This window comes from Girardinichthys multiradiatus, chromosome 5, assembly GCF_021462225.1.
Source record: "Girardinichthys multiradiatus isolate DD_20200921_A chromosome 5, DD_fGirMul_XY1, whole genome shotgun sequence".
Classification (NCBI taxonomy): Eukaryota; Metazoa; Chordata; class Actinopteri; order Cyprinodontiformes; family Goodeidae; genus Girardinichthys; species Girardinichthys multiradiatus.
Genome location: NC_061798.1, coordinates 18,560,824 through 18,622,806, shown reverse-complemented (window position 1 = coordinate 18,622,806; position 61,983 = coordinate 18,560,824). Strand labels below are relative to the sequence as shown.

The window sequence follows — 61,983 nt, the reverse complement described above, 5'->3', positions numbered from 1 at the left end:
ATTGATAATATTTTTGTATATGTATCTTTTTAATAAGGACCCCAGCCTGACTAGCTGGCTGTACAGCTCACCTAATGGGGATCCGAATAATAAATTAACAAATTAACAAATTGACAATTGCATTGTTCACACAAAAACACTAGAAGACCCCAGTTGGATAAAGTGTAAAGCTGAAACATCAGACTAAACCAAAAGTCAAAACTTGAAGACTGAACAGAACTCCTCCTGTTACATTGTAAAGTTGCTCATTGGTTAGACTTTGAAATAGGTAAACAATTTAAAGAATTTTGGTAATATTCTATTTTTTGTACTTTTTATCCATCCATCCATTGTCTTTTTCAAAGGTTGTGCTAGACATTTTTGTTTTCTTTCATTTTGACTGACAGGATCAAAATAATCCTGTCATACTCTATTTTTTTTTTCACAGAAGCCTAAACAACAATGTAAATACTGTGAAAAAAACTGTTAAAAAGTTAGTTCTCATGTTGTATTAATGTATTTTATCAAAGGCAATATCGATCTGTACTGAAAATACCTCTCGTGATTCTTTGTCCCTTATTCTCAGGGTATAACACAAGCATTGGGTTGAATGGGATGAAACAGCTAATTAACTTATGGATTCACCACTAAGTAGTCAGGGATGTGAATTGCAATCTGTTAAAATGACATATGGCTTTCAGAGTTTTCTGTCACATTTAAAAAAACGGTCTAAAACAGATCATATTCAGTTAACACAACCCCTGGTCTATACCTGCTTGTCCTTGTAGGGTTGCAGCGGCTGGGCTGGTGCCAATCTCCAGTAGTAATTGGCTGAGAGGTCAGACACACCTTGGACAGGCCGCCAATCTATGTACACTTTATAAAAAACGTAATTGTTTTAAAAGCTCCAAGGAAGGACCTTTACCACTGAGGTTAATAATAACAGCACCCCTTAGAGCTGCACAGTGGTGTGGCTGGTAGCACTGTTGCCTTGCAGCAAGAAGGTCCTGGGTTCAACTCCTGGCTTGGGGTCTTTCTGCATGGAGTTTGCATGTTCACCATGTGCATGTGTGGGTTCTCTCTGGATACTTTGGCTTCCTCCCACAGTCTGAAAACATGCCTACTTGGGTTAATTGGTCTCTCTAAATTGCACTTAGGTGTGTGAATGAGTGTGTGCATAGTTGTTTGTGCGGTACCCTGTGATGGACTGGCGACCTGTGAGACATAGGTCCTGCGCCTCCTGCCCATAGACTACTGGAGATAAGCACCAGCTTCCCTGTGACCCACTATGGAAAAACATATAAATGACTGATTGAATTCATTTTTCTATTTGGCTAAAATAATGTAAAGCACCGAATATGACTGGTATTTTTTTTTTTACATTTGTCTGAGCTCTTTTAAAATATTGCTTAATGTTTTATTCACTGAACTAGTCACAGATTTATTTCTTTGGTCACCAGTGGCCAAACCTCTGTTAATGTTCTAATGCGTTCATATTTCATTATGGCATTATCTATTTCCTCACATCTCCACCTACATACTTGAAATATTGGGCACACAGTTTCTTAATAATTGCAGTTTCACAACTGTCTAATATGCTTGGGAGCTTAAATCCACCCATATGCCAGTGTATAAAAAGCTGAACTGACAAACACACCATTAAAATCGCCTTGACCTGCTCTGGGACAGATTGTGAAAACAAACCTGTAACGACAACTTTTTTTCCTATTGTTTTCTGCATGATCATGAGTTCAATTTACTCATTGTAATCTTAAAATTTTTGTTTTTTATTTTGGCAGGTGATTGGTGAAATAATGCTGAAGGTAGTATTTGTGCTGGGATGCCTCCTGTGTCTCACTCTGGCTTATTCAGTAAGTGCAATATTTATAAAGACTAAATCAATATTTTTTCAATAAGTCTAACAGCCACATAAGACACTTAAATATTTATTTTTTGTTTTTAACAGGTTGATTCAACATCCAATCGAGTGGAGCGCTCACCTGGGCGCCACCACCCTAATAGGGTAAGTGTCTTGTTTTAGTTTTACTGGAGCAGATCTGTTACAAAATCATTACCTGTTTTCTGAACAGTCTGATTTGTTTTCCAGGGTCACGGTCCTTCAGATGGCAACAATAACCGTCCTTGTATAGACGAAAAGGAACTTCAGAGGATTCTCCAGATTCTGCTTAACACTGCTGCAGCTACTACTACCACAGCTGCCACTACTACTGCAGCTACCACTACCACAGTGGCAGCTACATAGAGGCTGAAATGAAAGATGAAAGCTAGAAGCTGGAGCTTTTATAAGAGGACCATTAATTGTTTAAAAGTATGCTCTATCCCCAGTAAACATGTAAAATGAAATCTATTTGTTCCCTGTACTATTTCCTTAATAAAGAACAAGTGGAAAGCACATGTTCTCCTTGTGTTTGCTAGTCCTGTGAACATAAAGTGAGCAAATTAACATTTTTACTCCCGCTGTGCATATTTTTATAATAACATATATAGAGAAATACCAAAATTATCTCATAAACCTTTTACAACTCTGAGGATTGTATGAGGAATGCTGCACTGGAAACTGTTAAATAAATAAAACCATTTAGAAATAAGTCAGACAATAAATTTAAATGTATGGAATTTGTACATAAACATACAAAAGGCTAAATTACATTTACTTGTGTTGCAAACATTGTTTCACATTGTGTCTTTAATCTCTGTCCTCCTTCATTCTGAATTAACTTTGGGTCTAAACAGCTTCGTCATGAACAAAAATCTAAAACATTTTAAAAAAGATCCTTGTGCATTTTAAACAGTTTTATTTAGGTTTGATGTGCTGTTTATAGGCTGCTAACCTTGCATCAAAAACTGTTGATAAGGTGATTCTACAACCACTTGGAAACAGAGGATGGTGCAATTTTTTTAAATAAAAATTAGTCTGTCTGTAGGTTTATTATTCGTGATATGAATAATGTTGAAATATCAACTCAGTACATGTATACCAAATTTTAAAGATTTACTCGTACTCGTCGTCTTCCGCTTATCCGGGAACGGGTCGCGGGGGCAGCAGACTCAACAGAGACGCCCAGACGTCCCTCTCTCCAGACACCTCCTCCAGTTCCTCCAGGGGGAGCCCAAGGCGTTCCCAGGCCAGCCGAGAGACATAGTCCCTCCAGCGTGTCCTGGGCCGTCCCCTGGGCCTCCTCCCGGTGGGACGTGCCTGGAACACCTCCCGAGGAAGGCGTCCAGGAGGCATCCGGTATAGATGCCCGAGCCACCTCAACTGGCTCCTCTCGATGTGGAGGAGCAGCGGCTCTACTCCGAGCCCCTCCCGGATGGCCGAGCTCCTCACCCGATCTCTAAGGGAGTACCTGGCCACCCTACGGAGGAAGCTCATTTCAGCCGCTTGTATCCGTGATCTCGTTCTTTCGGCCATGACCCAAAGTTCATGGCCATAGGTGAGGGTAGGAACGTAGACCGACCAGTAAATTGAGAGCTTTGCTTTTCGGCTCAGCTCTCTCTTCACCACAACGGACTGGCACAGCGCCCCCATTACTGTGGCAGCCGCACCGATCCGTCTGTCGATCTCCCGCTCCATTCTTCCCTCACTCGTGAACAAGACCCCGAGATACTTAAACTCCTCCACTTGAGGCAGGAACTCCCCTCCAACCTGAAGAGGACAAGCCACCCTTTTCCGGTCGAGTACCATGGCCTCGGACTTGGAGGAGCTGATCCTCATCCCAGCCGCTTCACACTAGGCTGCGAACCGCCACAGCGAATGCTGTAGGTCTTGGCTAGAGGGGGCCAGCAGGACCACGTCATCTGCAAAAAGAAGAGACGAAATCCACTGGTCCCCAAACCCGACCCCCTCCGGCCCTTGGCTGCGTCTAGAAATCCTGTCCATAAAAATTATGAACAGGACCGGTGACAAAGGGCAGTCCTGTCGGAGTCCAACATGCACTGGGAACAGGTCCGACTTAGTGCCGGCAATGCGGACCAAACTCCTGCTCCGCTCGTACAGGGACCGGATGGCCCCTAGTAAAGGGCCCCCGATTCCATACTCCTGGAGCACCCTCCACAGGGCATCACGAGGGACACAGTCGAATGCCTTCTCCAGGTCCACAAAACACATGTGAACCGGTTGGGCAAACTCCCATGAACCCTCGAGCACTCGTTAGAGGGTATAGAGCTGGTCCAGTGTTCCACGGCCGGGACGAAAACCACACTGCTCCTCCTGAAGCCGAGGTTCGACTATCAGTTGGACTCTCCTCTCCAATACCCTGGCGTAGGCCTTACCAGGGAGGCTGAGGAGTGTGATCCCCCTGAAGTTGGAACCCCAGTGACCTTCTTATGAAGGGGGACCACCACCCCAGTCTGCCAGTCCAGAGGCACTGTCCCCGACCGCCACGCAATGTTGAAGAGACGTGTCAACCATGACAGCCCTACAACATCCAGAGACTTGAGGTACTCAGGGCGGATCTCATCCACCCCCGAAGCCTTGCCACCGCTGAGCTATTTAACCACCTCGGTGACTTCAGCCTGGGTGATGAAAGAGTCCAACCCCGGGTCCCCAGCCTCTGTTTCCACCACGGAATGCGTGATGGCAGGATTGAGGAGATCCTCGAAGTACTCCTTCCACCGCCCGATAATGTCCTCAGTCGAGGTCAGCAGTCTCCAGCCCCCACTATAAACAGTGTTGGCGAAGCACTGCTTCCCCCTCCTGAGGCGACGGACGGTTTGCCAGAATCGCTTCGAGGCCAACCGGTAGTCCTTCTCCATGGCCTCACCGAACTCCTCCCAGGCCCGCGTTTTTGCCTCTGCCACAGCCCAGGCCGCAGCACGCTCGGCCTCACGGTACCCGTCAGCCGCCTCAGGAGTCCCACAAGCCAACCACAGCCGATAGGACTCCTTCTTCAGCTTAACAGCATCCCTTACTGCCGGTGTCCACCACCGGGTTCTGGGATTGCCGCCGCGACAGGCACCGCAGACCTTACGGCCACAGCTACGGGCAGCAGCATCGACAATAGATGCGGAGAACATGGTCCACTTGGACTCTATGTCTCCAACATCCCCCGGGATCTGGTCGAAGCTCTCCCGGAGGTGGGAGTTGAATACATCCCTGGCTCTGCCAGGCGTTCCCAGCAGACCCTCACTATGCGCTTGGGCCTGCCAAGTCTGTCCGGCTTTCTCCTCCTCCAGCGGATCCAACTCATCACCAGTTGATGATCAGTGGACAGCTCAGCCCCTCTCTTCACCCGAGTGTCCAAAACATGCGGCCGAAGGTCTGATGATACGACAACAAAGTCGATCATCGACCTCCTGCCTAGGGTGTCCTGGTGCCAAGTCCACTGATGGACACACTTATATTTGAACATGGTGTTCGTTATGGACAATCCGTGACTAGCACAGAAGTCCAATAACAAAACACCACTCGGATTCAGATCGGGGAGGCCATTCCTCCCGATCACGCCTCTCCAGGTGTCACTGTCGTTCCCCACGTAGGCGTTGAAGTCCCCCAGCAGAATAATGGAGTCCCCGGGAGGGGCACTATCCAGCACCCCCGACAGGGACGCCAAGAAGGCCGGGTACTCTGCACTGCCACTCGGCCCGTAGGCTGAAATGATAGTCAGAGACCTCTCCCCAACCCGAAGGCGCAGGGATACGACCCTCTCATCCACTGGGGTAAACCCCAACACGAGACGGCTGAGCTGGGGAGGCAACAAGCAAACCCACACCAGCCCGCCGCCTCTCCCCGTGGGCCACTCCAGAGTAGAAGAGTCCCTCTCAAGGAGATGGGTTCCAGAGCCCATGCTGTGCGTGGAGGCAAGCCCGACTATTTCTAGTCGATATCTCTCGACCTCCTGCACAAGCTCAGGCTCCTTCCCCCCCAGCGAGGTGACATTCCACGTCCCTAGAGCCAGCCTAAGCATCCGGGGATCGGGCCGCTGAGGTCTCCACTTTCGTCCGCCACCCAATCCTCTTTGCACCGGTCCCTCACGGTTCCCCCCGCAGGTGGTGGGCCCACTGGGGGATGGCCTCGCGTCTCTCGTTCGGGCTTGGCCCGGCCGGGTCCCGCGAGGAGCAACCCGGCCACCAGGCGCTCTCCGACGAGTCCCGACAACGGGCCTGGCTCCAGGGTGGGACCCCGGCTCCGCCGTACCGGGCGACGTCACGTGCCTCGATATTTTGTTCTTCAGATTTAAAGATTTAGTGAGAACAAAATATTCAAATTCTCATTTAAAGAACTTATACATTTTGAGACTGGATGAAAATAATAACAAGAAAAAATAAAAATAAAAAAGAACAACAAGAACAAGAATTATTATTTTTATTATTACTATTATTAGGCCAGGGTGGTTTCACAGTTGTTAGCACTGCTGTCTTGAAGCAGAAGGTTCTGGGATCTTCAGGGAATTTACATGTTTCCCACGTGCATGCATGGGTTCTCTCCTGGTTTTCCTACAGTCCAAAAACATGCGTGTTATGTTAATAAGTCTCTCTAATTTGCCCTTAGGCATACATATGTATGCATGATTGTTTGTCCCGTGTACCCCTCCTCTAGTTCAATAATTGTTAGATAAGCACCAGTCCTCACATAAAACTGCAAGTATTAGCAGGGTATAGATGTTGGGTGGATGATAAAGCCATTTTAGTGTGTACTCACACTTTAGAAAGGTATGTAAAATGAGCTGCAATGTGAGTTGCAGAATTCAGACCAAGAGTGGACTTCTTTACTAATTACCAATAAGAAATAACCTCCCAATGTAATCAAATGACTTCACCTGGGCGCCACCACCCTAATAGGGTAAGTATCTTGTTTTAGTTTTATTGGAGCAGATCTGTTACAAAATCATTACCTGTTTTCTGAACAGTCTGATTTGTTTTCCAGGGTCACGGTCCTTCAGATGGCAACAATAACCGTCCTTGTATAGACGAAAAGGAACTTCAGAGGATTTTCCAGATTCTGCTTAACACTGCTGCAGCTACCACTACCAGAGCTGCCACTACTACTGCAGCTACCACTACCACAGTGGCAGCTACATAGAGGCTGAAATGAAAGATGAAAGCTGGAAGCTGGACCTCCTATAAGAGGACCATTAATTGTTTAAAAGTATGCTCTATCCCCAGTAAACATGTAAAATTAAATCTATTTGTTCCCTGTACTATTTCCTTAATAAAGTACAAGTGGAAAGCACATGTTCTCCTTGTGTTTGCTAGTCCTGTGAACGTAAAGTGAATAAATTAACATTTATACTCCCGCTGTGCATATTTTTATATTAACATATATAGACAAATACCAAAATTATCTCATAAACCTTTTACAACTCTGAGGATTGTATGAGGAATGCTGCACTGGAAACTGTTAAGTAAATAAAACCATTTAGAAATAAGTCAGACAATAAATTTAAATGTATGGAATTTGTACATAAACATACAAAAGGCTAAATTACATTTACTTGTGTTGCAAACATTGTTTCACATTGTGTCTTTAATCTCTGTCCTCCTTCATTCTGAATTAACTTTGGGTCTAAACAGCTTCATCATGAACAAAAATCTAAAACATTTAAAAAAAGATCCTTGTGCGTTTCAAACTGTTTTATTTAGGTTTGATGTGCTGTTTATAGGCTGCTAACCTTGCATCAAAAACTGTTGATAAGGTGATTCTACAACCACTTGGAAACAGAGGATGGTGCAATTTTCTTTAATAAAAATTAGTCTGTCTGTAGGTTTATTATTCGTCATATGAATAATGTTGAAATATCAGCTCAGTACATGTATACCAAATTTTAAAGATTTAGTGAGAACAAAATATTCAAATTCTCATTTAAAGAACTTATATATTTTGAGACTGGATGAAAATAATAACAAGAAAAAAAGAAAATAAAAAAGAACAACAAGAACAAGAATTATTATTTTTATTATTACTATTATTAGGCCAGGGTGGTTTCACAGTTGTTAGCACTGTTGCCTTGCAGGAGAAGGTTCTGGGATCTTCAGGGAATTTACATGTTTCCCACGTGCATGCATGGGTTCTCTCCTGGTTTTCCTACAGTCCAAAAACATGCGTGTTATGTTAATAAGTCTCTCTAATTTGCCCTTAGGCATGCATATGTATGCATGATTGTTTGTCCCGTGTACCCCTCCTCTAGTTCAATAATTGTTAGATAAGCACCAGTCCTCACATAAAACTGCAAGTATTAGCAGGGTATAGATGTTGGGTGGATGATAAAGCCATTTTAGTGTGTACTCACACTTTAGAAAAGTATGTAAAATGAGCTGCAACGTGAGTTGCAGAATTCAGACCAAGAGTGGACTTCTTTACTAATTACCAATAAGAAATAACCTCCCAATGTAATCAAATGACTTTCAGCTAAGTCTGACAAATAAAAGATTTCAAAGCTTTACCTGACTTTGAGGTGTGGCAGGGAACCGAGAACATCTCAGAAATATTAGGAGAGCATGGGGCAACTTCTAAATCAATCTTAACTGTAACAAACACCTTTCAAGTACTTGTTCAAAGTGGAGTGTTGTGTACTTTGGCATAATTTCAAAGGAAAACCTCCTGCAAATGTCCAGACAGCTTCCACTGAAATTCATGAAGAAAAGAGTAATAATAGTATTTATAAAGTAAAAATGAGCTCTATGTTTTATTCACATGATATCAACATATCTATGTTATATTAATTATGGCTTATTGTCTATTGACAATAATTGTGCATAATACCCCATTTGTGAAAACTGTTTTTTTGTGAATGAAATTTCCAGCAGCAAAAAAACAATGTAGTAGGAAATAAAATAGTAAATAAAGCAATAATTAAAATAAAGATGAAAAACTAAATATTCAATAACAAGGAAAAGATTGTTAAATCCCAAATATAAATATAATTTCCTGAAAACTGAACACGTATGGATGGGTGGTTTAATATAGTGTGTTTATCTGTTGTTTTCACATACATTACTTTAGTAAGGTACAACTAACCTCTCAGTCTGTTAAAACCCTGCCTACAGGGTAGCTTGCAACGTTTCACTGCCACCACTTTCAGCGATGCTATAAAGGAACACCAGATTACTGTGTTGCTGAATTATGATCTTAGCAGAAAATACACAAAATAAATACTCTCTTCACAGGGAGCCCACTATTTAATAACAAAACTTCGAAAGGTCTAAATTGAGCTACTGTCTCACTTTTGATCCGCCAACCATAAACTATCTCGTAATGAAATGGTCTTTCGACAGGGAAAATGAAAGAAAATGCTGATATGTATACTTCATGCATTATCTAAAATTTGCCCCCAAAAACACATTGCAAATATTTCAACACCCCTGAAGAGAGCAAAAATGCTATAAAAAAAAAAAAAGTTGGTGAAATGAGCTGTTGTCTTACTTGTGGTCCACCAAAGAAAAACTGCAATGTGATGTAATGAGGTGATCTGGCAGCATGTTTGCACAATGGAGTTTAGAAATTTACTGTGGATAGTTTGGGAGGTATTAAGGGTATTTCACATCTTATCTATGTAATATCATAAAGTCTGTCTTTAATTATGCGCCACACCGTGAAACATGAAAATGTTTCTCAACAGCTTCCCAACATTTCTGCATCTACAAGTGTATAAAAGAGAACTTCAACAACCAAAGTGCAACACAGCCTCTTCACTTGTCTCTGAGAAAGCCTCCTGAAGGTCTGAGGACTTGAATAATTTATTTAAGCTTTTAGTTTTAGTATTTTCTCCACTGAAAAGCTTTGATCACTTAGGTTAATGTGTTGTTTAGAAAGTAATTTGTAATATTCTGCTCCAACAGGTGAGATCACTGTAACCATGCTGAAGGTAGCACTTGTTCTTGGATGCCTCCTGAGCCTTATCATGGCTAAACCTGTAAGTAAAATATTATCACTGTTAACACTATAAGAAAGAGAATATAGAAAGGTACTATTGCTATTTACTGTGATAAGATCTTATGCAAGTAACGTCAAACCTTGTACAGATGGAGCACCAGCGTTTTGCCCGCTCTAGTTCTGGTTCTGGTTCTAACTCTGACGAGGTGAGTGTCCTCTATGCCTAACCTTTAAACCTTATCTGAGCATCAGTTACTGTATCGGTAGCGGGAAAATCCTCTGCTGTGTGTGATGATAAAATTCCTGGTTTTTCTTGAAGACAACCACCAGGACTACGACCACAGTAGCAGGTGCAACAACTGCACCAGCACTGACCCAACTTATTGCCCTTCTTCTACAACTACTAAGGCAGCAATGATCAAGTGAGTGACAAGTTTGTGAGATTTGTATCATTACTACTGTATTCGATCTTTTTGGTGTCAAAATGTATTGAGTCATACTGTTTTCTGTAATTTCAGACTGAAATCATGTCCATTTAACAAGAAGACTGAAACAAGACTGCTTCCACATTCACCATTTGATTTAGATCAGTTCTCACTAATATCTGTAGAGACCTCTAAATAAAGCTCATAATTAAAATGAACTTATTTCTTATTGTTTTATTTTAAATTTGAACTTTTAAACATGCAATAAAAAGCTTTCTCTTTATCTTCTATATTTAATTCTGTATGGTTTTAAAGAGCATTATGGTGTTTTTAACCGCTACTGTTCAGTAGACATTTTAAAAGTTCATATTTATCTACCATTAAAGTTAAGGCCATCCATAGGTTGGTAGCATAAAAAGATCATGCAAGCTTACAAATACATACTAAATGTACTTACTCTATGTCCTTAAAACTCATTTGACCATAACAGCAATGATTACATGTCTATATGAGCATAAGGGTGAAAGGGTCATGTAGTATTTTATTTCCTTTCATGAGACGACAGGATTTTGAGGAAAACATGTGAGAGCTGTTCTTTAGTTAAATTCAGCTCCAGAACACTTTTATCTGCTCTGACTTTAGAAAGCTTTACTTCAGAGTCAGTTTTAGGGGATATTGTTTAAAATGGAGCCCACTCATTGTATTCATGTCTAAAGGCACAAATTAAAAATAATAACCTATTTAGTGATAAAGAACCCATCCGTATATTTTGCAGTACCAGAAATTGCAAAACAAGCTCAGACTATCACATGACAAAATGTGTTTCTTCAAATTTCTTTGTTGGCAACATCAACATACATTTACTGCCAGCTGTTCGGTCACTTGTTAACAAAAGTCACAAATTAGCCACACAACAGAAACTCAATGAATTCAGGCATCCTGACAGAGTAAAGACAATCTGCTAAATAAATACAACAGTAGCTGAAATGACTACTGTTGGGCTCCTTACAACTAATGGAACATAACAAATTAGATTTTTTTAAAAATAATCTCAACTAAGAAATGTATTAGTTGCAGCACCAGACATAAAAATACACCTACTGTAAAAAAAAAAAACTATATTGACTTTACATGAAAATCTAAAATGTAAATTATACCAAATCAGAGTACAGGAGTGTTGCAGTATAGATGTTATTAGTCTTTGATGCAGCCGTCTAGACTTGATTCCAGACCTTCAATCCTGTGCTGCATGTGTATTCTTTACAATAAAGGCCAGTAGAGCTACAAAAAACTATAACAAAGTACAATGTATATAAATAAAAGTTATTTAGTTCTAATAGACCGGACAAAAGAAAAGAACAAACGTGAAAGAGGCAGCCATTTTGCAGTCTGATATAACTGTTGAATAGTGTACCTCCCTGAGCATAGAAACATTTCCTGTACCAGTTGCTACGGTAGTAGTGTTGTAGTAGTTGGTCTGACAAGTTGCTCCGATGTTTGCCCAGCATGTGTTAAAGAGTGTAGTCAATGTTATTCATGGTCGAAAACTGTTTCCTCAGTATCTTTTCTTTTTAAGGTTTCTATTTGCAGCACTAGTGGCCTTGATTTTTGTAAGTAGGCAGACAGGAAATAGGGTAAAGAGAGGGGGAAGATAGGCATAAAAGGTTACCGGGTGTGGGAATCCAACCCAGCACAGCTACGTCAAGGACTGAAGCCTCCAGGTATGGGTAATATTCTCTATCTTTACGCAACGTGCAGCGTTTCAGTTTGTGTAGTATCTTGCTGTTTACCACCTCCTCCAAAGAGTCCAGCCTTGAGCCAGTATGTAGCCAGCTTACTGTCGATAACCCAGCAAACCACAACAAAGCACTGTCCACAACAGACTAATAAAAAAGCATTGGATCAAAAGCCTCCTCCATGTAGTTCGCAAAACACAGCCCAATCACTTGTCTTAAAGGAGTCTGACAATGCTTTAGTAGACTCATGATTACACATTCTATAAGTACTCATGTGGACAGGCTGGCATTAAACAAGTGGGATCTAACTGGGCATCAACATATTTAGGTTTAAAATCATCTTTTAAAATTTTCAACGTTTTTTTTCTGCCTGGGAGTAATACTAACATTTTGGAGTAAACCAGTCAGATACCCAACTTTAATCTTATAGAGAATCTGTGGAGGGTGCGGGAGATTATGGTAATAGCAAGGAACCCTTCCAACCTCAAACGCTTGGAGCTCATCATCAAAGATAACAGTGGTGATTGCTCTAAAACTGCAAGGGAAGCTCAGCTTCCCATAAATATCAAAAAATAAGTGATCAAATATATACTGTTGTGTGTACATGTCATTGACTAAATATGCGCTACAACGCACTCAACCTTTGTTCAGAATCAGCTTCTTATCACTGGTAACGACGTGGCTTTCCTCTCCCTCATTCCCGCAGCTTCAGAGTGCTTTAAACAGTGAGTTCAATAGCGAAGCAAAAATGCTGGGCTTTGTCCCGCCCATCGGACGCTCAGCGTCTCTGGGGGTCTATGGGGCAGTGGGCTGGCCTCGGCTGGCCTGGACCCTCAGCCATGATGATTGGATGATGTGTCTGAGGCTGAATCCCTTTTTGATTGACAGCGAAATGAGCAAATCAGCGATCTTGAAATTGAGCTTCCCCTCCCTGAAAGACCAGCATCCGCCACTGAAAGATAAATAATCAAAAAATCAGTGGAACACCTAAAAAAAGCTGGTTAGCAATTATACAAAGAGTGCCGAATGCCTAATGGCAGTAGGAATTAATATGTAAATGGTAAATGTTGTTACTAATACAAAATGTCAGAATCAGAAGCAGCTTAATGGCCAAGTCTGTACAGACAAACAAGGAATTTCACTCCGATACACTTTGCTCTCAATAATACAATGTACATAAATACACAATTGACTTTACAATGGAATATAACGTGAGATCAGTCGAAGTATGCTTGTGCTGTTCTGGAACTCTTACTGACTGACTCTTACTAAGTCTTCACCATAGAAACTTCCTGGGGTCTCTGTGGTCGCTGGTTTTAGCAGACAGCGCGTTGTAGTGCCAACCGGAAGGTAAAAGTCTAAACAGTTTGTGTGCAGGGTGTGTGGGGTGTGCAGAGATGTTAGCTGCCCTTTTCCTGACCCTAGACCTGTATAAGTCCTGGATAGAGGTAAGGTCAGCCCTGATGATTCTCTCTGCAGACCTGATTGTTAGTTGCAGTCTGGACCTGTCCTGTTTTGTGGATGAGCCAAACCACACTAAGATGGACGAAGACAGGACAGACTGAACTATGGCAGTGTAGAAGATGACCAGCAGGTCCAGTGGATAGTTGTACTTCTTGAGTTGCCTCAGGAAGTACAGTATCTGCTGGGGCTTCTTCCGAACATTGTCTATGTATGAGGACCATCTTAGGTTTTGAGAAATTGTGGTTCCTAGGAACCAGAAGTTGTTCACAGCAGACACATTGTTGTTGAGGATGGTGAGGATGGTATGTGGGGGTGGTGTTCTCCACAAGTCCACCATCATCTCCACAGTCTTGAGTAGGTCAAGTTCCAGGTGGTTCTGACCACAATAGTGTACCAGGCGATCCACCTCCTGTCTTTATGCCGACTCATCACTGTCCTGGATCAGTCCAATAACAGTGGTGTCATCTGCAAACTTTAGGAGTTTTACAAACGGGTCCGCTGAGGTGCAACCATTTGTGTAAAGGGAGAAGAGGAGTGGGGAGAGAACACACCCCTGGGGGGCAGCGTGCTGATGGTTCTTGTGCAGGATAAGATGCTTCCCAGCCTAACCTGCTGCTGCTGCCAGGACTTTGAGCTGGATGAGCTTCTGGTGGAGGATGTCTCGGATGATAGCGTTGAAGGCCAAGCGGAAGTCCCGGGGTACATCCCTGGGTGGTCGAGGTGAAGCAAGATAAAGTATAGTCTCAAGTTGACTGCATTGTTTGCTGACCTGTTTGCATAGGCAAACTGCAGGGGGTCCAGCAGGGGGCCTGTGATGTCCCTGAGGTGCTTCAACGCCAGTCGATCAAAGGATTTCATGACCACAGATGTCAGGGTGACAGGCTTGTAGTCATTTAAATTCAAGAATTTGTGTCGGAATGGGATGTGGAGGAGTTGGGTTGAGGTGTGAACAGCTGGTTTTCATACATGCAGTATAAGCCATTCAACTGGTTTTCCAGGTGATGATTCTGCTCAGGGTTGGAGGAGTAGGTCCTGTGGGCAGTCAGGTTTTTCAAACCATTCCAAACAGCAGAAGCATCTCCATGTGAAAAACTTTTCTTTAGCTTCTCAGTGTAGCTTCTCTTCGCTGCTTTGATCTCCTCGGTCAGTTTGTTCCTGGCCTGTTATCCAGGTACCAGTCCCCACTGCTGTGAGACTCTTCCTTATCCCTGTTCAGCTGCCTCAGATCAGAAGTGAACTAGGGTTTATTGTTGTTGTATGTGCAGAAGGTTTTGGTCGGTACACACATGTCCTCGCAGAAACCGATGTAAGATGTCACTACCTCAGTAAGTTGGTTTAAATAAACTGTCAGGTACAACCAGACACAGACACAGGGTTAATATCAGCAACTAAGTCATATAAACTGGCTTTATTGAACATTAGATCTCTGTCAGGAAAATCATTTTTAATCAGTGACTTCATTATTGACCACGATCTTGATGTTATGTTTTTAACAGAAACATGGTTACATGAATTTAATGAAGCTCCCATTCTGATAGAGTCGATGCCTCCGAACAACAATTTTCTTTGGGTTGAGGGGTGGCCACTTTGTTTAAAGATTTATTAGTGTAAAAAACTTATTTCTGGGCAAATTTGACTCTTTTGAATATTTGGCTCTCCAGGTAAAGAGCCCGGTACAAACCATGTTCTTGAATATTTACAAGCCTCCAAAGTCCAAAACAAACTTTTTCAGTGATTTTGATGACCTTTTATCTGTGATATGTGTTGATTATGGAGTTTAACGAAAATTCCGAATGAAAGACTCACCCTCGCCGTCTCACCATCCAATGACTTCCCTGTGGGTCTCCCGGCCTTCCAATCAGCATCCTGTCCGCCTGATTCTTCATCCAATCGCCTTCCGACACCTTGTTTTTAAAGGACTTCTGTTGTGTTCCTCCTCGCTTGTCAGCTGAGCTCATCCCTCCTCCACCCCACCTCCACCATCTTCCTTCCCATTTACTCCTGGCTTCCTCGCTCCCTGGCCACCAATCCACCACCAGTGTCGGATCAGGCGGAAGACATCTCTAAATATAAGCTTTACAATGTTCATCCTAGCTCATATCATTCTCAACATTCATGTCTTCATCCCAGGTCCGAGCGCCAAAGATATAATTATGTAATTTCCCATCATTAAAACGTTTCTAATTGCCAACACTCTCTTTCTGAGTCTTTTCAGATTGAAATGACTGTTTAATTATTGTGGGAGACTTCAACATTCACATGGACAATCCTGAAGACAGAAGTGCAATAGATCTATGTGACACTCTTAGAAAGTTTGGTTTGACTCAACATGTTAAACAGCAAACGCACAAACAGGGACATATTTTGGACTTGATCATCACTAAGGGTCTAAACATTTTCAAGGTGTCTGTAACTGATGTTGCTCTATCAGACCACTTTTCTGTTATTTTTGAAAGCATCATCTCCAATGGCTCAGTTTGCCAAAGAAACATTATAGGAAAACGCATCTTTAAGGACGGTGCTGCTGAAACCTTTAACCAGATTTACTCTTCTACCTCCACCTTGCCCTTTAACACTGTAGATGAGCTGGTAGAAAACGTTCATTCTAAAATCTCGGACATCATGGATTCAATTGCTCCAGTTAAAGTGAAAGTCGTTTCTGGGAAGAAAATATCTCCGTGGAGAAGTGCTCCACCAGTCAGAAGTGAAAAACAGGAGTGTCTAAAAGCTGAACGCAGGTGGCGAAAGACTGAACTCCAGGTTCCCTATATTATCTATAAAGAGAGACTATACAGATATAACCTACAACTGGAAAATGCAATTGAATCTTTCTTTTCTGAGATCATCAGCAAAAACATAAACAATGCTTGTGCTTTATTTGCCACGGTCGAAAGGTTAACAAACCCTCCTGTAACTGTAGCATCTGAACTCCACTCTACCAGGGCCTGCAATGAATTTGCTATCTTCTTCACTGAAAAAACCCAAAAGATCAGAGGGGCAGTCAGCACATCCACATCAGCTCCAGTACCAAAGTTGTCTCAAACTAGAACTTATTTTGACAAAATTCCCAATTTCACCAAATAAACGACAAAAACTTCGAAGAAATCGTGCACCAACTAAGATCTTCTTCCTGCTGTCTCGATGTTTTACCTACAGCTTTTCTTAAGAAAGCTTCGCCCATAATAACATCTGATTTAACACAAATAATAAACACGTCCCTTTTGTCAGGTGTTTTACCCCAGGCCCTGAAAACAGCAATTATCAAACCTCTATTGAAAAAGAGCAACTTGGACAAGCTGCTACTACAGAACTACCGGCCTATATCAAACCTCCCCTTCATCAGCAAGATTAATGAAAAAGCTGTGTTGCAGGACCTTGAAAAACAAATTCATGCGTTCATCTTTAGTAGAATTGATTACTGCAATGGTGTCTTCACAGGTCTGCCTAAAAAGTCAATCAGACAGCTGCAGTTGATCCAGAATGCTGCTGCCCGCGCCTTCTCTAGAACTAAGAAAGTGGAGCACATCACCCTGGTTCTAAAGTCCCTTCACTGGCTCCCTGTAGCTCAGAGAATAGACTTTAAAACACTTCTGTTAGTCTATAAGTCACTGAATGGCTTAGCACCAAAATACATTACAGACTTGTTGTCAGTGTATCAACCACCCAGACCTCTCAGGTCTTCTGACTCAAATCTACTCTGCATACCCAGAACCAGCACCAAATATGGAGAAGCAGCTTTTAGTTCTTATGCTCCACTAATCTGGAATAAACTCCCAGAAAACTGTAAAAGCGCCGAAACCCTAAATTGCTTTAAATCAAGATTAAAAACATATTTGTTTAGAGTGGCCTTGGAATGTGTTATCTAGACATTATTAGTTAAGTTTTCAGTCCAATTTTCCTTTCATTTTCTTATCTATCATTCTATTCTCTCTCTCTTTTATTTAATTACCTCTATTGTTTGACTTTCTGTATCATTGTAATGTTTTTTCTTATGTACAGGACCTTGAGTGCCTTGTTGCTGAAAAGCGCTATATAAATAAACTTGACTTGACTTGACTTAAATCAGTGGCTGAAGTTTGAAAAGCAGTCAAATCTGTGCAGTCAAAGCAGGCCTGTAACATCTGCTTTGACTTATAAGTCCTCTTTTTAACAGTCCAATCCACAAGTTTGGAAGCTTTTAATTTCTGCTTGTAGGTTGGGATGAGATGGACCAGAGAGTGGTCAGAAAGTCTGGAATCAGCCCTGGTGACAGCATGATTTGCACCCTTGAAAGTTGTGTAGCAGTGGTCCAGAGTGGGACACTGAATGTGCTGTCTGTTTTTGGGAAGTTCATTGGAAAGGCTGGCACTGTTAAAATCCCCAAGAACAATTATGAGAGCGTCTGGGTGTTTTTTTCCCCACGTCTGTTATCAGCTCAGCCAGTTGTTTTTCAGCATCTGAAGTAGAGCCTTGAGGTGGTTTGTAAGTGCCAACCAGTACATACGAGGAGAACTCCCTCAGTAAAAATGTTTGGCACTGTGTGTGTGGGGATGGCCTGGGGGTCTCCGACAGTGCCGTTGGGGGTGGGCTTGTAAAGCAGGGGGCTGCCCGCCTTGATGAGGTGTTGTCTCTGTGGGTGCTTCGGCCATGTCCCAGACTGGTGGTCCCCTGTATGGTGGCCTATGGGGGTTCTTGGTGCCCTGCGTCTCGCTCTGTGTCTCTTTGATCTGTGGGCTGTTTCTGTGCCTTGCTTGTATACTTCTGTGCTGGGCATAACATCAGACTAAACCAACAATGAATACTTCAAGAACTGTACAGTCCTCCTACTGTTACATTGTTTAGCTGCTCATTGGCTTGACTTTGAAATGGGCAAAATGTTAGAGCAGTTCCTTGGAAATATTCCAATTTCTACCTTTGTACTTTTTTATCCATTCATCCACTGTCTATACACGCTTCTCCCTGTAGGGTCGCATGGGGCGTGCTGGTGCCTATCTTCAGTAGTCAATGGGCGAGAGGCGGGGCACACCTTGGCCAGGTCACCAGTCCAGGTACTTGTTTGGAAAAACTTAAATGTTTTAAATGCTCCAAAGAAAAATCTTTACCACTGAGGTTAATAATAACACCACCTCTTTAGAGTCTAGGGCTTTATCTCAGCAAAACATATTTAAGATACTGTATTCATTTTTCTAAACAAAAAATCACTGGTAATGTTTTACATTTATTTTAGCTCTTTTAAAATATTACTTAAGGTTTTACTCACTAAACTAGTCACAGATTTATTTATTTGGTCAGCAGTGGCCAAACCTCTGTTGATGTTTCAATGCGTTCCTGTTTCATTATTGCTTTTATTGCATCTATTTCCTCACCTTTCCACCTACATACTTGGACTAATGCTGGGCAGACAGTTTCTTAATAATTGCAGTTTCACAACTGTCTCATATGGTTAGGAGCATAAATCCACCCATCTGCCAGTGTATAAAAAGCTGAACAGACCAACACACCTTAAGAATCGCTTTGACCTGCTCTTGGACAAATTGTTAAAAAAAGCCTGTAATTGCAACCTTTCTTTCTCTTTTCTTATTCTGTTTTCTGCATTATATTAAGTTAATTTTACTCATAATAAAATTGGGTAAAATTAAAATGTTTTTATTTTGGCAGGTGATCTGTGAAACAATGCTGAAGATAGTATTTGTGCTGGGATGCCTCCTGTGTCTCACTCTAGCTTATTCAGTAAGTGTAATATTTAAAAATCTGAATCAATATTCTTTCAATCAATCTAACAGCCACATAGTAGACTTAAATATGTATTTATTTATTTTTAACAGGATGACTTGGTATCCAACCGAGTGGAGCGCTCACCTGGGGGCCACCACCCTAAAAGGGTAAGTATCTTGTTTTAGTTTTGGTGGAATGGATAAAAACTGTTATAAAATCTTAACTACCTGTTTTCTGAATCTGAAAAAAACAGACTTTAATTTGTTTTCCAGGGTCATGGTCCTTCACATGATAACCGTCCTTGTATAAATAAAAAGGAACTTGAGAGGCTTCTCCAGATTCTGCTTAACACTGCTGCAGCTACCACTACCAGAGCTGCCACTACTACTGCAGCTACCACTGCCACAGCGGCTACTGCAACCACAGCGGCAGCTGGAACTACATAGAGGCTGAAATGACTGGAAGGTGTAAAGAGCTTTTAAAAGAGGACCAACAACATGTTTGAAAGTATGCTCTATCCCCAGTAAACATGTAAAATTAAATCTATTTTCTCAATAAAGTACAAGCCGAAAGCACGTGGTCTCATTGTATTTGTTAGTTCTGTGAATGTAAAATGAGTAAATTGACTTTTTCACTCCTGTTGTGCATATTTTTATTATAACACTTAAGGACAAATACCAAAACATGGTGATAAAACCTTTGCAACACCATGGAGTATAGGAAGAATGCTGCATAGGACACTGTTAAATAAACAAAACCATTTAGAAATAGCTCTGAGTCTTAATTATCACACGATAAACTTAAATGCATAGAATTTGAAAAACAAAAACATACAAATCCTAAATTGAATTTGTTTGTATTGCAAACATTATTTCTCTCTGTCTGTTTAATCTCTCTGTCCTCTCTCATACTTAACTAACTGTGGGTATAGGCAGCTCTCTCACAGACAAAAAATGGAAAACAGTTTAATGCAAATGTAGATTTTGAACATGTCCTGTATCAGTTCATTCTAAATAAGATTATGCATTACCAATCATTTGTTTTCATTGACACTTCCTAAATGCCAGAAAATGCTTTGTTTACTGCATGGACGATAATGTTTCAGCTGGCAACAAGTTATTTAACCCCAACTGGTACAATGAGTTGCTTCTCATTTTTTAAACAACCATGTCATTAGACACATCCTGTGATCGTGGAAAAGTTGTCAGTCTGTTTCAGAAGGGTCAAATCATTGGCAAGCATCAAGCGGAGAAAACATCTAAGGAGATTGCAGAAACTACCAAAATTGTGTTAAGAACTGTCCAACGCATTATTAAAAACTAGGATAGTGGGGACCCATCGTGTTCGAAGAAGAAATGTGGCTGGAAAAAAATCCTGAATGATCGTGATCGGCGTTTGGTGCAATCAAATCGAAGAAAAACAACAGTAGAACTCCGAGATATGTTTAATAGTGAAAGTAAGAGCATTTCCACACGCACAACGCAAAGGGAACTCAAGGGATTGGGACTAAACAGCTGTGTAGCCTTACGAAAACCACAAATCAGTGAGGCTAACCAGAAAAAAGGCTTCAATTTGCTAGGGAGCATAAAGATTGGACTCTGGAGCAATGGAAGAAGGTCATATGGTCTGAGTTTACCCTGTCCAGAGTGATGGGAACATCACTCTGGAACAGGGTAAATCTGGACTCAGACCATATGACCCATCATGCCTAGTGCCTAGTGTACAAGCCTGTGGGAGCAGTGCTATGATCTGGGGTTGCTGCAGTTGGTCAAGTCAGGGTTCAGCAACAGTATGTGTTTGAAGAATGAGGTCAGCTGACTACCTGAATATACTGAATGACCAGATTATTCCATCAATTGATTTTTTCTCTCCTGATGGCAGGGGAATATTCCAAGATAACAATGCCAGGATTCATCGGGCACAAATTGTGAAAGAGTGGTTCAGGGAGCATGAGACATCATTGTCACACATGGATTGGCCACCACAGAGTCCAGACCTTAACACCATTGAGAATATTTAGGATGTGCTGGAGAAGGCGTTGCGCAGTGGTCAGACTCTACCATCATTAATGCAAGATCTTGGTGAAAAATTAATGCAACACTGGGTGGAAATAAATCTTGTGACATTGCAGAAGCTTACCGAAACAATACCACAGCAAATGCGTGCTGTAATCAAAGCTAAAGCTGGAATTCTGAGTTCTAATACCTAATTGTTAATTTGAGGGAAAAACTTTTGGGAGAAGAAAACAAAGACAAGCAAATTAACGTGTCACCTTGACAAGTCAGTTTCTTATACAGGAAGAGCACACTGGAACAAGAAAATGGAGTGCCCACTACGTGGTTCAGAAAGTTATTTATTTTCAATTCAGTTTTATTTATATAGCGCCAATTCACAACACATGTTGTCTCAAGGCACTTCACAACAGTCAGGTACATACATTCCAATTAATCCTAATCGTTGAACAGTGCAGTCAGAGTTAGTTATTTATTCAAATTGGATCAAAAGTTTTTCTATCTAAGGAAGCCCAGCAGATTGCATCCAGTCAGTGACTTGCAGCATTCCCTCCTCCCTGATGAGCATGTAGAGACAGTAGACAGTCACTGGTGTTGACATTGCAGCAATCCCTCATACTGAGCATGCATGTAGCGACAGCGGAGAGGAAAAACTCCCTTTTAACAGGAAGAAACCTCCAGCAGAACCAGGCTCAGTGTGAGCGGCCATCTGCCAAGACCGACTGGGGGTTTGAGAGAACAGAGCAGAGACACAAAAAGAACACAGCAGCACTGATCCAGGAGTACTTTCTATGGGAAGGAAAAGTAAATGTTAGTGGATGTAGCTCATTTAGTCATTTCACCTAGAAAGAAAGAACAGATAAACTCTGAGCCAGTTTTCAATGTTAGAGTCTGAAAGAGAGCACATATAATTAGTTACAGTAAAAGCTCAGTCAATTTCCATGTTTAAGAGAGAGAAAGGGTTAAACACTAAAAGACAGGGCCATGTGGATCATCGGTAGAGGGTGAGCATTAAGTTGTTGCCTGCAGAAGCTCGGACAATTCCCCTGTCCAGAAAGGTGTCACAGGTAGACACAGAGCAAGGCCAGGTGTAGCTTCTAGGAAGAGAAAAGAGAGAACAAAGTTAAAAACTGAAATAACAGCAAATACTGCAAAATTGGAGAGTAGTGTGAGAATGTAGCAAAGAGGGTGAAAGCGGTCATTATGTCCTCCAGCAGCCTAAGCCTATAGCAGCATAACTACACAGATAGTTTCAGTTCAGATTATTTAGTTAAACGGCACTTATTTACAACAATGTCGTCTCAAGGCACCTCACAAAGGGTCCCACTGATGGTCATTGTTATACTAAAAACCACAATGATTGAGATACCTCTCTCTGTCAGACTAATTATAACCATTGGAAAAGAGAAGGGGTCATACAGGTAGCAGAAATGGAGGGTGTGTTTGCACCTCAACCATAACTGAGCTGGTTTAGGCTAAACCTGACTCCCCATTACTCCGTCCAACAGGGAGGGAGGAAGGCTCCCTCCTTGATAACCTAAGCCACTCTAACTGCAAGCTTTATCAAAAAGGAACGTTTTAAGCCTAGCCTTAAAAGTAGACAGGGTGTCTGCCTCATGGACCAAAACCGGGAGCTGGTTCCACAGGAGAGGAGCCTGATAACTAAAGGATCTGCCACCCATTCTACTTCTAGAGACTCTAGGAACCACCAGTAAACCTGCAGTCTGAGAACGAAGTGCCCTGTTAGGAACATATGGAACAATCAGATCTCTGATGTATGATGGAGCGAAATCATTAAGGGCTTTATATGTGAGGAGGAGAATTTTAAATTATATTCTGGATTTAACAGGGAGCCAATGAAGGGAAGCTAAAATAGGGGAAATATGATCTCTCTTTTTAATTTTCATCAGAACTCTTGCTGCAGCATTTTGAATCAGCTGAAGGCTTTTAACTGCATTTTGTGGACATCCTGATAGTAAAGAATTACAATAGTCCAGCCTTGAAGTAACAGATGCATGGACAGGTTTTTCAGCGTCACTCCTGGATAGGATATTTCTAATTTTGGCAATGTTCCGGAGGTGAAAGAAGGAAACCCTAGAAACCTGTTTAATATAGGATTTAAATGACATGTCCTGATCAAAAATAACACCAAGGTTTTTTACTTTATTACTGGAGGTCAATTTAATGCCATCCAGGTTAAGTGATTGACTAAGCAGTTTCTTTTTTAAAGACTCCGGTCCAAAGACGACAACTTCTGTCTTGTCTGACTTTAGAAGCAAAAAATTTAAAGTCATCCAAGTTTTTATGTCTTCAAGACATGCTTGTAGTCTATCTAACTGGTTGGGCTCATCAGGATTCATGGATAAGTAAAGCTGAGTATCATCAGCGTAACAGTGAAAATGTATCCCATGCTGCCTAATAATTTGACCTATTGGAAGCATATATATAGTAAAGAGAATTGGCCAAGTACTGAACCCTGTGGTACTCCACAATTAACCCTGGAGTTTAAAGATGATTTATCATTTACATGAACAAACTGGAATCTGTCAGACAGATAAAATTTAAACCAGCCTAGCGCTGTTCCCCTGATACCTACAGCATATTCCAGCCTTTTAAAGAGAATATTATGGTCGACTGTATCAAATGCAGCACTGAGATCTAACAGAACCAGTACAGACACAAGTCCATTATCTGAGGCCATAAGAATATCATTAGTGACTTTCAGCAGAGCTGTTTCAGTGCTATGATGAGCTCTGAAGCCTGACTGAAACTCTTCAAACAGGTCAATGCTGTGTAAATGCTCACATATTTGATTAGCAACTATTTTCTCAAGAATTTTAAATAAGAATGGAAGATTGGATATAGGTCTGTAATTTTTCAAGTCATCTCGATCAAGTGAAGGTTTCTTAAGTAAAGGTTTAATTACAGCTAACTTAAAAGCTTGTAGTACATATCCATTTACTAAAGATAGATTAATCATATCTAAAATGGGGCTGGTAATCAGAGGGAACACTTCCTTAAATAATTTGGTTGGGATTGGGTCTAAACATACAAGTTGAAGGTTTAGATGAAGCTAATATTTCTAATAACTCAGGAAGCTCCACAGGATCAAAGCAGTCCAAACACAGATCAGGTTCTACAGTTACTTCCAATGTTGTCTCACTTGCTGAGGATGAAGTAATCATCTTCAGGAGTATGTCAAAGATTTTCTTTTTAATAGAATCAATTTTATTTAAGAAGAATCCCATAAAATCATGACTGCTGAGAGCTAAGGGAATGGATGGCTCAACAGAGCTATGACTCTGTGTAAGTTTAGCAACTGTTCTAAAGAGAAACGTAGGATTATTCTTCTTCTCTTCTATTAATGATGAGAAATAAGCTGTTCTGGCTTGGCGAAGTGTCTTTTTATACAACAGTAGGCTATTTTTCCAGATTAAGTAGGAATCCTCTAGGTGTGTAGAGCGTCACTTTCTCTCCAATTTTCTAACATTGTGCTTTAAAGTATGCAGCTCTGAATTAAACCAAGGAGCTAGCCTCCTATGAACGATTACCTTATTTTTCAAGGGGGCTGCATTGTCTAATGCACCACGCAATGATGAAGAAACACTATGAACAAAATAGTCAATTTGTGAAGGGGCAGAAACAGAATTATTGCCCTCCATTGTGCTTTTCAGTGATAATGAGGAGATTAAAAGTGGAACAGATTCTTTAAAGGTTGTTACAGCATCGTCTGATAATGATCTACTATAATGAAATTTTCTTTCAGGTATGAACCAAGTTGTGTTTCTGCTCCTTGTGTTCTTCCTAAATTCCTCTCTCTGCTAGAAGGATAGCCAGCTTCTAGCTCTAAAAGAGTTTTTGTCTGCCAGTATATGGCACTTAATGTGGGATGCTCTTAGTTTGGCTTGAGCTTATTGCATATCTTGGAGGTTTTTCACTTTGGATAAGTCCGGAACCAAATTGGATGCAAAGAGAAAAAAAAAAAAAAAGAAAAAAAGCTAATTTTGTTTTTAAAAATAGAATAAAGATTATTTAGTAGCCATGCATTATCTTACTTCAAATTATAAAGCTGTACAGGTCATTTGAAAACTCTGACTTTATTGTGGGGGATAAAGCCATGATAGATCATTATTACATCAGAGTAATGAGAGCCTGTCAGAGTAAAAAAATTCCAAAGGACATTTGCAACAAGGTGTCTTATTTATAACCTGCAAGTGAAGAAATACACTAGGTCCACCATGTTTAAACAAGATAATTATAATGTTTTGAAAGGATGGAGCAGGTATTGTTTTCAGGGAACTCTAGGTAACAAATCCAGCCCTTTCACAAGTGTTGCGTCTATAATAAAAAAATTTGTGGTTTTCTGACTTCAAGAGAACTATAAATTCTTCTCTAAGAATTAAATTCATGTTATATGAACAGTACATTTTCTGAACTGAACCTGGGTTACTTTAGAAATGCATATTTGGCTACTTATGTACTTGTGTCCTGTGCAAATGTTCAGACATCACATAAATAACAGGATGTGAACATTTAATCTTATAAAAGCTCAATCTAATCCTAATGCCGAAACAGTGTTCACGCCTTTGTTGGTTTTGTCTAAGGCTGACTGCACCACTTCGGAGATGAAGTAACACCTGTGAAGTGGGCGAATAATGTGGACACCCCAGAGCTGTTTAAAAGCTAATTGAGCTTCTTAAGGCAACCATCAGCAGACTGAGTAGATGACATTGATCTTTTATTCATTATTTTCTTGCTTACAAGCGTTCTCGTGCCCAGCTGTGATACAGAGGCAAGGACAACATGAAGTCCAATATGGTCTGTTTGCTGATGATTCTTTTTGCCATTAGTGCCCATACAACTGTAAGTATAAAACTGTTGAACATTGCTTTGTTTACTTAAAATTGAGCAGGTTATTGAACATTTTTTTACTGGTCTCTTATGGATTTTGCAGAGGTGCCATGGCAGGCACAGTTCTAGCAGTGAGTCGGGCAGTGATGAGGTAACTAACAATAATGCAAAAAAATATATATTTAATCCTTTTTTTGCATGTCTCTATATTTTCTGAGTTTCTGTTTTCTTCCTTCAGAATAACAGGAAAGACTTGCATATACTTATCTGCACTCTGTTTCCGGCTTTATGCTCAAAAACAACTGCCACAACTGCCACAACTACAACTGCAACGACTACAACTGCTAGAACAACAGCAACCACAACCGGCCGAGGAGACATTTAAACTACAGGCGCTTAAATGAATCCAACATGAAGAACATTTAGTAAGGGACACTGTAAAATTGTTTTCCAGTATGACGATAGTATTTTATTTTGGTGAGGCCAATGGCAAAATCAAATTTGAATGGCTTATATAAAAAATTTGAATGTATTAGTTTGAAATAGTCCACCTTATGTTGTTTGCTGTGCATCCATTCTAACTGCCAAAACCTGTAAAGCTGAGACTGGAGCTAAGTCATGCAAAGCATAATAGATTACTTATGTTGAAGACTGCTTCCACCAATGAGAAGACTCTGACAACACACTCAGTGCTCTCACACATAAACAACCCCTGGATGATGACAGCTTAAGAAAAGGGAGGAGTGTAAGCTGCTAAATACCAGTTTCTGCCCAGTCTGTCGTACTGCACTCCTGAATCACCCTCTTGACCAATACTTTGACCGTTCTGCTCTGCTGATTCTTATGTCTTTGACTGAAATGTTATGTTTTTCCCTAATCAGTTTTGCTTTCAATTTAATTTGATGTCTAAACATCACATTATCAAACATCCTTATTTTGAATGTATCTTTTTTTCTAAACTCATATTTTTAAATATGACTGTGCACTGGCTGCTCTTTTCTGTGCTGTAAGTGAAGTTTGATGGTTTAATCACATATAGTTAAATAAAAATGTTTTCAATGATACAGGTTTTGTGCTATGATTTAGTTGTAATTTTTATTATATAATTTTTTACTGGGAACATTTAAAAATAAATCATATCAGGATGTCATACCCTGTAAAGTTTGCTTAGATTTCTTTATAACCCCACTAAAGACAGTAAATTCGAGAAGCTCTACTACTTTTGATATTATCACTAAATGCGAAATTATTTGTGATCATACATTTGACACTACGCATTAAATTTTTGGTCCCGTTACTTAGCACATTCCACAGAGGTCTAGCGTCTGTGGGAGTTGCAACAATAGCAAGTGCTTTCCAGAAACACAAGCAGTTCCTGATCATACTATCACACTCAACTAATCGCAGGGTCACCCCTTTCTAATCTTAGTAGAGACGCTAAAACAAAGCTACACTAGAAGGTCAACAGAAGTGTCCGACAAAAGTCATCCTGTATATTATGCTCATAAATTGTTAGCTATGAAAACACAAATCACCAAATAAATTTAGACTTTGCAGTACATCAGAGATGTTAGGTAGGAGTGAAATGAGATTTTAACTATGCCAGTCAGTCAGTTATTTTCGACCGCTTCTTTTGTAGTGGGTCACGGGGAAGCTGGTGCCTATCTCCAGCAGTCTATTGTTGGGACCCACAGCCATGGATTTCAACATTAAACTCCGGTACGAACTCTTCTGGAACTTTTCAAAATAAAGTGCATTAACCTTCTTCCGGCACAGCCAAGAAACGGGATAACTGCGGACTTCTTGTGACGCCACTACCCAAATAAAAGCACAGCTGTTGCTACATCCGCCCTCTTCCATACGGCCTTCGAAACAGACCGGACAGGGGAGACAAGCGCGCTGATGTCTCTTTGCTGGCAAACAGACATAAACTCTTCAAACTGGATCCAAGAGTGCCATACGATCATCGATCATCAATCATATCCAAAGATAAGTACGAATGAAATACTGTCTGTGTACCTGGTATTTTCATTCATGAACGGGGGTAATTAAGGTACAAGCATTGCTTGACTGTCTCTCCAAGCCCTGTAGGAGCGGACAGGACGGGCCGCCCAGCTACAGCTCTGGAGCTAACCCTTTTGTTCAGAACGAACGCACCTTCAACCCCCCGCGAAGCTACCTAGCTAACCGCTTGTTGACTGTGGATACTTTCTTCAAACTTCGCCCTTGGACAACGTTTCTTCGCCACGCTTCATGAGGTTAAGTGTTTTGGGCAGAGACAGATTTAGGATGAAATGATCTGAACTTTTGTCATTTTATGAAGTTTGGTTTGTTTGTGTGAAACTCTGCTATTTTAGTGCTAGCAGGCTATCTGCAGCACACGTGCCCTGTTTGTGTTCTTTGTATGTTTTTAAAGTTAAGACAAACTTTATTAAAGGGTGATTTTAAACACAGAAGATTGATCATAACGCGCCGTCCGCGTTTATGCATTTTAACCCTTTTATTAACCCTGGTATTTTAACGGTATTTGTTGATTCTGGTGCTAAGCTATTAGCTTCTTTTGTTAGCTCAATGCTAACCGGTAAGAACACGTACTTGCTACTAAAGAGTATTTAACAGAAAGGTTGTTAGTTTTCAAGCTAGTGAATAATAGTCCCTGAACATCATTTACTAGATTTGATAACTAAGTAAATACCATTAAGCCCCATTTCTCCAGAAAGATTTGGCTCTTTTCCAAAATACTCTCTTAATAATATTTCTTCAAATATTATGTCAATAAATAAAGGCAGCTAATTAGACACTGCTGAGGAATGGTCATCCAGAAGGTTGGTTTTATTCAGCAGATCATTATTTAAAACATTATTTTATTAAAATAATATTTTACCTGATCTTGCATTGTGAATGGTTGTCTAAACGTTTGCTAATTATTGTCTAAGTTGCTTCCAAGACTAACTTAACCTCATTTCCAGATTCTTCAAGATAATCCTTGGTTCTCAAACATAAACATTGCATGGTAATGCTGCATCACTCTTTTGGTCATAGTTTTCAATCATCTTTAATCAACTTGTTTATATTGTACATAGTCCATTAGTCTTCATTATTCTTTAATTCTGCTTGGTAGTTTAGTTGGATTGTTTTAGCAGAGTAAAGAGTTTGTTGATTGAAATATGTTTGACTTTGAGTTGACTTATTTTTGTTAATAAATTCTTGTATTTTAAGAAATTGTGTGAATTCATTCCATGTGTGTGCAGAGTTTATGCTGTTCAATAATGTCAGAGCTCGTCTCACACCTTTCTATTTTGTCCTAATACCATCGCTTTACTGGGCCGGTATTCACAGGACAACCCTTAATAGACCGTAATATTATTTGATAAAATATAAAAATATTAATATTAAATAATCTCAGATTCATAATTCCAACACTATGGGCAGGAGGCGGGGTACACCCTGGACAGGTCACCAGTCCATCGCAGAGCAAGATTTTAACAATGTTTTAGGGGGAATTAAAAAACCCTTTTTTTTTTTTTTCATAAACGTTTCTTAAATTACACATTATTTTTTGTAGAACCTGCAAATAGTATAGGACTTTCGGTTCAACTTTGTCTAGACCCTTTAGACATATAGATGTATAGAGGTTTTTCTGCTGGTCAAATTCTAAAACCGCTTTCACCACATATGTTGCCATATAAAAACTGCATCATCTAGGTTTTGGATTGATCCAAACTTAAATGTTTTATAAGTTACATGAAGTTATATCTAAGTTTTACTTATTGTGTCTGTGCTGGTTTTGTGGATGCGATGGTTTTGTTTTAGAACTTATAGAATGTTCTTAACCTCGCTAACCTGTTTTCATATTAACTAACCTTGTAATTATTTTTGATTAATGTTGTTAATGTCTTTCCATGTGCTTGTCATTTGTGTTTTTTACCATCAACCTGTCATGGGACAAGTGAAAAGTAGCACTTGTGGCTGAATCTGGCATATATTCATGACAGTCAAATGTACTTATATTAAATGTTATTTAATTTATGCTATTAAATAAACAAAACAGAAACGTTGAGGAAAATAAGCATCTCACATGTTTTAAGAAAATCTGCTGCTTCTAATAAACCCTCCACATTAGTGTTTTTATCTATGGGCGACATGGCTCTTTGCCCAGGGTGCCACCTTTTGAGAGGGCAGCACAAGTGCTCAAACAAAAAAGAAAGTTACCTGTTATTTGCACCCTGAGCAGTTCTTTATGTCTCATAGACTTATAGTCACAATAAAGTGAGAACCTGATTCGGGATTCTGAATTGATGCTAAACTAAAACGCTATTTCACGTTTGTTTTAAGGAATTTTGTGAATTATGTGATCAGAATTTTGACTACTTCTGATCACATACAATTCCTATGGATTATGTTTTTTTTTTTGCATTAGGACAACTTGCATCCTGTTTTGTATAATGCATGTGTATTGTAATGAAGGTGTATAGTTCAGTGTTGTACTTGATCAAGACAGGGTATGTTACTTTTCCACAGCATAACTGTCCTTGTTTATTTACTTTTTCCTTATCTAAGGATCAGCTTAAGTGCTCAAATAATTATGAGCTGAATAAACGAGAAAGTAGTTCAAGCTACCTTTAGGGCAGACAAAGTTTCTGCATGATATAACATGATATTAGGTAATGTTAATAAGTCATTGCGCTGATATATGCGTAGCAGTTAAATACATTTCGTAGCAGTGGAACATATTTGCAGCATATACAGTTATTTCAAAAATGATCCATGTGCACCAGATATTTAAGTTTAAAGTTGTCTTTTAATTTTATCAAGTTTCTTCTGATTAGAAGTAATGTTTTTTGGTTGAGCAGCCAGAGTTCTGACCTTTATTAGATAGAACATCTGTAGAGGAAGCTAAAGATTAGGCTGATGGCAAGGAGACCTTTCAACCTCAAAAACTTGGAACTTATCACAAAAGATACATAACAAATAGAGCTGCAATTATAAGAAGTGTGTGAAATTTAAACAAACGTGTGGCACCCTGACTTAGGCATCAAACTGTGTATGTTTGTGTGGAAGGGGTAGCAGTAATACTAAAGTTTTATTTAGTTAACGCTGCATATCTTCCTACACCATTAAAATGCAAGGCAAATAGGTAATAGTGTGATGGTGTGTACGGTGGTTCTAATGGCAATGAGGCACAACATTTTCTCCCTTTTGGTGTTTTCACAAATAAAAATTGTTTGATAAATCTCAAAATGTACTTTACAAAATCTCTATTTGTAACTTTATTGCGCCTTAGTCTTCTAATTAATTATCTCCACTGAGAAAGAAATGTATACTTTGCTTTCCACAATAAATTTGATCCACTTTTAATTAAATAATGTACAATAATAACTGCATTTCTTTCAGTATACCTAAAGGACATGAATTCAAAACTACGCAGTTGGATGTTTACCTTCAATTGCTTTTGTAGGTACATGCAATCTCTGACTTTTTTCATTCCAGTGCTCTTTACAGGCACAGGCCATACACTTTACATTCAATTTCTAATTAGATTTGGATGAAGTAACTTTAAAAATGTTTGCTTTTCTCATTCTTTTTTGCACATGCCACACATATGAGTTAAGGATAATAACAGCAGTCAAACGGTGACATCAGCCACACCCACAGGTGTCCCGAGTAACAGGAAGTGACACTGTCTGAACTCTTCAGTGGTTGTTTATTCATTTCTATAGACGTTACACCATCATAATTGAAGGAAAACTTGCAATTTAGTTCATTCAGGAGAATTTGTGTGGTTTTAGCTCACTGCTTCATTCACAGGAGATAATTAGGATGATTTGGTGCTTTTCTTTCTGTTTTGTGATTGGTTGTTTCACCTTGCGACCGATGCATAAGTCCCCTCTCCTGTCCTCTTACTTTCAGTCAATTTATGCGGCTCCACGGTGACATTACTCGGTTTCATTGACTGACTGGGAAGAGTTTAAAGCAATAGAGATTTCCCTTTGTTCTTAAAAATGATCATCATATTTCTGCTTTCATGTGTCACTATAATTGTAACTGCAGTGCCGGTAAGTGGATTCATGTTATTTTCACATTTGGAATTTTTAAAAAATGTTTCAAAAGATTTTTATGAAAATCTTAGTTTACAATTCTACATCTAATTATCTTTTTTTAATAGGTTAGTCCAAATGTACATCCCCTGCATCAGCCACAAAAAGGAGTCAGTCACAGAGGTCAGCCTGTCGAGGCCACAATCAAATCTGAGGCTCAGACGGCCCCTCTTCCCCTCAGTTTGGAGCAACCGCAGCCTGGAAATCCCCTGCAACCAGATCAACAGACCAACCCCCAGCAGTCGTTACAGCAGCACGCGTTGGTTCCACAAGGGGGCAGTACAATGATGTTCCCCATTCCACAGGGTGTCGGTGGATTTCTTCCCCCTAACCAGCTGACCCTTGCACAGCAGCCTCTGGTAGGAAATAAGAATGTGATGAAGTTAGGTTAAAGACGATTTTTACATTTCTGCCTTGTAATCTTGAAACGGTACCCATTTGGTGTTCTTTTTGTTCATCTGAATAGATTTTTCCATCTTATGGATTCTTGCCTGTATTCCCCTCACCCTATAGCAATCAGCTGGTAAGATATTATTAGCAAACACACATGTTGTGCCTTCAGCAAGATCACACACATACTATAAAGCATTGTGTGTGCTTACTATAGAGCACAGTCTGGAAAAAATTCCAGACACAACTCACTGTAACTCAAAAGATTTCCCCTGGGGGGTCTTGAACAATTTTCAATAGTATAATGAAAGTTTTTTCCTCTTTCATGTGCTCTTAAAGAAACCCAAAGACAACTTCAAACTCTTTCACTGGAGACAGTGTTGTGCAAATAGAGACATCTGTCTTTACACATAACTTTTGGTTGATTTATGATGGCAACTCACACTTTAATTCCTCAAGTGTTTGCTATTTAACCTCTTAATCGGAGTAATGTAGCGCAATAGGCTTTTTGTTTTGTTTGTGTGTGTCTTGAGTTAACACAATGTTATGAACATAAATTAAATATTGCATGCGCTTTCTCTCCCTCAAAGTTCTCCCCTTATGGATTCCCAAAGGTTTCTGAGTCTCCCATCCCTCAAACTCCAACAAATCAGTTAACCAACAGTCCTGTGCCACCAGTAGAAAATGCTGCTGGGGCAGCTGCACCTTCAGGAGCAGGAGCTCGGCAAATACAGCAGCAGGTTCCTATATTTCACATGCTCAGTAACAAACAGTATCAACCTTAAATTTATTGGAAGTTAAAAGTTGCATTATCTGATCAGACTGCCAAACTCTTTTTCACAGAATCCCCCGATCGTATACATGCTCCAGCAACCCATGGTAGATATGAAATAGTATTTTTATGCTTGGATAATGACACAGCCTTTATGATTTCACAATTTTTGCCAGATATTTCTTCATTTGACAAGAGCTGTCATTACTTTCTAGAATCCCTCACTTGGAGGTCTTAGCTCAGAGGAACTTGAGGTAAACTAGCCAAGATTTTTTATCTTACTCTCTGGGAACTCAGTGATCTCAGTCCTAATGGTGGCAAAACAGTTTCTTCTTCCACATGTCTTATATTATCTTAACATTCTTCTCTGTTTCAGACAGCAGCAAAAATGAGTCAGCTGGGTATGTATATGCCCACCATGCTTGCTAACCTTCCTGCAGGTGCAGGAGCTGTTCAGGCGCAGAGCCAGGCTGCTGGACTCACAAACCCAGACCAGTGGGCTGCTAGGCAAACTGCGGGAACCTCGGCGACTGGAGTCCAACCATCACAGGGCCTGCCATGCGCTGGATCACAGCTGAATGCTGACAGCTTGCCCGCAGGTCTGAAGAGAGCAGTGCCAGAAGCTCCTACAGTCCAAACACCGGCTCAACCCAAACTCCTGCCCAGACAGAGAAACCTTGCTTAAAACTGCAGTATATTCTAAATCTTACTTACAATAAATTACAATATTAACCTAATGTTGCTGCAGAATTATAGGCTAGCAATGTGTCAGTAGGGTGTCTTTAGAATATTACTAACCATCATTGTTTTCTTCATGCTTTCAGTATAGTTTTTGATATACAATGTCAAATAACGAAAATAATCGAAGACATGGACTCTTTTTTTCAGTACTATGTGTCATTATTTTATTAATCTGGTTTCATTTAGTATTACCTTACCATACATCTTCACTTGGGTGCACACCAATAATGCATCCACACTTTGTAAAAATCACAAATCAAATAAAACAAATAAATAAAAAACATCTGCTTTTATGTGAAGTCTTTTATTTGCTCTTGTAGCTCCAAATTTCAATCTCCAGTGGCTTTTTGGAAAGAAAGAAGGACCTCTTTACACCTCCTTCCCTCAGTTAGTAGCAAGGCAGAAGGCTGATAGGTGGGTTTTAGAGCTGTTCCTGTAGAAATCTGTTCCTGTCTTTTGCTGGTGGAAGTAAAGCCCTTGGAGCTTCACTGGATAGCTAGTTTAGAAAACAGCCTTTTTACAACCACAAACTTCTGTCAAAGTGGTGGCTTTCATAATATGACCCAAATGCAGACAGAGGCAGTGTGGTAGTTGCAAAAATGTTTACTATATAACAAAAAAGGAAAACTAACAGCAGGCAGGGGGTAGCAGAAGCAGACACGAACATGGGCAGGCTCGGCATCAGGTCATGGGTGGACTTTGGCATGGCAGACAGACTTGGCATGAAAACAGTATAAACCAGCAGGAGAAAACAGAACAGAAGAGTATAAATAGAGGTACGGGTGAAACAGGGAGACTGATCGGCATTGTGCAGGTGGACTGAAGGAAACTGATTAAAGCTGATTGTGGGAGGGAGTGGTAACACAAGCATAGAACATGAACAGAGATACAAGAGTACAATCTAACCAAAGGAGGCTCTTAGAGAACAAAAAATAAAATAAAATGCACCATGAACAAATACAAGAATTATTAAGGAACTAAACTTGAGGAATGACTTGGAGCACCACCTGGAAAACAATCACGATGAGAGGAAAAACCCAGAACAAAACTCAAACATTGAAGGTTTATGATATAGACCAGCACATAGTGGCACATGTTTGTGAAGAAGAAAAAAGATACATAGATTTACCATTTTTGTTTTAAATACAAATCTACAAAGTGTAATATGCTTTGGTATGCAGTCACCTTGTGTCAATACTTTGTAGAAAAGTCAGTTTACGTGGATGGCCATCTTTTGGTAAGTTTTCTGTTAATGATTAAAAAGTGCTCTGTGAGATGTCTGAAAGTTTGTTTATTGTTTTATAACATAACCCTGCTTTAAACTTCTCAGCGGCTTTATCCCTGAGTGTCTGGTGTATTTGTTATTCTTCATGATGCTGTTTGTTCACTAATGTTCTCTGACAAACCTCTAAGCCTTCATGCAACACCTGAATTTAAACTAAGATGGTGACTTCTGAAGACAGTTGGTTCCATTTCCATTTATTTTATTTTTATCAAAGAAGATGGAGGTATATACAAATGTGTGTCAAACATTTTAACACTTGTATTGTAATAGTGTGAAAACCATGAAACATTTTCCTTTTACTTCACAATTTGTGTCGGTGGATCACATAACTATATGTAAACAAATATGTAAAAAAACACAATGACACATTTGCAAGGCAGTTTATGTTATTAAACATGATGCCATTCCAAATGTGGTGTTTCATCCCCTACGCCGAGAAATAATCCCAAGAACATTTCCAAAGTTACCAGTCCCCAGTATTATGTAGGCATTATTTTATGCTTACTAAACTGAAAGCGTGAAACACTTGAAAGAAGGCATAATGGGCTTGAGCCCGTTACAGTGTGGCTTGATGTAAGCAGAGGAAGGTACATCTTGGCTAATTGGAAATGTTGTCTCATTCTCCTGAGGCCAGTATCATCATCTCATCTTGTGAGCTGAATGTATCTTTACACTCCTAGTGGCTAATGCATAATAGGTTTGTCACTGTCAGTATACATTAAACACAAGACTTCCTTTAGTTCCAGTCTTGGTTAGGGCCTATCTGTGTGAAATTAGATGTTCTTCCTACAAGTCTATTAGTTTTTCCCAGATGCCGAAGTTTCCCCCCACAGTTTGAAACCATACACATGAGGTTAATTTAAAACTTTAAACTCGTGAGCGAGTTTTAATGTGCATGGTTGTTTGTTTTGGAAATCTCTATGGTGACCTGGCAATGTACTGGTAGCCTGTCTGAAATGTCCCTTACCTGTTGCCCACTTACTGAGGATATAGTCCTCAGCTTTGAATAATGCAAAGCACATACAGTGGATGGATCGATGGGACATCCTTGCATAGATAGACACATGTCAATAAGAGTTGACATGTGCATCCTGTACAGGCTTTTTCTAATGGTATGGATTGTAGTGGATGTTTAGACTTGAGAACCTGTGAATGAAGCAGTCTGATGGAAACCGACTGCAGCAAGAAGGTAACAGGTTAAAAAAAATACACAAAACACAGTTTTAAACAGTTAAAATCTTTCTATATTAGAATCATGTTCTCATACAAGCCCTGGGTTTATTGGGTTCCTGCACCTCTGCACATCATAAATTACTCTGCTGAAGGATTATATGTCATAAAAGTGTATTTAAAGCCAAAGTCGTGTTATGGGGGTTTCTCCCAAAGACAGAGCTTCCAGTGATGTGATCATAAAACTAAATATCTTTGGCTTATCACCAATATCTGTCAAAAGTTTGCAAGGTCTTTGTTTTTTCAGCAAATAAATAGGAGCAGCTCTCCCTCTGCTCATCACAGCTTTCTTCAAGAATACCTCTGTACTCACGAGTGGACGAACAGGAAAGTTAAAATTCTAGTTTTTAAAAAATATTTTTTAGATACTAATTATTTTAGATGCACTGCATTGAATACTCTAGCATAGAATAACTGAGAAATAATTGTTTTCACAGCTTAATTGAAAATGAAGCTCCTTCTGCTTATAGCCTACATCATTGGGATGGCTTTCAGTGCTCCTGTAAGAAAAACCCAATTCTTCTCCCCAAATTTGTATTGTATTTGTATTCTGACACAGACCTTTTGCACGCCATGAAAAGTCCAAGAAGAGTGATATCTTGTCAAGTGGTGATTTAGACTATTCTTATGGTCTTGCTGATGTTGAAATAACGTTTTCAGCATTTTAGCTAAATAATTTTGACAAAATAATTTTGGTAGCAGAATTATACAGTTTAGTTTTACACTGCATTGTAATAAACCCGTGTGTTTGAATTTACTCATGAAACAGTCACATATGTACATGGGGTTTGACATCCACCATGCTCCTCCTCAGGTAATGTAAAAATAAACAAAAACAGTTTTTTCAGCAATTGTAAAATGTGTTTTTCCTTTCCTTCCAACTGTTCCAATAGCGTAAAGGTTAATACTATGGACCTATTCTTCACAGGCAGCCCAAGCCATTCCTGCTGCAGTCCCAGTGGGATCCCTGGAAGTTGTAAAATCAACCTATTATTTTCATCCTTTCAACACACATTTCTATCCAACTTTTTGTGTTTTATGTGATAATTGTGCCTGTTTTCAATTTCAGCTGCTCCCAGTTGACGGCCAGAGGCAGTTTTTTTGGACGACCTGTGAGTGACATTTTAAAGCTGGATATTTACAAAACCAGACAGCCTGACATGTAGTTTGTAGTAAGAATTGTGGAGGAAAATGAATCTTGAACTACAATCTAAATAATAAAAGTGTGGTAATTTTTGTATTACTGTGGTTTAACTGCGCATATTAATCTCAAAATTAATTTTCACTGGAAGGTCCATGGTTTCATCAAGCAGGAAATGCCCTGGGCAAATGGCTAAGATGAAGAGATCGTAAGAGGATTTAACAACTTTCGACTGAACACTGTTTTTGAACCTTTATTGTCATAACCATCTAATTTTCTTCCTAATCTCTTTCAGTACTACCCCTTTGGGTTCAACCTGCCAGATCCAGTTGTAGCTGCACCTATTGCCCCAGCTGCTCCTGTTGCCCCTGCAGCTCCAGCTGTACCTGTTGACTCTGTTGTTATCTCCACTGCACTTGTTAGAACTATTGAAGTATTCTATATGGACAAAGATATTGACAATACTTAGGAACTGTTTTTATAAATTTAGATAACAGCTGCAGGCGGCATATTTAATTTAAAGAGTTGAAGAGGGGAGTAGGTTCGTTCAAAAAAATTATTCTTGCTTGAAAAAAGAGCTCATCTGTTTCTGCTTAGCTATTTAGAAACATTGGCTCATCAGGGAATGGTCCTCACTCCTGATTGGCTTACAACAAGCCTCTGTAATTTCAGTTTGCCAAACCCAGTGACGATGACGAGGACGACGACTGAAAAGGTCTGAGTCAGCAGCAGTTGTGCTCATATGTGCAAGAAAATGTGCTGTACAGTCCAGACAGGCACACAAACTTCACTTTAAAAAAAAGTAAAGACAGTTTATACAATGAACGGTTAATAAAAGATCTGTGGTTTGTTTTCATTTAAGGTGAAGAGACCAGCAACCAGCCAACAATGCTGCTTTTTAAAGCTGTTAACAAATTTGTTCCGTCCAGTCCTGATGGTGCTACATTTTTTCCACAACAAAAATGTAAAATGTGATGCAAAATGTGTAATGAAATTAGTGGCATGCTGTGAGATATGATTCTTTTTTAATATCCCTGCATGTGATTTTGTCATGAGTGAGCTCAGGTAATAAATGAAATGAATGCATTATTCAATTGTGTTGTTTTTTTCTAGCATAAATAACTATAATGACTACAGGGAAAGTAAGGCTATTAAAAAAACTCAGAATGTTTGTTTCCATAATTCAGAGTTTTTCATTTTGTCTCAGTCCAGCATAAATTTACATATCTTATACAGTGAAAATATTATTAAAGGATTATTAAATCTTTCACGTAAAAATATTTTTTGCATTTAACAACCTTGATATTTCTTTAAAAAGGGAACCTACATATTGTTTTATACAGTCTGAATCTTACTGAACTTTTTGTTTAAATAGGAGAACTTGTCAGCAAGTCTTTGTGTTCAGATTTAATTAATCAAGACTACATTCTTGTTGTCATAAAATCGTATGTGACCAATATTTACTATATGATAGGGTTTTTTCTATTAGGAATTTAGAAAACAGTGACAGAAATCTATTTACATTTCCTCACTAATCACAATTTCTTTTTCCACAGATTCATTTTATGAATGGCACTACTGATTGACAAATGTCATAAAAGTGTGTTTTAGGCCAATGAGATGAGGGGATATCTTCAGTGTTATCATCAGTGTTATAGACATAAAATTACAACTCTTTGATTTACCTCCAAACAACTGTGAAAAGTTAGCACATCTGTGGTTTTGTCACTAAATAGATCGAAGCAGCTCTCCAGCTGCCAACCAAACCCCAGTTCCTGAATCAATCAGTAGACATGTGTGGCCCTAATGTGTAAAAACCACATGCTCCATATGGTTACCATTTGAAGCACATGCAAAAGCCTGCTGTCTCTGTAAGGGTAACACCTAATATCTTAGAAATAAATTGTGACATTCTGATGTCAAAGTAATGCATTTCATAATTTTCTGGCCATCTGGAAACTGAGGGTAAAGGTGCTGGACTGGCCAAGTATGTTTCCAGGCCTAAACCCCATTAGGTATCTGTGGGGCAAGTCTTTAAAAGGAGCAAAATATAATGAATTACATTTTTCTAAAACAAAATTCTCATTCTGGTGAACCAGATACACAGTACAATAAAAATAATACACAGATATAATATTTACCCATGCAGCACTTTGCAAAGTTTTGTGTACATACTGCATTTCAGCTGCAGCTGAACAATTTAATATCAATAAAACTTTGACATGTAAACTGTAGAAGCTTTATGCTGATTAGTATGTCCATCACCTGAGCAACATCTTTGCAACATGTTACTTGAAGTGATTTAGAAGCACATTAAATACACTGATGTCTATAAAACTATCAAATCAAACAACCCCCAGGCCTGTGATGATGGCTGAATGCATGCTGAGGTGAGCGAAGGTGTTCAGCCCCAGACTGTGTAATCAAACTGACTCTACTATTACTCAGATAGTGGATTTGGCCACTGGTCATTTAGCTAAGCTGTGGACCAGACACCTGCACTGCACTCCCTCATTGGGTGACTTCACTCCCTTCGACTGTAATTAGTAGTTTGGTGAGGGGGCACCCTATAAAAGTCAAAGCAGCTCTGTCTGAGCTATGATACAATCAGTTGGCATCACCTCATCCTCATTTCATCTTCTCTCTCTGGTGTTTGTTTTTATTGCAGCGGGTGAGTACATGCATACCTGGTTAACAGTAACCATCCAGTTTCTTTTACAGATTTTATAACAGCGGATGCTTTGTTCTCAGGGTGAAAATGAAAGCGGCCATCCTATGCTTGTGTTTGGCTGGCACTGCTTGTGCTCTGCCCGTAAGTCTTAGATTTTACTTCAACCAGCAAAAACTTTAAACTTCACACACAATGTTCTGCTTTCATTTCTCGAACTATTTCTGTTTCTGCCTTTAGTTTCAGTACTTGCCGCATTTCACAGGGTCTAGACCCCGGGCACCACCAACACAGGTAATCATGCATACTATGTACTGTTTTTAATCTCTTCCTCTATTGTTTTTTCTTACCTGCTAGAAGAAACCTTAATGAAAATTGCTGAACCTTTACTGATAATATGTTTTTTGTTTTTACATCCATGCAGATAAAAGCACCTTTGACAGGTGGTTTTCCACAACCTGGAGTCCCAGGAGCTTATAGTTTGGAATTTGTATGTTCCAATTTCTTTAACATTATGTTTCCATTTAACTGTGATTCACATTAATGCATTTTTACTTACAGTATGCATGTACACTTTGTGTGTTTTGCTAAGGTTCCTCTATACGGACTTGGTGCTGGTGCAGCTGGAACAAACCAGGGACAGGTAAGAGTTTTTGCACATGTATGTACATGTGATATTCCATTAGAACTGTTTTTACCTTTCTCTGATGTTTGTTTCAACAGACTTTCCCTCAGTATGGTTTCATCAAGTACTCCATTCCTCAGCCCCCTGGCAGACAGAGTGTTGAAGTTGTATGTGTTGATTTGTTGCTTCCCATAATATGTTTGCCATACAATTCAACAACTGGAACTAGACTTCCTAACATTTTTGTGGTTGTGTGGTTTTATGTTTGCAGTTCTATCCTTATGACCTCTCTCAGAACAAGGTATATATTTTGGACAATTTAATGCATTCTTGCAAACCTAACAGTGTGTATAGTACAGGCCTCTAAAAGCAAGTTTACTTTTGTTTCATAATGCAGAACCTGGTTTCAAATGGTTTCAATGGGAAAGATGCGGGCCATTTTTTAGCATGATTTTCCATATTACTCTCGAAACACATTCTAAACATTTTTTTTTTTTACTGTCCTATTTTTTTCCCAGTTTACCACATTTGGATTTCCTCCTCAAACCCTTCCCCAGCAACCTTTAAATGTGAGAACAGACGATCAAAAATATAAATTCTATAAAGTCTCTCTGCATATTCCTTTACTTGTATCTATTTTGTTCTCTTAGATGCCAACCTTTGATGTCAATGCGCATCCCTCCCAAGATCCCCAGCAGCCACTGCCGCAGGACAAACCTGTGCAAACGAGTCAGGTAACCAAGTTCAGAATAATTTTAATAATTAAAATTGCTCCACTGATAGATGTTCACAAAAAATATTTGCACATACACGCATATAAAAAAGTATGTTGTTTTTCTGTGTTTGCAGGCACCTGCTAAAGTGTGAATGAGAGAAACAATTGCATCCTCCTCAACATTAAACACTCTTCGGTTATAAAATTGAAAACTCATCGTAAAGTAACATTTTAGAACATTAACAAACTACATTATGACAGGATAACATGTATAGATACCTAAAAATCTTTTTCATTCCTTTAAAATGTCGTATAACAATAGCTGTCTTAGAATTATTGACTGCCATATGATCTCACATTCAGCATGGTGCATTTTCAGAGTAACTACATTATTTCCTTTTCTTTTCCCATTGTTGTTTTCTTTTTGAAAATAAAGAAAATTTAAGCAAATCCCTGCAATTACTTCTCTTTATTTGTAGAGTTTTTCTATTTACATCTGTGTTTTGATCATCATAAATAAAGTGGTGCTTTAATATTGTACTGTGTTGAATACAGTGTTTTGAAAGATTCAGCACACCCCATGCAGTTTTCCACATTTTGTCACATTACAGCCAAAATGTATGGGCATTATATTGGGATTTCTTAAAACGTAACAATTTACAAAGTGTATGCATCTGTATTAAGCAACTAGAGAGACAACTACAGCTGCAGTTCTTTTGGTGTATGTGTCTACAAGGTTTTTTGCAGCTTTTGCACCCTGACAGTTTTTTACATGCCTTGCCTTGTATTATGCTCCTTCCCATCTCCTTCCCCTTCTGAAGAAAACATCTCCACAGGTGTGTTCAGTGTGATGTGCAGCCTTGCATAGGTTCAATTTGTTCAAAGCTTGGGATACTGTTTAATAACCTAACCTTACTCCACAATTCTATCCATAAACTGTCTGGGGTGATCCCTTTCCAGCTGTTCCCTGATGTCCTCTGATGTTCTCTAACAAAACTTCGACGCCATCAGATAACAGCTGTGTTTACACGGAGATTAAATCGCACACAGGTGGACAGGTTTGGACATGAATACAAATATATGCCACAATTTACAGATTAATATTTGTAAATAAATATGTAAAATCATGTATCACTTTCCTTTTCCTTTACATTTATCTGATACCATGTTGGTCTATCGCATAAAATCCCAAAAAAAGTTTGCTGCTGTGACAAAACAACATTTGGAAAACTTCAAGAGGTCTGAATACTTTTGCATAATATCCACTGAAGAATGACACATTTTCAACTTTAACAAGGTAAAAACACCAGTTTCATTTTCTTTCTATTTATAGATTTAACTAAAAGATCTGTAGCTGAAACACATAATGATCCTTTTCTAGTGAGAAGCTATTTAGATGAAAAAACAAAAAACTATTCAACATATGATTTATGTGAGACAGATGGCGTGGAACAAGAGAGATTTATCAAGTCTAAATATCAACTTGCTCTAATAAACCTCAAACTTTTCTAAACACTTTATCCACTATACAGGAAAAGCATGTCTGACATCTTGTCTGCTGCAAGATATCAAACTGAATATAAACTGCTTCAGTTGTTTGGCAAATTTCCCCACAGTGAAATTTTACTGTTGTGAAAAACTACACACCACTAAGGGAAAAATCCATCAGACAACTGCTCCCCTGGGGACGAAAGCCTGTTGCAACATGGTTTTAAAGCTTACCTCTTCAAAGACACCAACAAAAGAGACAGGCGCCATCCACTCATGCTATTCTGTCTCTTCTTTACATGTTTTCTTTCCTGGAACACCATAAACGTCTGTCCGCAGTGTGGGAAGAGATGTTAAAAGCTGATTTGAAACACTTTACTCTCCCTGACTAGCTCCTCTTCCTTAATAGGGCTTTGTTTTTAAAACATTGGATTCTTTGAATATTTTTAAATCAAGCAATAAAAATGAAGACTCCACAAAATGGAAAATTTACGCCCCACTCCTCCGCCCACAAAAAACCATGGTACTAAGAAATATTGTTCAAACATTATACCGGTATATCAAACAAAAAATAAAAATAATCATAATAATGAAAATAAGACATGATTTTAAAAGCCTCTGCCCTATTTGTTTTCTCTTCAGTGCTTCTAAGGATGTACAATTAAATATTATTCTGACAATTTGATGTCCCACCTCTAGGGACACACATCCTACAAAAGGGAGGAGAAAAAGGCATTTCCATTCTCGTGCTCGCTTGTCCGAAGACGCAGCAGCCCATTTTATTGTGATTTCAATTTAAATAGTGACCTGTGGTTGTTTAAAGACAGTTTTAAAATGTCACAAGATTCAGCTACAGCATGGAATTTATAAAAAAAAATAAACATTTGTGAGGATCGGTTTTTTACGTCTTGAGATCAGGCCTCCAGACCATTGTGCCAAATTCCACAACTTTTAACATATTTAATGTCATTCTGAAAGCATGTATGAAAAAACACACATAATAATAATTTTATACTATTGCCCCTCTGCTGAGCAAAGTACAGTTTATTTAGGATGGTAATAAACAAGAATTCCTGTTGGTACAGACAATAACAAGTTGTTCACCTCATTATCCTCACAAAACTAATCTCAGTCTGGCTTCACAGGAACAGTAGGGCTTTGAAGAACTAACGCAGTGATTATTATCTATAAGAGGAACTCATTCTCTCAGCGGATATTAGTCAAGAATTTCTTGACTGACGTTTGACAGATTGCACAGTAAATCTTACAGTACCTAAACTGAAATAAAAAAAAAAGTGATGGAGGAGACCTGCAATGCTGAAATTTTGTTCACAGCTTTTTAAACATACAGGGGAAAAACAAACTTCCTAATGGCAGTCTCTTTCTGCCACATACACATCACACACGTGTTTAAAAACATGGAAATACACATAAATGATCATTGAATGTTACATCAAAGAAGCAGACTATGGAACAAATTAAACAACAAATAGGTTTGTTTTCCTTTTTTTGCATTTTGCCAACTTTTTTGAAATTTTCAGAGTATTTTCTTGCTTTCACTAAAGAGGGCGAGACTGGTTTTAATTAAAACGTGGGTGTAGGCTCAAGAGTTTTGAGGACTTGTAAACAGTTTGATGATTTGGCTTGCTTCCAGTTAACCTGATGGCACACCAGTTTCCACAGCCCAACCACATTTTATTATATTATTCATGTGCAACTATTTGTGTCATAAATTTAGCTAAACTTTATTGTAACCTCACTGCTAACTCTCACATCTAGGCTATACTATTGCATTGCCATTTTGAACTGGTGTCCTAATAAATCCCCTAAAACCTCCAAAATACTGGAGACAGTATTAACAAAGAAACTATTACAAAATTCTTCTTATCGTCTAAATAAAACCTATTATACAGCACTACTTTATTTTTTGTTAACTATCTTATTGTCCCCCACACTTGTATAACAAGTCTTACTAAGAAGACATTATGGCTGCATAAAAGCTCAAAGAGGAGTCTCTTGCTAAAGGAAAAGTAAGGTGAATTATAATGCTGTTTTTCCCAGCTTTTGATTACAGAAAAAGATTACTTTGATGATGTACGTAAGATAAAAGACTTAGCTTGTTACAGAGAAGAAGCTTTATGACCAACTGCTTAGGAAAGACTCCACTGACAGACTAAGCAAGAATACATGGAATGCAGATGGCGATGCCATGCCGTACCAAAATTAGAAATAGAACGTTGCGAAACCTGTGTTGGGCTGCTCCTGACACTCACAATGAATTCCGGGTCTGTGTTGTCCCACCCTAGTCATGTCTGTCCAATGGGAGCAATGATTGTCACGTGCATGGCTTTCTTTAAAAGTTATAGTTCACTTGTAAATAGTACAATGAGAAAGCTAACCACACCAAATAACAAAAATGAAGTCCACATTTGGTCCGGAATAAACAAGTGGACCCAAGGACTCTCTTGGTGTGGCTTTTTCTTTGGTCCAAGGATCAAAGGAGCAGCCATGTTTGGTTTGCTTTAATAAGAACCAGTTTCCCCCGCTGGTCCGGACCAAATAACCAGACAAAGACCCACTTTTTGTGGTGGTCTTGGAATGCAAACCAGCCTCTGTCCGACCCAACTACAGGAAATATACACATTTTTGAACTTAACAAGCAGGGCATCATGGGATAAATTAGCCCTTAAGGGTCACTAAAGCTATTACTGCATGGGTGCTACTAACAATGAGCCATGGACAGATGTGGAGCAACGAGGAGACATTGCGCCTCATTGATGTTTGGGCAGATACACAAATAACCCAACTGCTAGAAAAGACACACAAGAATGTGGTAGTATTCAGCATGTTTAGCACGAAAATGAAGGAGGTGGAGTTTGAGTAGTCTCGAAAACTTTTGGCCATGAATTCCAGTAGGCTCAGGAATGGCAAGAACTGAATAAGAATAAAATATAAATTCCTAAACTTATTATAATTCAACTAAGAATCTAAAATTTTGCAATTCTTGCCGATTCTATTTGTGGTCTGTGTGGAATAGTGGTATAAAATACTTGTACAGTGCTTGAAATGTACATTATAAGTAAAGTTGAGCTCAGTTATGTCACGGCTTGTGTAGCGGAGGACCCCGGAATGCATGGACAGGCAGCATGACGGTAAGTAGAAGATTTTAATCTTTAGAAAAACAAAAACTCACTCATAAGAGGAGGCAGGAACAAAACAATGAACAGGCAGGCAAGACAGGCATGGCATGATCCTTAACCACCGTCTGAAAACAGGGTGGCATGATCCGAAATGTTTCCACGAGGAATGAACAGAACAGATGTGTATATATGAAGCAAGAACAAGGCGAAACGAGGAGACTGAATGCTTAGTGCAGGTGAACCGAATGAAGCTGATTGAAAACAGACAGGAGAGAACAGAACGTGGGTGGAGCAAATCAGAGATTCTCGGATACAAACTAATAGAAACACAACTAGTAAACTGTGAAATGAAAGCATCACCAGCAACATGATCCAAAAACCTCTCTTTACAAAACATGAACTAGAAGACAAAAACTAAAGCATGACCAGGAAAATAATAAATAGAAACATGATTCAAAACCTATCAAGAATAATAAGAACCCAAAAACACCCACAAATCATGACAGGTTAATATTTTTAAGTCACTCTATAGGCCCTGTTGTCTAAATGGCATTCCTCTCTTCTTTTTCCATAGGTGGTTTAAAAGAAGAGTATGTTTGCTAAGCAGGCCTGCACAGCGTGTAATTAACCATAACAAGGGCCTCAGCCCCACATACCATTTTTTTTTTGTTTTGACATGTAAGAAACAGTCTTCAAACACATAGCTGTGCATTTTTTAGTGGATGTGATTGGCTATTAGATGGTATAAAGGCATCCATGGGAGGCATGAAGTAGACTTATTTCCATCACTGAGGAGGCATGTGTTAAGGTTTTGGCCGTTCCAGGGAAAAAAGGTGAGATTGATTATTTATTTATTATTAGGGAACCCACTGTTGCAGGAGTAGTTGTACAGCTATAAATTATACTGAGAATAATCTTCTATCAAGTGGTATTTCTTTAAAAAAAATCATGATTTTTGTTATCTTCATTTAAAGTAATTAAAAGGAGAGGATGGTTATATTTCTTTGTCCTACGATTTTCTTTAGAAGACATCATGATGAAGCAGATTTTAATCTCGATGTGCCTTCTGGTCTCCACCTTTGCTGCCCCTGTGAGTCTTGTCTAATGTTGTTTTTCTCACGCTGTGTTACAGATGCTTATTTAAACTCTTAAAGACTGCAGTTCTTCCAGACTAATTAATGTTTGTTCACTTCCCTGCCTTAAACTGTAGGCACCAGGCAGTGAGAGTAGTGAGGTAAGAGGAAATTTCCTTTTTGGTCCAGTTTCAGATCCGGCTGCCATGACTTGTCATTTCCCGTTTATTTTATGTCATCAGCTGAACAGCATAATGGGTGTCTGAGAGAGAGGAATAATTGGCTTTGTTCTAGCTCATGTCTGAGGTGGTGTGGTATTTTGCGTTTTTAGCAGGTTGCAGCACACGCTAATGAGGCCCTCAGGTTGATGGAGATGTACAGGCTGTACCAGCAGCAGGTAGGGGTTGTGGGGGTTCATTGACATTCCATGCGAATGAATACCAGTGGTCAGCTCATTTGTCTAAATAATGTGGCATGAAACATCAGTCTCATGTATGGATCTTGTAATTCTTTTAGGGATTTGGAAACCCTTTACTTCCAGCTGCTGATCCTCCTGTAAGTTTAGTCATATTGAAACTTGGTACAAATTTTCAGATTTGTATGACAATCAATAAATACTAAACTGAAAGTAAATAAATTTGTTACTGAAGTATATATATATATATATATATTTGAAAAGGCTAATTCCGCTGGTGCACCTGCAGTAAGTATGAGGCAGCATTGCTCTGTTAATTTGTCATGACTTTCAGTGCCATTTGAGGAGGGAAAAAAACAAACCAATCTTTTTTAGGTGGTTGCTTTGCAAGCCCAGCTGACTCCCGTCCCTGCAGAAGATGTCTCGGATGAGGAGACAGAGGTGAGTTTCATACTAAAATATTTTCTGTTGATAAGCAAGCTTCAACAATCAACATTTAACACTTTGCTGAATTTATTTTGATATGTTTTAATATGTTTTTCAGTTGACAGTTTCTTTCATTAGAAACGAATAAGTGTGTCTTGAAATCCAAAAACTGTCTTTCTTCCAATTAGCTACAACGTGGGACAGTGAGACAATATGAACAATATAAACACCCTAAAACTTAAATAGCTAAAGAAAGGAATGACTTCATGTTCAATCAAGTCTAATGACCATAATCTGTGAGAAGACACTTTACTGGATGACTTTCTGACTTAATTAAAATAATAAATGGCTACTGAATGGCTATTATCTTAATTTAGATTAATTTCAGCATTCATGCTTGCCTTAACATTTTTGTGGATTCCAGCTAGTACCAGAATTAGCTTTTTTTCCCTGTTAAATATGCCCCATTTTTAGAAGCTATGGTGTGGCCTTCACACATTTATTTTTCCCACTTATGTTAGGATGGGAATCCCGCTGCTAGAGTTGCAGTCCCTGGTGCTCCTGCTGCTCCTTTAAACTCTGATGAAGAGGAGGAGGATGAAGAGGCAGAGGCAGCTGAGGTTGAACCGACTGTGGTGGATGTAGCACCTCCAGACCCCACAGCAGCCCCAGCAGCAGCTGTTGAGCCTGAAGTGGTTGTTATTCCTCCAGATGTTGCACCAGTTGATGATGTTGTGGTTGCCGTGCCCCCTGTTGATGTTGTTCCTGTGGACACCGCCTCTGAGGTGGCTGTTGATGTGGCTGGCCCTGCTGCTACTGATATTCCTGCAGTTGATGTTGCTACAGCCACAGCGGCTGCTGAGGTTTTTGGCATTCTGTAATTATCCACCTCTCCATTTCTGTGATGGTGTCTTCTGTATTTACAGAAAATTAGAGTTTGAACACCCATAGCTTACTTTGTTGTGGCCTTCTTGGATAAACAGGAATAACCCATAACAAAAGAAATAAGCAAAGATAAGTAATACATAATAAGTTAAAACTGCATTTTGTTTGTCCAGAGTTAAACTAACAATGCTGAGATAGATTTTATTTTTGTTTTTTTCCCTTTTTGCATTCTTTACTCAAAAGTTTAATTGGCTAGCATTGGCTAGCATTTGCTAGCATTTTCTACGCTGTTTCTACTGTGTGAGCACCTCTGACAAAAGGTCAAATAATATGTTATGTTTTTGTTTCTGACATCCACGTTTTACTGTTTTAATGATATACTTTGACTGTGCAAAATTAAAACAACCAATCATTCTGAACGTAAACTGCTCTGTCACTTCTTTGTTTGAGACATAATATCATGTTATCTGGGCAGACCGAGTACATTTTGTGTCTGGCAATAATAAATCTGAGTGAACAAAGATCCCATGTGGGGTTCCTCAAGGCTTCGTTCTCAGGTCACTTTTATTTAGTATCTGTATGCTCCCCTATCCCTTACAATATAATGCTTATAAAACACAAATCAATGTTTTCTGTGTGACCATGGTTCTGAACAGGTCCGTCTCAATAAATTAGAATACCATTGAAATGTATATTGATTGCATTAATTCCATTTCAAAGGAGAAACTCATATTGCACATTCAGATCTTTCAGGCATTTATTTCTGTTAATTTTGATAATTTAATAAAATATTTCCTGTCAAAGCAGCAGATAAAAACATTCTATACAGCCACATTCAATAAATTAGAATATTTTTAAAAAGTCAATTTATTTCATTATCTCAATTTACTAAGTGAAACACATTACATAGGTTAAATAAACATCGACAAGCATTTACTTCTGTTAATTATGATGGTTTTTTGCTTACAGCAAAAGAAAACATTACATTTTCTTAGAAGATTACAAAACTATATCTGTCATGATTTGTGCTGCTCTCTCATCTGCATTCCGGGGTCCTCGGCTACACAAACCCTGAAAATATCAGACCAAAGAAAAACATTTTTAATACAGAAATGTGAGTTTAATGAAAAGTATGTTCATACCTGCTTAAAAGTTATTTAAATGTCCTTTAAATCTGACAAACAAGCGTAATCAGATGCATATTCTAATTTATTTAATATGACTGTATATATATTTTATGGAGGTCTGAGATTTGCTTTTCTGTTCTTTACAACAGATCATAGAGGCAGCTGCAGCTTATACAAAATTTTGCTGCCAGAGTCATAAACAAGACTCAAAATGTATCTTATTACAACCATAATTACATTGCTGCACTGGCTCACTGTTTCTAAAATGACATTGAATAGTCTTGGTTGTAAATCAATTTCTGAATAATTTGTCGGGTAAGTACCATGTAGACCTAACAAGTCACCAGTGACCCTGATAACTATGTATTCCTGCCTTTCAGCTCTTGAACAAACTGCCTTAAAATCTGAGATGTATAGAAACTGTTTGATGACAATTTGGAAGACTAAAATATCTTACTGTGCATAATGGTCAAGCCTGTAATAAAGTACAAAAACCACCTCAGATATGATCTGATTTTAATACAATATTTGCTGTGAAGAAGATGCAAAATTCAGACCTGCCAACAGGGAGAGCCACCATACCACAGGTTTCCCAGTGCATGCTCCAAGCCTTCAGCACTGACAAAGGTTCACATTAAGTTTCACTCTCATGAATATTACACATTTAAAGGGGGCAGATCTATCTGATCTGAAATCTCTCCCACTGGTGCTGATCTAATAGGATTGGATATGGCTGAAAATGCTGACCAAGCAGGAGAGGTGTATGTGTGTCTGTAAGCTCACTAGAAGACCAAATCCTATGCTGTTCCGCAAATGGTCAGGGAAAATATGGATATTTGTAGATTATAAAAATGAAAACTTAATTGACACAGACATGTGGTGTTGCCAATCATTAATATGCAATATATATTTGCTATAAACATGACTGACAAGTGGACAAAGTAAGACGGTGTCTTAGCCTTGCCTTTTCTCATCTAACTCTAATCCTAAAATCCTTGTGAGGGTCACACAGATTCAATGTCATTTAGACTCATTGCTCAGAGGTGTCAGTTTTTTAGTTATGTTTTGATACTGATAATAGTATCGTTTACATGATTTATCATTTTTATTTAATTGGCTAGCTTCAGAGTTAAAAGGAAGCTAAAACAGGATTAAGAGAAATGGACTTAATAAATTAAGGACTGGAAAAGGTAAGATTTGTTACACTAGATCCTATATTTACTACATGCAAAATGATTATGAATTATATGAAAATGCTATGTTTTAGTACCAGTTGTGAATCTATACTGCAGCGATACAATTATAATCATTTGCCTTTTCTGCTTCTTTATGATGCTTTTTTTTTGTAGCAAAATGCAAAACTATGAGAGTCAGACATTTTCCTGAATCACTGAAGATGACCATACACAGTTAGAATCACAATATATATCCATAAACCTTGTTAAACAGTAAAAAAATACAGACAAAGTCATAAACATGCAAAGGCCCTTTTCTGTTTTTGGTATTATTAATGAGAATAGATCTAATCTTGTCATTTGAAGTGCTGTGCTGCATACATTTGTGAAGGGAACCCATTTTGCTGTTTTGCAATGTTTAATAATTTTGCCTTTAAAACTGCAACAGAGAAGCCAGATATGGACAGGCATCTAATCAATCTTTGTCTGTTGTTTATTTAAAAATAATAGAAAAAACTGCCACTTGATGCTTGTAGGAAAACACAATGTTTCTTTTGGTAACATGTTTTTCAAAACATAAATGATGATGAAAGAGTTATGTGAAAAATTATGAAGGTGGGACAATCCTATACCTACATGTTACCTACAAACCTTAATGTATTTTATTTGTATTTTACAAGTACAGCTCAAAAAACATTCTAAAAGCTTTTGACTACTTTCAAAAAGTGTATCATTTTTTGTTACTCATTTCATAAAGTAAAAATCATTCATGTTATATAAAATCATTACAAATAGTGTAAAATATTTCATGCCTTTGATTCTTGTAATTTTGATGATTTTGGCTTATTGATAAAGCTATTCAGTGTCTAAGAAAATGTGAATATTACATAAGATCAAAATATATATATATATTTTAAACAGAAATGATTGTAATGTGAAATAAAACTTTTTCTGCAAGCCAAAGTATTTTTTACAAATTTGAAATGGTGTTAAGTGGCATAAGGCAATAATAAGACTAGTGCATTGTTTCTTCAAATTGATATAGGGATTGTGATCCATCTACAGAGACCAGCCTTTCTTCACCCTTATTTTTTTTTTTTTAAGAAGCTTACAGTCCTGGGTTTTAAAATAGGAGCTGGGCCAAAATGCAGACAGGACCATGGAAACAGCATGGTGAAAACAGAAGTTGATAAGAAAAAGACAAAAACGTATCTTACTGCACGAGGGGAACAGGATGTGAATCACAGGCAAAAAAACTGGCATGAAATACAGGGAGAGTAAAGGAAGGATCCAATGGAGAACAATGTGTATCATAGGAGAGGGACTTGAATAGAATAGAATAGAATAGAATAGAATAGAATAGATATATCCTTTACTGTTTCACAGTGGAGACATTCAGATAGAGCTGAACAGAGATACAAGCCCCAAAGACATGAGGATCATGACACTTACCCTAAGAATTTGCTGGTAATAAATATAATCCAAACTTTCCTCTGCTACTGGCTTCAAAGTAAGGCATTGAGTATAATCAATACATGTGATAATACATCATTTTGGACCCCTCTATCCTGATTACATATTCTCAGATCCTACATTTTCTGGATAATGTAACATTTGCACACTGCTTCAGCTTAATGCCATGGAGGATAGCTATCCACCTTTTAGGGACTTTTTCAAGCTTTTATTACTAAAACCTTTAAAAGCCCATTAGTCAGTCTCGTAATAAGACGATTGGATTGAGTCATAATTAATTAAGCTCTTTTTTTTGTTTGGACTTTGAAGGAGAGATCAAACCTTTGCCAGGATGTTCACCATTCCTCCACTTAATACAATGCCAGGTCACACAGCGCACAAACTTACCACAGACAATGAAGAGCACAGTGAGGATGACCTGTAAGTCAAACTTCAAATACTTTATTATACCACAGTTCAAATTAATGCCTGTGCATAGCTCATAATACCAAAATTAAACAAAAGAAAATTTATGTTTCAAGCTAATATGTTAATTAATGTGCACTGTCCTAATTTAAATACAATTAAATATATATATATATATATATATATATATATATATATATATATATATATATATATATATATATTTGCCCATTAATTAACTTTATGTGTAACATGCTGTGCTTGTTTCAGAAGTGCACCTCAGCCAAATCGTTTGGCCAATATTAATAACAGCAACAACAATGAAGAGTAGGTACAGTTTGAAGTTCTGAAAAGATATGCGAATCCCTCACTTCCCTTTGATTAGCTGTGTGGACTCAGTCTGCCTGTTAAATGTCTTTTTTCCAGAGAAAAAAAGAAAAAAAAGAAAAAGGAGAAGAAAGACAAGAAGGAGAAAAAAGAGTGATTATTTTTGTATTAAACCTTCTTGATAAATGTTACAAATGTTTAAGAATACCTCATGCAAAATATTAATTGTTGTAATAATGAATCTTACAGAAAAATGAAAAAGAAGAACGAAGAAAAAGAAGCAAAAGAAAAGGAACCACCAAAAGAGAAAGAAAAGGAAAAGGAGAAAGATAAGGAAAAGGACAAAGAAAAGGAAAAAGACAAGTATGTTCATATTCTAGAAAATCTCCTACATTAATTGCTATGTCCATTCAGATATATTATCTCTTCTTTTTGTCTGTCTGATTACAGGCCCATGGAAATATTCGTCATTAATCCTGCAGGAAATTTGTATTACAACTGGCTTTTCATCATCACAGTACCAGTCATGTATAATTGGACCATGATTATAGCCAGGTAAATTTGCTAATTAGCAGTTCCTCGTTGCATTTTCCTTGCTTGTCAAATGTCTATACAACAGCAACCAAACTGCTGCAGAGAATGAGGCCTAGTCATTATAAACCTGTGTCTCAGGTCTGCAGATTCAACTACAATTCAGAGAATTGATGAATGTCATAACTTGTGTTCTGTTACAAATTAAGGTGATAAACAATTTAAGTAAAAAAAAACATTGTTATTTGCCTACAGGGCGTGCTTTGAGGAGCTGCAGCATGACTACATACTCTATTGGGTTATCTTGGACTACAGTTCTGATCTAATTTACTTGGCCGATATGTTCTTCAGAACCAGAACAGGTAAAAATGAACTCCGGGTTTCTCATCCACAAAACACTTTTGAAATAGGACAAAAGTCTGTTAAAAAGTCTGTTAAAAAGATTTAAAAATTACATTGCCACATTTAAAGTGACCCCTTTTTCAGAGACAAGGGCCTAACAAGGTAATTCTCAAGCCCAATGTTGGCAAAAGGTACCAAGGTGGTGAGTTGTCCTCAACCCACATACCAGGGACAACAACAGGAATCTGAAATAAGTTGACCACATTGCACCTTCTCATCAGAGAATGCAACAGAAACTTAAGGAGGTGGATGCTATTCAGCTCCCTCGTCAGTAACAGTAATAGAGACGAGCCATCTTTGATCCCCTAATTCCTCATGGCAGGCATGGGAAGGTATGGTGGGACCAGGACTGCCTTGATGCCAGAAACTGAATCTTGACAAGTAAAAGAATGTGATAGAGGCTGTTGAGGTTTGAGACAAGGCTGGGGCTTTAAAGCAGACTGAGGGCACTATGGTAAACCAATGGGTTTCCTCTGGGTGCTTCAGCCTCTTCCCACAGCTCAAGAATTTGCATGTTAGGCCAACTGGAAACTCTGAATTGTCCTTAGATGTGAATGTGCAGTACTTGCTTTTTTCTAGCCTCTTTCACAAAATAGTTGTCAAAACATTTCAAAGACAAGCGGCTGTCTAGACTGCCTTGTGTGAATCATAAATCATCAATCAAGCTGAACGTGTCCTGTATCCATGTTAGTTTACAAAAGTGAATCTGTCTTCAGAGAATCAAAGTAGGGGTGGACTGGCGCTCAGGAGAATCAGTGTAGAGCTTTATGTAAGTTTGTATTTGAAAGCTCCCATTCTAAAGGGTAAAAAACGTAAGTGTCTCATCAGTTTTGCTCTATTTTCAACATCAATACTACTGAAGGAACTACCCTTGAAGTTGAGTGACTTGTTTTGCTTTGGAACATTTCACTGTGACCCATCCGATGTGTGTTAATGGCTAATGGGTATGACACAGTGTGTTTTAGCCTAAAATCGATTTGCCTTCAACAATTCACACCCTCAAGAAGTGAAGCGGCTGATCCCTACTTAAGACAACCATTACAGGGCTTTGAGTACCTTGCTTGGTAGCTCAAAGATACAGCAGCTGTAGGTTATCTTCAACTCCCTTGCTACCTTGGTCCTTTCAGAACACACACATACACAAATGTGGAGAATGCGCCCAAGTCCTGACTTGAAGTCTGTTAGACACTTGTTTTTGCCCCGTCATTAACATTCAGTCTGTCGAGAGTGTATCCTGAGTCTTACCTGTTGTCTAGTAAAATAAGCTTATGCCTCTGGTGAAGCTGAACAGAATTAAGCTAGTATAGACATCACATGGGTACTTATTGTGTTTATGTATTGCATTTTCGTCCTTGCAGGGTACCTTGAACAAGGCCTTATGGTGAAAGATGAGAAGTTGCTTCGAGATAACTACATTCAAAGCTTCCAGTTTCGTCTTGATGTTCTCTCCATGATGCCAACAGATGTCTTCTATTTTGTCCTTGGCATCGACTACCCAGAGATTCGCATTAACAAACTGCTGAGAATTGGCCGAATGATGGAGTTCTTCACAAGGACGGAGACAAAAACCAACTATCCAAACATCTTCCGCATTGGGAACCTAATCATGTACATCCTCATTATCATCCACTGGAATGCCTGCCTCTACTTTTCATTCTCCAAGTTGATTGGTTTTGGTGCTGATGACTGGGTCTACCCAGCTCTTGATGATCCAGAGGAGCCTGCGTTTGGGGAGCCTATGAGAAAGTATGCTTTTAGCCTCTATTGGTCCACACTGACTCTGACCACCATTGGTGAAACCCCACCACCAGCTCTTGACTCAGAGTTTCTCTTCCATGTGGTTGACTTCTTAGTTGGAGTCTTGATATTTGCTACCATTGTGGGAAACATTGCCACCATGATTTCCAATATGAATGCTGCCCAAGCCCAGTTTCAGGCCCGCATCGACAACATCAAGCAGTACATGCAGGTGAATGTCATCTTAAAGCCTGGATAAAAAGCTACAATTACAGCATAATCTGACGGTGGATTATTAATGTGCTTGCTTTTTTTCACTCATAGGTTCGAAAAGTCAGCAAAGAACTTGAACTACGGGTTATCAAGTGGTTTGACTACCTGTGGAATAATGGCAAAGCTCAGGATGAGAGGGAGGTGCTAAGGTATCTTCCAGACAAGCTAAGAGCAGAAATAGCCATTCAAGTACACATGGACACCTTAAAGAAAGTTCAGATTTTTGCAGACTGCGAGGCAGGCCTGCTGATCCAGCTTGTGCTCAACCTTCGTCCACAGGTTTTCAGCCCCGGAGACTACATTTGCAAAAAGGGTGACATTGGGCGTGAGATGTACATTATAAAAGACGGAAAACTAGCAGTTGTAGCTGATGATGGTGTCACACAGTTTGTAGTGTTGGGAAGTGGTAGCTATTTTGGTGAAATTAGTATCCTTAATATTAAAGGCAGTAAAGCGGGCAATAGGCGGACTGCTAACATTAGAAGCATTGGCTACTCTGACCTCTTCTGCCTTTCCAAAGATGACCTGATGGAGTCACTGACCGAGTATCCAGATGCCAAAGCCATGCTAGAGGAAAAGGGTCGGCAGATTCTGATGAAAGATGGTCTCATAGACTTGGACCCTGCCAACATTAAGCCTGAGGTTAAGGAGCTAGAGGAGAAGGTCAACAAACTTTACAGCACAATGGAGCTGATGAATGTGAAGCTTAAGAAAATTCTGGGAAATTACAAGAATGCTGGCAAAGCCTTGAGACAGCGTATTGCAGATCTGGAGCGACTGAGTGGAGAGGAGGTAGAAGAGGAGGAAGAGAAAAAAGAGGCTAAAGAGGATGAAGCAGAGAAAAAAGCAGGTGCAAAGGTTGAAGGAGATTCAGAAAAAATGGAAGAAGAGAAGGGTGAGGAGACAAAGATATATGAGGAGAAAGGTGGAGTGGGTGAAGAAGAAACAAAAACCGATGAAGTGAAACATGAAGCAAAAGAGGAAACAAAGACAGAAGAGGAAAAGACAAAATAAACCTTTGGTGTCTGTAAAACTAGTTTTGAACGGATCTATGTTTCAAAGAAATCTTTCATCCTGGGCTGGCCTCCTAACCGTCTCAGTGGGGATGATCAGGAAAGATGAATGCTAAAATATTAACTCCAGCATGCCCCCTAAAACTACTGTTATTGTACTTCATCATATTTTGTTCAACTCTTCAGTTTGTTGTTATTTATTGTTTTATCCTTAAGATTCTATGTACACAGAGTCTGGAACAACCTCCTGCAATTTGAAACACAGCAGTATTAACTGCTGTCCTTGTAAGTGCTGTAAATTGTAAGGCCAGTAGAATATGAATCATGCATCAAACGCTTACGGTAAGAAACACCTACCTGTAGTTGATGGGAGAGAAACAGATTTTACAGAAGGTCGGCATTTGCATTTAGTAATTTGACAGGTTCTTTTATCCAAACCACTTAAGTTCAGAACTGAGAGACCCATTTACATCAGAAAGAAGTGTTGAAGAATTGAGTCAGAAAAACCACAGAAATCTTAATAAACTGAAGTTTAGGTATTTTGTGTCTGTAAAAAACATATTTTGATGGCAATTGGTAGCTTTACCCACCATTATGAAACCACAAATGAGAGCAATCTATGTTAAAATGTGTTGTGTGGGGGTATATAGCAGGAGCTGACACTGTTAAGAGGAACACAGATATTTGGTAGCTGTGATGTTCCATCACTGCCATGATTTCCCTGAAACTATGAAAACGGAGGCATGAGGTAACCAATGGCTGGAGCTTAAATCCGCTGGCATATGCAGCCCACAGGTACACACAGGGCACCTTCAGAAACCAGGAGCTTCTACATCCACTCAGACCATCTTGGAAAAAATAGAAGGTTAGAAAATTAAGACAGAAAAAAATTAATAAAATTACATATTAACTGAAGGAAAATTGATATTGAATGATAATTCAAATTTACCTTTATCGATTACTTCAACTAGTTACAGCAGTGTTGGATGGGTGCAAAAACTTGTTATCACTCATGTAAAAACCTTGTGTTGCAAGGCACCTGCACTATGCCTTCCTCCCTGTGTGTGTGAGATCATTGTTATCTCTGTGTGAACCAGCCTCCTTTCCGTCTCACACACACACACCCTGTCTGAACTGTCTGTTGAACTGTGCATATAAATAAAGAGATAGGGTGTCAAAAACTTTGTAGTTTCACTGCAAAGTGGGCTACCCTTGCTGCAAGTAACTATGACTGTATCGTTCTTACCTCTGAGTTAACTAAATAATACCTAACAAGCAGCCTCACAGCCCGGCTTCAAAGCTTGATTAAAGGAGGCTTACTGCAGACGTGAAGACATGTTATACTATATGTAGAACAGGGTAATCAAATTAAAAGGATTTAAGATAATAAAGATTTATGAACAGAAAAGCACAAAGCTACAATGGTGCACATTTTTTCCTTCGCTTTAAAGATATTGCTCTTTAATGTCAACATTATATTTTATGTGCCGAAAATTTTAATGAGAAAAAATGAGAAGCGATGTATAAAACAAAAACGTTAACTTTAGGATCACTTCAGTTTTGTAAAATCATGTGTTCTCTCTGAACATCCTTTTTTAAACCCAAATGAAAAATGCCAGCTTACATTTTGTACATGTTGTGTAGATGAGGCCTTACTTTTTGCTTTTTGGTCAGTGAATTGTTATTTTACAGTTAAGCCCAAAATGTCATGCTGAAGTTTGTAAAAAGCTCAAATCCAGAAGCTGACTGTGTAGGAAATAAGCAGTTTTAATAGTTAAATAACAAAGAGATCTCTTGACAAGAGAACAAAGAGATCAGAGGTATGGGGCATAGGCAGCATAACAGAAGGAACCAGTAATTAACAAATAAAACCTAAAATGCTTGTTTACTATGGCAAGGGTGAAGAATGGCACTGGATTTAGGTGAGCTTGAATCGGAGAATGAGAACAGCTGTGGAAGACGGCAAAACCAGGAAGACTGAGTGAAGGTAAATAATAAACAGATAATATGCAGGGAGCTGATCTAGACATAAAAAGATCTCTAGATCAAGGGAAAAAGACTAACATTAATCTAAGAGAATAAACTAAAATACAAAGAGAACACAAGAAATAGCAAAGAAACTAAACACAAAGGAAAGAAGTAATATGGGAAAACTGACAATAATGAACAGAGAATGAACTGAATATGGCGAGACCTAACAAACATAATTAAACAAAAAAATTATCAGAAAACAAACACAAATGACAAACCAAAAACAACCAATTTCCTGGCAAATTCACATATATATAAAATTATTTTTACTCAACAATAGGAAATGATACAGGTATCTCTAAAAATATAAACAATTTTAAAGGACTATCAATAGAAAACATAAGTTGAAAAGGTTTTCCAAAGAGTTTTAAAATAACTATTTAAACTATATAAAACATATTTAAAGTTATTTTCCAATTTTTCATTTGCTACAATTCTATAGGTGTTCATTCACAGTTTTGATGCCTTCAGTGAATCTTCATACAATGAAAATGGTCATAAACAGAAAGAAAACCATTAAATGAGAAAATGTGTCTAAACCTTTTAACCGGTAGTGTAGCTTTGGTTATGAGCTACAGGTTTTTGAGGTTGGATGACCTTCTTGCCACTGCTCAAACCTTTAATTCCCTCGACAGTTTCTCTATCCAATCCCAGTGACCGTGCTACTGCAAAATAGGCGGAGACAATTTTGGAGGTGAGAAGTATGCAAAAATACAAAAACAACCAGATCAATCATCAAATGTATGTGAAATATTCTAAGTAAGCAAGACCTTGTAACTTTGTCATTCAATCTTAACCCAAAATCATTGTTTTAAGTCATTATCTTTCCCAAATAACAGTTTTCTTTCAAATTACCGGTACTCTAATATTTCCATTACATTTTTAGAGCAGCAGATATGGATGTTAAAAGATAACTCAGTTTTTATATTTGCAGTAGGCTTTTTAGCAGAATATACCCAACAGTAACACAGCCGCATTAACGATTTCTCAAACGTTTTTGAGAAAATGGCGAACTGTTCATGCTTCATAAATGTTTGTCATGTATCCATTTCAACTCATCTCCTGTGAAATCAGAGAACCTGTGGGAACACGTCTCATGCAAAAAAAAAAATTCCTGCTCTCTGATGCATGTGTAGCTAGGAATCTGTTGAAAAAGACTGCATAACATTTTCTGATTATTATGTGTCACTCATGTGACAACTGCTGTAAATATGGCATGCACAGCCATGTTGGAACTGACAGACCACAAACAGAGTGTGAAGAATGCCTCACCACACTAACGCTAATAAAATAAGGATTTTAGTTAAAACAACTAGCATTGGTCATACTGTGGATTATTTTTTCAACATAAAAGTGCTAATGTTTTGGAGTGAAATGAGAAAAAATAGTGCCACATTAATCCTGTGGGGATTATTTCATCATTTAATCTTTTCAGATTATGTGCACTTATACATACATAAATATTTTCTACATCATGCACATCAAAATCAAGAATAATTGCTCAAGGTCAACTACAGATAGTCTTACTAGACATTCCATCAGGGCATGAACATGTTATATTACTTAACGCAAATAGTGAATCAGCCAATCATATTGCAAGAATTCATTTAAGTATCTAGATGCTGGGAAGACGGCTTGCTAAAGTTAAGCTGAGCATCAGAATGGGGAGAAACCGGATTTAGGTGACTTTGAATGAAGCATGGTTGTTGGTGCCAGAGTGGTCTGAGTATTTCAGAAACAGCTGGTTTTCAGCGAATTTTAATACATTACCATCTCCTGTATTTAAAAAAAAAAGTGCAAAAAAGGGGTCCAACCAATCCAAGTGAACCTGCCCGTGAATGTACATCGCTGTAAATGTCACTTCTTTTTTTATTTTTTTATTCACACTAGATTACTTTATCTTACATACAGGTCCTTCTCAAAATATTAGCATATTGTGATAAAGTTCATTATTTTCCATAATGTCATGATGAAAATTTAACATTCATATATTTTAGATTCATTGCACACTAACTGAAATATTTCAGGTCTTTTATTGTCTTAATACGGATGATTTTGGCATACAGCTCATGAAAACCCAAAATTCCTATCTCACAAAATTAGCATATCATTAAAAGGGTCTCTAAACGAGCTATGAACCTAATCATCTGAATCAACGAGTTAACTCTAAACACCTGCAAAAGATTCCTGAGGCCTTTAAAACTCCCAGCCTGGTTCATCACTCAAAACCCCAATCATGGGTAAGACTGCCGACCTGACTGCTGTCCAGAAGGCCACTATTGACACCCTCAAGCAAGAGGGTAAGACACAGAAAGAAATTTCTGAACGAATAGGCTGTTCCCAGAGTGCTGTATCAAGGCACCTCAGTGGGAAGTCTGTGTGAAGGAAAAAGTGTGGCAGAAAA

At 38.8% G+C, this 61,983-nt stretch overlaps 4 protein-coding genes and 3 long non-coding RNA genes across 8 annotated transcripts; all 7 read left to right on the top strand.

Moving 5' to 3' along the window:
- Window positions 1–9,619: 9,619 nt before the first annotated feature.
- Window positions 9,620–10,454, top strand: LOC124868964. Its single transcript, XR_007038441.1, has 5 exons — window positions 9,620–9,656; window positions 9,778–9,851; window positions 9,961–10,017; window positions 10,131–10,233; window positions 10,330–10,454. It is a non-coding gene; the product is annotated as an uncharacterized LOC124868964 (long non-coding RNA).
- An 8,455-nt stretch (window positions 10,455–18,909) lies between these two features.
- Window positions 18,910–19,705, top strand: LOC124868965. Its single transcript, XR_007038442.1, has 4 exons — window positions 18,910–18,965; window positions 19,074–19,145; window positions 19,241–19,297; window positions 19,403–19,705. It is a non-coding gene; the product is annotated as an uncharacterized LOC124868965 (long non-coding RNA).
- A 6,162-nt stretch (window positions 19,706–25,867) lies between these two features.
- Window positions 25,868–27,057, top strand: LOC124869098. The gene is made up of 3 exons (XR_007038485.1): window positions 25,868–26,005; window positions 26,097–26,144; window positions 26,232–27,057. It is a non-coding gene; the product is annotated as an uncharacterized LOC124869098 (long non-coding RNA).
- Window positions 27,058–31,768: 4,711 nt separating this feature from the next.
- LOC124868853 (LIM domain-binding protein 1-like) lies at window positions 31,769–34,277 on the top strand. 2 transcript variants are annotated; one of them, XM_047366479.1, is made up of 7 exons: window positions 31,769–32,049; window positions 32,160–32,450; window positions 32,558–32,614; window positions 33,096–33,221; window positions 33,325–33,360; window positions 33,469–33,507; window positions 33,630–34,277. In XM_047366479.1, the coding sequence occupies exons 1-7, from the start codon at window positions 31,996–31,998 to the stop codon at window positions 33,936–33,938; spliced, it is 912 nt and encodes a 303-aa protein (XP_047222435.1). In that variant the 5' UTR covers window positions 31,769–31,995; the 3' UTR covers window positions 33,939–34,277. The 2 variants fall into 2 exon arrangements, with proteins under 2 accessions (XP_047222435.1, XP_047222434.1); XM_047366478.1 differs by having other exon boundaries at window positions 31,776–32,049; window positions 33,072–33,221.
- A 5,955-nt stretch (window positions 34,278–40,232) lies between these two features.
- scpp5 (secretory calcium-binding phosphoprotein 5) lies at window positions 40,233–42,108 on the top strand. Its single transcript, XM_047366599.1, has 10 exons — window positions 40,233–40,321; window positions 40,402–40,462; window positions 40,559–40,612; window positions 40,743–40,808; window positions 40,911–40,961; window positions 41,042–41,110; window positions 41,215–41,244; window positions 41,462–41,512; window positions 41,594–41,677; window positions 41,793–42,108. Exons 2-10 carry the CDS (start codon window positions 40,409–40,411, stop codon window positions 41,808–41,810), a joined length of 477 nt encoding a protein of 158 aa, XP_047222555.1. The 5' UTR covers window positions 40,233–40,321; window positions 40,402–40,408; the 3' UTR covers window positions 41,811–42,108.
- Window positions 42,109–47,059: 4,951 nt separating this feature from the next.
- Window positions 47,060–49,504, top strand: enam (enamelin). Its single transcript, XM_047366037.1, has 8 exons — window positions 47,060–47,119; window positions 47,315–47,376; window positions 47,497–47,520; window positions 47,691–47,756; window positions 47,876–47,914; window positions 48,039–48,062; window positions 48,150–48,215; window positions 48,722–49,504. The coding sequence occupies exons 2-8, from the start codon at window positions 47,320–47,322 to the stop codon at window positions 49,079–49,081; spliced, it is 636 nt and encodes a 211-aa protein (XP_047221993.1). The 5' UTR covers window positions 47,060–47,119; window positions 47,315–47,319; the 3' UTR covers window positions 49,082–49,504.
- Window positions 49,505–51,247: 1,743 nt separating this feature from the next.
- Window positions 51,248–58,647, top strand: cnga1a (cyclic nucleotide gated channel subunit alpha 1a). Its single transcript, XM_047366164.1, has 7 exons — window positions 51,248–51,402; window positions 53,170–53,280; window positions 53,536–53,955; window positions 54,043–54,147; window positions 54,379–54,485; window positions 55,884–56,494; window positions 56,587–58,647. The coding sequence occupies exons 3-7, from the start codon at window positions 53,804–53,806 to the stop codon at window positions 57,547–57,549; spliced, it is 1,938 nt and encodes a 645-aa protein (XP_047222120.1). The 5' UTR covers window positions 51,248–51,402; window positions 53,170–53,280; window positions 53,536–53,803; the 3' UTR covers window positions 57,550–58,647.
- The last annotated feature ends 3,336 nt before the right edge of the window (window positions 58,648–61,983 follow it).

Bases quoted from the DNA above. Each gene is read 5' to 3' on its own strand.
- LOC124868853 (XM_047366478.1), top strand. From the start codon at position 31,996: ATGATCATCATATTTCTGCTTTCATGTGTCACTATAATTGTAACTGCA. The intron at 32,615-33,071 runs GTAAGATATTAT...TCTCCCTCAAAG, and splicing joins CACCCTATAGCAATCAGCTG to TTCTCCCCTTATGGATTCCC. The intron at 33,508-33,629 runs GTAAACTAGCCA...TCTCTGTTTCAG, and splicing joins TTAGCTCAGAGGAACTTGAG to ACAGCAGCAAAAATGAGTCA.
- scpp5 (XM_047366599.1), top strand. From the start codon at position 40,409: ATGAAAGCGGCCATCCTATGCTTGTGTTTGGCTGGCACTGCTTGTGCT. The intron at 40,463-40,558 runs GTAAGTCTTAGA...TTCTGCCTTTAG, and splicing joins GCACTGCTTGTGCTCTGCCC to TTTCAGTACTTGCCGCATTT. The intron at 40,809-40,910 runs GTATGTTCCAAT...TGTTTTGCTAAG, and splicing joins GAGCTTATAGTTTGGAATTT to GTTCCTCTATACGGACTTGG.
- cnga1a (XM_047366164.1), top strand. From the start codon at position 53,804: ATGCAAAATATTAATTGTTGTAATAATGAATCTTACAGAAAAATGAAA. The intron at 54,148-54,378 runs GTAAATTTGCTA...ATTTGCCTACAG, and splicing joins TGGACCATGATTATAGCCAG to GGCGTGCTTTGAGGAGCTGC. The intron at 54,486-55,883 runs GTAAAAATGAAC...TCGTCCTTGCAG, and splicing joins GTTCTTCAGAACCAGAACAG to GGTACCTTGAACAAGGCCTT.
- enam (XM_047366037.1), top strand. From the start codon at position 47,320: ATGATGAAGCAGATTTTAATCTCGATGTGCCTTCTGGTCTCCACCTTT. The intron at 47,521-47,690 runs GTAAGAGGAAAT...TTGCGTTTTTAG, and splicing joins CAGGCAGTGAGAGTAGTGAG to CAGGTTGCAGCACACGCTAA. The intron at 48,216-48,721 runs GTGAGTTTCATA...CACTTATGTTAG, and splicing joins TCTCGGATGAGGAGACAGAG to GATGGGAATCCCGCTGCTAG.